Source organism: Schistocerca nitens, chromosome 5 (genome assembly GCF_023898315.1).
Source record: "Schistocerca nitens isolate TAMUIC-IGC-003100 chromosome 5, iqSchNite1.1, whole genome shotgun sequence".
Lineage (NCBI taxonomy): Eukaryota > Metazoa > Arthropoda > Insecta > Orthoptera > Acrididae > Schistocerca > Schistocerca nitens.
In genome coordinates this window covers 402,182,023-402,254,111 of record NC_064618.1, presented here as the reverse complement: position 1 = coordinate 402,254,111, position 72,089 = coordinate 402,182,023, and positions in this window count along the sequence as shown.

Genomic DNA, 72,089 nt, shown 5'->3' with positions numbered 1-72,089 from the left:
CTGTGTTAATTTGGTCCCTTTTTTCTCTGTGTCAAAAATTACGGAATTGGTTGACATGTATGTAATCTTTTTAATAAGAGAATTTTGTAATTTTTAGAGTCTTCTTATGCTGTACTGTCTTTTTTGATAGTACTCATATTTTCATTCCTCGAGGATGCTTTTCTTTATAGCAAAACTCTCCTCCATCATTCTTAGTAAATTTTAAAATATTTTGCCGTGTGCGCATTGCACCTTACGCCATTTGCAGCCACAGACTGCTTCTGACAAGGATAGAAAAATTTAGAGTAGGTTCCTTTTCTTTATCTGCTACATTTACTGATTTTGCTTTCGAGAACTTCACTACACCAGATACAGTACGATATGCTGGGAAAGAAGTAAGTTACTTTTAAAACTTTGAACATAGCTGCTAAGGTTCAGTGACCGTGTCAGAGGTCTTATTTGTTCTAATATAAGTTACTTTTCTTTCTAGGGAGATTTCACTTTGCATTCTTGAGAGCAAACAGTACGTCGTCAGAATTTTCAGGTGTTGTACTAACTAAGCAGATTAATTTACAGTGAATAGTGAAGATGATATTAAACAGTTATTATCTTCCGTACTGAGCAATATTTTATTTCGTGAATATTTCAAGTCAGACATTGTACTTCATGTTACCTAACTTTCATAACTTACGCCAGTAAAACAGTATTCACTGAGGACATAATTAGTTTCTTTTTGCGTTTAGTTTGACTCATTTTCGTTATTTCAGGTTCAGTATTTAATTAATGTAAAAGATTTGTTCCACGACATTGTTCACATGCGTAACCAACAGTCAGTTTTGCTCAAGTTGAGTCGATGTCTAAAGCACACATTACAAGAACAGAACGTTTTTTTAAACAAAGAATGTTCAATACTTCTCATGTAGATGAATTATATGGCAAGCTTACACATGCCGACCATATTCGCCTATGATAATCCTGTAGTTTTTCTGAAATTACGTAGTTAGATTGCAACACAGGTTCTCGAAAGCAAATCAGAGCTCCGCGAACATATATTAACATTTGTACTTTCTCTTTTAGTTATTGTAATTTTATTTTAATTATTATGTGTTATTTAGTTTTCTTTTAAAAAAAATTTTAAACTGAATTTTCTGTGTTTCACATATAGATAAAATGCATGGATCACAATATTTATAGTTACTGAGGACTGACAAATTTAAGAACATGAAATAAAACTCGGTCTAGTTAACTGATTATTTAGCTACTATCGGCAAGTGACTAAGATGCTATCTAGGAAAACAATACACAGTCACCTGGTGAAATGTCGATCGTTACGTTTGTTATTGTTTACATTTCATGACTGGTTTCCAAGATAGTTACAGTGTCTGGCAAACACGCTACAATAGCATCTAAAGCCTGGAAATCCAAATGAATGGATAGAGGAAAGTATTGCAACATGCCTCATATTAACTATAGGAAATTTGTCACAGCAGACAGAAACTTTCAAGAAAATGAATCATTCAAGCTACAGGTAGATGGTCACGGTTTCTTGGCCGATAATTGTTTGCACAGTAGAAATTGGGAAAATGGTGTTGTATCGTATGGGAGAATAATCATTAACAAGCATACATCAAATTCTCCTTGAGATACAGACTTCTATCAATATACTGTCGGAGCCCCAATGAGTGCTCAGTTCTGTCAGTGGATTATCCCTCGCAGTACTCCAGTGTCGAACATCTTACAGTTTGCATCATTACGGATGTTGCATCTTTCAGCCATGATAATGATGGTACTTTCATGTAGTGGAACAGTCATACCTGGACTGATGAAATACTATACGCCACGCTCTCGTCTTAGTTCACCTGCAACGACATTACCAGCTTGTTGGTCGAAACGATGGAGGATGCACGAAATAAAACTGGTCCAGAAAGTCAGAAAATATTTCGTGCACCTCAAGACTGACCATTAGTAAACACAGTAAACAGCACTGTGTGCAAAATAACTAGAAAATGTCGTGAAATCCTTACCAAATCATACACATTTAAAACCAGTTACTCTGTGAACAACAGTTATCAACTGATTAACGGCATAAAAGATATCACCATACGTATTACAGCAAAGCTTAAATCCCTTGACACCGTTAACCTCTACACTAATATATCCATACCAGAAACACTCCGTATTATCAAAGGCAACTTGTTGCGACACAGAAAGTTTAATGATTTAGAAATCTACGAACTAACGGATCTGGGTGCTATCACATAAATACTTTTCCTTTAACAACAATATCTATTGTCAGAAGGCTGGTCTAGAATTGTGAAGTAGTTTAGCTGGCCTGGTAACTGTCATCTTCAGTAATAATCTAGAAACAAAGTTTCTCAAAGCAAAGAAAATTGAAAATTATAGGATCACTTAATATAAACGTTATGTTGATGACACCTCGATATTACACAATGGAACAACCACTGAAGCAGAAACCTTAGCTCAGAAGCTTAATAATATGCAACCCAAATATAATTTGCACTTGAACACCGAACACAACAAGGAACTAATTTTATTGATCTGAACATAGCCTGTCATAACAACAAACGCAAATTCCACATTCATAGAAAACCTAACGCGTCAGATATCATTCTAAATAACACATCATGCCACCCAAATCAACACAAATCAGAATTTTTTATATCATCACTCAACAGTGTAAACAAAATTCAAGCTGAACCCGATGTAAAAACCAAACAATTAAACGTTTCTAAAACTTTAGCTCACAACAATGCTTAAGACCCATCTATAGTTACCACATTAGATGGAAAGATAAAAACCAAATAAACAGCATCAACAACACAGCCCTCAGTAGCAGAAGAAACTAAACATATCTCATTGCCATTCCTTAGTAACATCTCATGCAAAATTTCAGAACTGTTTAAACCACACAGAGTCAGATTAAGTTACCAAACAACTAACAAAACAAAGTAACCTGTAACACCAAAACAGCCAAGCCGCCTTTTCACAAATCTGGTATATATAAATTAACCTGTGACAGCTACTCATGCTACTACATAGGGCAAACAGGATGAAACTTGGAAATTCGATGCAAAGAACACACAGGTGCACTACGTTTAAAAATTGAAGAAAATCTACTTTTACAGCCCACCTAGGACAAAACAGACATTCAGTTACAAACATCGAAACAAACCACATCGTACACATCGCAGGCAGAGGAGTAAAAACGTATCCCCAGGAACAGTTGGAGATGTTTCGGTTATAAGAACAAGTTTCCAACACCATCTCAAATGAACGAATAGATTTAGCAAATTTCAAACAATCACTATACTTGAAAAACTAAATAACTTAAAAAATGGTCCCTCCCTCCGCCCCCCCCCCACCTCTCTCTCTATCTCTCTCTCTCTCTCTCTCTCTCTCTCTCTCTCTCTCTTACACACACACACACACACACACACAGTGTTCTCCTCCCACATACCGTCCAGCTCAACAATTCATTATTTTAAAACAGAGGAATGCTATGATTTTATTGTTAATTTCATAAGTGTAGATGAAAGTTAATGAAACAAGATAAATGAAATGCCAATCGAAACTGTAGTGCTATAATTGTAGTTGTATTATCTTCCAAACTCATTGCATAATAGATATTATAAATAGCACATGTCAATTTTTGCCATATAACTACATATTAGATTTGCAGTAGAGAAATAGATACAAAACTGCTAACGCCATTGCATATTACAGAGCTGAAGAAAGAGACTCTCTGTCCTAACAGAAACTCTGACATAACTTTAGCCATACTCTTTGGTTTATTTACGTTTTGTAAAGCATGTGGGACGTGTTACCTGTGGCTAAGTGTGTAAAGTGCAGTACAGTCAACGTCACTGGAAAACATTCATTATGTTTTCCTGAGGACTGTGCGCACCAACATCCAACCAACAGACACGAATAACTGTAAGTACAGAAACAAAATTATCACATCATATGAATAATTCTCACCACACTCAGTATTTACATGTTTCATTTATACATCATGCCACAGCTACACGGATTCCAAATTGCTGCAGACAATCAATAAACATGTACCATCTGATGATAAATCGCTAGGCGGTTGCAAACTGGTAGGGGAGTATAAGAGAATTGGAGCTCGAATCAAAAGGCAAATGGTTGCAGTAATTTCAAGAAACGTTTATTCATCACAGTTGCGGTGTTCGTCATTCATAATGGATAAAACTTTTAGATGTCACTTCTATGCATTTGTTTTTTGGGGTTGCACAAAATTGTTAGTGATTACAGTACCAGGCTAAACTGAAGAGAAACTGGTTGGTACAGTCCTAGCTGGCTGCTTCATTCCTAATGGATAAAACTTTAAGATGTCACTCCTATGGATTTGTTTGTGTGAGGTTACAAAAGATTGTTAATGATTAAAATACCAGGATAAACTGAAGAGAAACTGGTTGGTACAGCCCTAGCTGCGTGCTTCATTGTACAACAAACGACAGGTGTATTTGACAGACTATGGCAGCGTAATTTGTGTCACTGCAATGCATGCAACTGGATTGGCTGGTTGTTTGGTTGATATGGGGTCGGAACCAAAGAGCGAGGTCATCGGTCCCATCGGATTAGGGAAAGATTGGATAGGAAATCAAGTGAGTCCTTTCAAGGGAACCACCCGGGCTGGCCAGTGTGGCCGAACGGTTCTAGGCGCTTCTGTCTGGAACCGCGTGACCGCTACGATCGCTGGTTCGAATCCTGCCTCGGGCATGGATGTGTGTGATGTCTTTAGGATAGTTAGGTTTAAGTAGTTCTAAGTTCTAGGGGACATATGACCTCAGATGTTAAGTCCCATAGTGCTCAGAGCCATTTGAACCATTTGGAACCACCCGGAATTTGCTTGAAACGATTTAGGGAAGTCACGGAGAAGCTAAATCAGGATGGCCGGACGCGAGTTTGAACCGTCGTCCTCTCGACTGCGGGTCCAGTGTGCTAACCACTGCCCCACCTGCCTTGGTCGCCAGCTTGTAGTGTTGCTATAAACTACAGCTGCTGATACAAGTTGTAAGCTCTTAATGGCAATAAAAACCGATCATAAATAATTTATCAAATTAGTTTAGGACAGTCCGCCATCTGTGTGATTCTGACAATGGAGCTCTGGGGCATGTATGCACGGAGTTTTCAGTTAGGAGAAGGATTACTGAGGCAAGAAAATAGAAAATTAATTTGGCAAAACACGGCTCTAAATAAAAAAGGAATATATACGAGGGACGCCCAATAAGTAATGCAACACATTTTCTTTCTCGGAAAGTTTAGATTGAAAACATGCAAGGTACAAGTGGACGTCTATCTTGGTAGTGCTGGCACACTCGTCCACCAGTTGGGGTATTCAGAAGTGCGCACCCATTGGCTTCCTCGCCGAGTAACTGACGACCATAAATATCAACGAAGGGCCGTCTCTGAGTAATTGCTTCAACGCTACGAGCTTGATCGTGGCAACTTTTCGTCCAACATCGTCACAGGAGATGAAACATAGGATCATCACTTCTAACCGGAGACAAAACGGCAATCCATCGAGCGGTACCACACCATCTCTCCTCCGAAGAAAAATTTCAAGGCCGCACCCTCAGCCGGTTAAGTCATGGTTACGGTGTTCTGGGACTCTGAAGGATTTATTCTGCTTGATGTCCTCTCTCATGGTGTAACGATTAACTCTGAAATGTATTGTGCTATCCTCAGGACACTGAAGGAACAGCAGGGTGTTCGTTCCCACAAAAATGCAAACGAAGTTTAACTTCTCCATGACAACTCTGCGGACCAGAGAGAACTGAACAAATCTTCATTGGACGGTTCTTCCTCGTCCACCGTACAGCGCAGATATCGTACCTTCCATCATTTTAGCCCAAAAAAGGATGCACTCCGATGGAAACAGTATGTGGATGATGGGGTAAGGTATTGATGCAGAAAGACGTTGCCTCGGACGCCGACCAGCAGGGTGGTATCATGCGGACATACAAGCCCTCCCTGTAAGGTGGAATACAGTCGTCGCACTGATCGGAGTTATGTTGAAAAACAAGGTTTTCGAGCCAGAAGAGTGGGGAATAATATGGTGTGCTGGAATCCTACACAACTGGTCATTAAAATTGCTACACCAAGAAGAAATGCAGATGATAAACGCGTATTCATTGGACAAATATATTACACTAGAACTGACATGTTATTACATTTTCACGCAATTTGGGTGCATAGATACTGAGAAATTAGTATCCAGAACAACCACCTCTGGCCGTAATAACGGCCTTGATACGCATGGGCATTGAGTCAAACAGACCTTGGATGGCGTGTATAGGTACAGCTGCCCATGCAGCTTCAACACGATACCACAGTTCATCAAGAGTAGTGACTGGCTTATTGCGACGAGCCAGTTGCTAGGCGTTGGCCAGACGTCTTCAGCCAGGGCAGCAGTCGAACATTTTCTGTATCCAGAAAGGCCCGTACAGGACCTGCAACATGCGGTCGTGCATTATCCTGCTCAAATGTAGGGTTTAGCAGGGATCAAATGAAAGGTAGAGCCACGGGTCGTAACACATCTGAAATGTAACGTCCACTGTTCAAAGTGCCGTCAATGGGAACAAGAGGTGACCAAGACCTGTAACCAATGGCACCCCATACCATCACGCCGGGTGATACGCCAGTATGGCGATGACGAAAACACGTTTCCAATGCGCGTTCACTGCGATGCGCCAAACACGGATGCGACCATCTTGACGCTGTAAACAGAACCTGGATTCATCCCAAAAAATGACGTTTTGCCATTCGTGCACCCAGGTTCGTCGTTGAGTACACCATCGCAAGCGCTCCTGTCTGTGATGCAGCGTCAAGGGTAACCGCAGCCATGGTCTCCGAGCTGATAGTCCATGCTGCTTCAAACGTCGTCGAACTGTTCGAGCAGATGGTTGTTGTCTTGCAAACGTCCCCATCTATTGACTCAGGGATCGAGACGGGGCTGCACGATCCGTTACAGCCAGGCGGATACGATGCCTGTTATCTCGACTGCTAGTGATACGAGGCCGTTGGGATCCAGCACTGCGTTCCGTATTACCCTCCTGAACCCAGCGATTCCATATTCTGATAACAGTCATTGGACCTCGACCAACGCGAGCAGCAATGTCGCGATACGATAAACCGCAATCGCGATAGGCTACAATCGGACCTTTATCAAAGTCGGAAACGTGATGCTACGCATTTCTCTTCCTTAGACGAGGTATCACAACGACGTTTCACCAGGCAACGCCGGTCAAGTGCTGTTTGTGTATGAGAAATCGGTTGGAAACTTTCCTCATGTCAGCACGTTGTAGGTGTCGCCACTGGCGCTAACCTTGTGTGAATACTCTGAAAAGCTACTCATTTGCATATCACAGCATGTTCTTCCTGTCGGTTAAATTTCGCGTCTTTAACACGTTATCTTCGTGGTGTAGCAATTTTAATGGCATTTCTTATTGAAGGCCCCTTGTACTAATGGTTTGATACAGTAGAAACAGAACAAGCAAATCATCCACTACACTGGACACCAACACTCCTTGTTTCTCAACCGGTATGTGAATGACTTGCAGAGTGGTGGAAATCATCAAAGAGAGGAAGTACGGACCTGTGAGGAAACACGGTGCGACCTTTGGCTCCGGAAGCTGCACACGAAGTTTTGAGCCCCGCAGTTCCGCCGAGGCTGGCGTTCCCAGCGTGGCCGCAGGTCACCGCTGGCTCCTGACCTCGCGCTGGCCGGGGAAAGCGGCGCCTCCGCACCTGACCCTGGCAATGACCGCCGGAGCCGGCACCGAGGATTCCACGCGTCTCCGCAACGACCGACATTTTCACGTAGTTTCTAATTGCATCCTGCGCCGTGCCAACTGCCACGAGCGTCCCTGTTTGCTGATGAATGTCTGCGATAACATGCACTAGCTCTTTCCGTGTAACAGTACGCTTGAGATACAGCTATCTCGTGGATTCTACCTGTACACTCGACGTCAAAATAACCTCATCTTGATTTACTATTACTCTTGTGCACCACAGTATGCAACATCGAAACATTTTTTATTTATACCCTACTTTTTTCAGCATTTTACTTAGAGGATATACTAATTTATTTTACTTCACGCAGTCAGAGTACACTTAGTTTATCAGTAGTATAAATGATACAGTTCAGTACTTCGCCGCTCTTTACTGGTAAATACTTTTTACTCGATATAGAACTCGATATTAAACTACCCATTACAGTGAAACTGTGGTGAGTTGCAGTGCTCACGCCCGCGAAGGTTTCTGTATTGGTAAGAATCGTACGGATGCAGTTGAAAAGTGATTGATATACCCACTAGAAAGTAACAAAAGACAACACAAGTAGAAATTTTGAAATATGTGGGAGAGATTGTACAGAAAGGAAGAGTAAACTCGACAGCCAATGAAGAAAGTATCGCGAAACTACATAAATCATACAGTCTTAGATGGAGCCGCTACAACTAAAGAATGACAGAAGAGCCAAATTAAGGTACTGTAATACAGTAGGGTTGTCAGAAGCCTCCTAAGCCTCTGAAACAACAGCAATCAAGGGAGAACCGAAAATCAAGGAGATAGAAGAAACGAGAGAGGAAATTACTGAGCAAGACCTGCGGGCCAATTTCAGAAGGGGGGGATTTGGATAAAGAGACCGACAAAAGAGCTGTAAGAACGGACAGCCAATTAAAAAAAAACATGATAAAATGGGCAAAGTTCTACGGACACATACATAAGATGAACGAAGGAAGGTTGACCAAGAAGGCTTTAAACTTTGTTATAACTACCAACTGTGTAAACGAAACCTTGGAAGTCTTCAAGAAGCAAAACATTTCCACAGAACACATGACAGACTTGAAAAAATACGAAGAATAAAATCAGAAGAAAAGAAATTTGAGAGAAGTCAAAAGGGAAAAAAAGGAAAGAAGTGGTCAGAAAAGAGGAAGAGGAAACAAAGTGAGTATATGAGAGTTTCTTTGAGGAGGAAGAAGGAGACGGAAAACAAGTACAGGAAAACTGACTGGGGTTTTGAGCTCTCCTTAAAGAGGAATTGCAGATAGAAAGTACTACATAAGCTCCCCAATAGAGATGAATTTTGTTATTTATTTATTGTTCCAATAAGATCGGGCACATTCTCAAAAGCAGCAGTATTACACGAATTATCTGTCAAAATACAGTTATTTCTTGCGTTTCGGACTACTGAATGTGACTGCAATTTTTCTGTGTAATTCAGGTTGCCGTATATACTGGCTTCTCAGCATATACTGCGAGAAAGTATATATGAGACAGAGTAGAAGAAATTTCGAAACAAGGTTCAGTGATTATCTTCATCTCATTGGCATATATCTATCTTTATTTAGCTCATACTCGAATGAACAACAACAGACAGCAACTGAAATAGTAAATGCCTGTCAATCCAAGACATGTTTTGGAAGAAAAGAGATGTGTGTGTTGGGGTTTATGGGCGCTCAACATCGAGGTCATCAGCGCCCGGAAGAAAAAGAAATTTTCACACATTGAATGAAAAATCTGAATCTTTTGAATGAACTTATTGACCTATAAAACAAAAAAAAATCATCAAAAATTCCAGCAATATTGTCACATACCTTTAACGCTGAAATATATTCGTTTGTTTAGAAATTTCTTTACCATAGGTAACACAGGTTAGGAACGAAAATATATAATCGATGGAATAAACAACTCAGTCAATATCTTTGCACCATCTACAGCGACAAGCACACAATCTTATTGTGCTCACTGAAACTGTCATATAACTGACAATTGTATTACTGTTATTGGCAAACTTCTTCGGCATGTACTAAGAATCCAGTGTATAAGCCAAGATAAACTGCACGAAAAAGTATCAGTCACATAACCAAAAACACTACATACTAGAGATAAATGTATTTTGAACGATATTTTTATCTTCTGTAATGCAGATGCCTCTGATGACTGCCATGGCCCCGAAATGATTCTCGCAAAAAGCAAATGAATAAACGAAAAAAATCTGTATTGGGCAGCTTACACACACACACACACACACACACACAAACACACACACACTGTCTTAGTTGAAGAAATATTGAAGGAAAGAATCACACGGTAGACCTAAATGTGAGTAGGTAAAAGAAATCATTGAATGGTGCAACAGTTACGCTGAAATGAATACCTAGCAAGCTACAAGAATAGGAAACTGCATCTAATCAACCTTATGATTAATAACTGTAACAACGAAAGATGGTTGATGATGAATTTGAGATATATTTTTAAATAGAAAACCAAACTAGTTCAGTCAACTCGCCGACCAGGCAGATATTGTGTTCACTACCCTTTACCATTACAGAAACAAGTTGTTCCATAAGCTGGTCGAAGATTCTTGATCCAGTTTTTCATGGTGGACCATACAGGAATAATTTATATAGTGTATCGGCTTTTGCCTGCCAAGTGTATAATAGGTGGTGGTTAACTGAGCTGCGGTGTTAGATTTTGTAGTGTTAACTGATTCCTCCGTAGCTGCGTTCTGGAATAAATCCATATTCATAAATAAAACCTAACAAATATGTCTTTCGACAGTATTAATTTATTTAATTAACCCGTTTTTGGTTGTATACGGGGTGATTCATACATCATGTCCCATAGGATAAGTCAAGTGAAACTCCGCCACTATGAAACACGTTTCGTGTACTGAAGAAGTGCTTGTAGCTCTCAAAATGGTTCAAATGGCTCTGAGCACTATGGGACTCAACTGCTGTGGTTATCAGTCCCCTAGAACTTAGAACTACTTAAACCTAATTAACCTAAGGACATCACACACATCCATGCCCGAGGCAGGATTCGAACCTGCTACCGTAGCAGTCGCACGGTTCCGGACTGCGCGCCTAGAACCGCGAGACCACCGCGGCCGGCGTAGCTCTCAAAATTTGCACATTAGAGCTTTGGTTTACTGGATTATTTGTTCCTTGTTATGGTCCATACTACCACCTCTCATAATATAGAAAACAAAGGATTATCAGTAGAAGAGATTTGTTTCGCAGTATGTAAGATGAAACAGTGCTCATGAATCTTAAAGTATGCATTTTAGAGACCATGTTTACTAGATTTTTTTTTACTTATTTTGGTCCATATTAACACCTCCGAAAGTTTTTCGGCGAAGTTGTGGTTCATCCCGTTTGTACTATGTGCAATGACTTTTGAATCACCATGTTTCTCTCGTCATAATGTAGACTCAAGTGAAGGCTGAAATAGTCGTTTTGAATGCCCTTTTAGTTTTTAGTGATTCCGATCACATGAATTAATGTTTACATTGCGTTATTCGTCACTACGGAAAACTTGCCAGGGTGAGACCTTGGGCGATGTTGCACTCGATACGTATCTGATACTCGCTGAAGTCGGCACATATACGGCAAATAACGTGTCAGCAACGTCCTTTGTATGTCACGCCAACGGCTGGAGAAAGGGACCGATACATAAGACACTGCACAGCATACCGACGGTTAACTTCTATTAGTGCAGTAACAAGCGGTAGTCACAGAACGCAAACGATCAGCATACACCTTACAACGTCGTGGACGTTTCAGTTATTTTTGCTAATGCATAAATGTGTAGCATTATCGAGGGTTAGATCCGTACCTCCGAACTACTTCTAGCATATGCTCAGAGCGATGGCTCCGTAAGGACGCCCACATTTGACTGACCCCAGTGGGCAGGACAGCCTCCTTTGGGCAATGGCACCTCCCAGAACTGGTTCAGCTGTGGACACTCAGTGGCCATGCGGAGGCTAACAGCTTTCTCTTGTTTTCCGAGTGCCGGACCGACAGTGGCTTGTGTTGTTGCGCGTTTATCGCCGTAGTACGACGCTTTCAGTTTCACGCGCTGGTAGCGTCTGGGAAGTGGTGTTCAAAAGGCGTGAACGTAGCCCATAAAGCAGTCCTCTAGAAAAGTTATTCATCACAGCCTGTGTCTTTAAAATAGATCCAATAATGTTGGATGATTAAAAAACAGTCTTTGACTGAAAAGTTCTTTCAATTAGAGTGACCGGTCACTCCGATTAAAAGAAATTAGCGATCAAGAGTGTTTTTTAATTATCATATCAAGATAAGGTCGCTGATAATGTTTTCAAAAATTTTACAAAAAATATTTGCTCTAAAATATATTAACATTCTTAATATTAGCAGCTATCTCTCCTAAGCTGTTACTTAGATTACGCTTTACCAGCTATACTCGGCCACACTTTGCTGTGACTGTCAGAAACACATTTCTAATATGCATGGGAGTTGGATGTATGTCCTAATCTCCTTCTCTCCTCTGTCTCCGTTCATCACCCCATCCTCCTTTCTTCGTCCCTTTCTTGCTCCTTCCCCCTTTCTTGTGCCCCCCCCCTTCCCCCTCATCCCATCTTCTGCAACCCATCTTTCTCCGTCTCCTGTCCACTCTCCATGTCCGTCACGTCCTTCTCGATTTCTGTGTCCATTTTCTCGCATCCCTCGGTCCGTCTCCTCTTCCCCCCTCTCTCTAATCTTGAGCCTTGTTTATTGTTACTTCCAATCCTGTAGTAGTATTGTAATCATAAATAGTAGTATTGTAATCATAAACCAATAAGCTATAAATACAATTTCCTGTTTGCCAATGACGTTTTGATATATATATATATATATATATATATATATATATATATATATATATACTTTTTAATATATATAAATTGAGAAGTATGTGATACATTTGTGTCTAAGTATTTATTACAGCAAAGTGTAAAAATCTGAACGAAATCGGAAAGGTAAATTGGAGATTTTTAGTAACCATTTTTCCATTTACACGGAGTGTTCATTTTAACTGAAGAAATATCTCGAGAACTACAATTTGATTCAAAGAAAGTTGTAATTCCAATTTGTTTGTCTCGGAGGGAGACATCCAATGATACCAAATTGGTGGTGGGGGCAATGTTGAAATCTTCAATAGGAACCCCCGTTTTTTATTGCAGACTACTATTCTACCCGGCAAAATCTACGTGCTTTTTATCGGATCCGTTTTCTTCGTTTCGCTACTGATGCTGTAATCGGAGGAATAGAAATATCTACGAAATCCTAAGGTACGACGTGGTACCTAATGGCCCTTGAATATCCAATGGATTGTGGGACCCCGCCTCCCTGCTGTGAGGGTAACTTCTAATTGGAAACCCCATTAGCAACGTTGTATTCCTCTGACATATGGAAAAAGGGACTACTTGACCTGCCAATGTGGCCGTGAGTGGTGGTGAACGCTGCTCTACGTTCCCAATTGGAGTAAGTGTTCAAACGTAGTATCGCCAACTTCAAACACTTAGCGATACGCTTTTCAAATGACCGCACACAGGTCAGAAGCAAACCCGCGGGAATGTCAGCAGAGGTGTTTCTGATGGCGGTTGACCATGTCTTCACGGCCTGTTGACACTTGCTGGCACACCTTATCTTTTAAATATCCCGACAGAAAGCAATTCAGCGACGCCAAATCCGGCGGTCTAGCGGACCAATTAATAGGGCCATCTCTGCCGATCCACCTACTAGTGTAAACACGGTCTAATACCTCCCGTGCTTCAATTGCGTAATGCGCTGGGCAACCGTCAAACTGAAACCACATACGTTGATGAACGTCAAGGGCAACATCCTGCAGTATTACCGTTACTTGCTGTCGCAAAACTTTCGAAATTTGTGTCCATTCCACGTGCCGTCGATAAAATATGGATCAATGAGTTTGTTCCCTATGATGCCACACCATGTGTTAAACGACCAAGGACGTTGATGGTCAGCTTGCCGTAACCGGTGGGGACTGTCCACTCTCCAGTAACGCATGTTATGCTGGCTAAAGCTACCATACCTTGCGAATGTAGACTCATCGGAAAAAAGTACCTCGGCAGTGAACGTGGGATCGTTTGCATTTGTTGACATGCCCATCACAAAACTTTACTTGCTTATGGAAATCGACGCCATGAAATTCTTGATGCATGGATGACACTTACGACGATGCAGTATTGTGCCAATACTACTTACGGACATACTGCAATCGCGCTGTAATTGCCGGGCTCTTATCCGTGCGCTGTGGTGCACTGCAGCTAGTGCAGTCCTTTGATTAGCTTCTGTAACACTTATGCCTATCTGAATGCTACCATCAACATGTAGGCATTGTAAAAGAACCAACGGCAGCGAGCCTTCTCTGGAAACCAATGCAACAACAGAGTCAACATTTCTCCTACATTCTCCGTAAATCAGGATCATTTCATTTTTTTCTTCTGTAGCTGGAACATTCATTGTCCACTTGCACGTCTATATTCCAAATGATAGGCGTGGAGGCAATGAACACTGCTCAAGTATTGTAAAGTTTTGAGCTGGTATCTGTTCTACGTCTGCAAGCCACGTGACATCCTGTAGCAGTGTACTGCCTGCTACGATACCTCATAGTTCGCTAGATGGCCACGGCGGCACGCCGAGTAGTCCCCTGTTCGATACGGCAGAGGAATGGGGTTTCCAATAATGATCTGTCCTACCCTAGCAGCAAGGAGGTGAGGTCCCACATGGATATTCAAGGGGCTTTAAGTAGTACTATTGCGTACCCACTTCTGTTCCTCCGATTACAGCGCCATCTGTGGCGAAACGTAGAAAATGCGCCAGGCAACAGTATGTAGATTTAGCAGTAGAATCGTAATCTGCAATAAAAAACGTGGGTGACTGTTGAAGATTTCTGAGCCGTGCGCGGCTCGCGGTCTTGCCATTTATTGCTCGTAATCTTGTTTTTATGGTCCTGTCGCCTCTTTCTTATACAGTTTTTTTGGCGTCACTAAGTTTCTGGTTTGCTTGCCCTTGAGTGGCAGCAGCAGCGCTTATCGATAGTGCACTATTGTACTATATCTGGAGCGACCGTTAGTATTTCCGGGTCGTCGTCTGTCGCGAGTTCAGTCGGGGATTGACCACCAGTGAGGTCGGGACAGCGAGTACTCGCCCGACTGTTTCCGGGCCCCTTCAGTTGGTCGTCTTGCAGGACGTGGGTTGGTTCCTTGCTTGTGCGGAGGTGTCGGGTGGCCAATGGCCAAGTGTTCCCTCTACGGGGTTGGGTCCGAGCCACTGTCTCCGGGTCGTCGTGCGTCCGAAGTTGAGTCGGGCACGGAGCAGCAGCGGGGATGCATCGCCAATGAGGTCTGGAGAGCCAGTACTCGCCCATCGTTGGCGACACGCATGTACTGTCCGACGGAAGGAGACTGGACTGGGGACGACCTTGTTTGGTAGTTCGGTCGGTCGTCTCATCGGACGATGTGTAATTGATCGCCGACCGCTTATGGAAACTGTGTGTGAGAGAGAGACTTGTCATTTCTCTTTGTTGTTCCATGGTGATTGGTTTTAGGTTTGTCGGAGTTCTTGGTGCAAGTGTTTACCTGGAACTGTGGGTAGCTTCTGTGAATTCCGCTGAGCAGATGAATGCTGTCTGCACACTGGAGTAGCCAGTTGGTCGGTTGCGGCGGAGCAGCGAGAAAGTCTCTGCAACATGTGATCAGGCTGGGGCCGCTGGCGGCGTGCATACACAGTCGGAGTTGTGTGGCACTATCTGCGATAACTGCTAAGTTCGTCACCCCTGCACCTGCATACTGGGGATAAGTAATCAGTGAACCTGTCATGAAAGCTCAACCGTTGTGACATCTCTTCATTGATTGCTGGTTGGTGCATCCTGGGCTGTCCCCATTAGCAGAAACGTGATGGTGTGTTGGAGTTGGCAAAATTTTGCAGCCGTCTCCCTGTATGGTGTTCAACTTTTGAAATGATTATAATTTATTAGTGAAGTGCACCAGCGGTATCTTCTGCATTGCGGCTGTGAATGTTCCGGTCACCTGCCCTGGTCGTTAGCGTAGTTTTGCGGCAGTGTGTTTTCCTCGCTGTGTTGATGCTGTCCGGAACAGCGTGTAGTTCGAAAGCTTGGTGTTGTTCTTTTTGCTATATCTTTGAGTGATTATTGAGCCTTGACCATGTTTATACGCCAATTATTAAGACATAATCCTGCTGCGATCCTCGTCTTCGCTGATACTTTTGGTTGTCGTGCTGTTGGTCGGGTGGAAGGGTTGGGCGGTTGGTTGGTTCGTTCGTCACATGTCTGTAGGTCGTGCTGCAACCTGAATGTTTAGTGTTACGCTTGGCTGTCTGTCTCACCTAAACTGTGGTTAGAGGTTCCTCCCTGTGCCGACCCTTGGAACACTTCTAAGCACCACTGTTGTTTTTGATTGTCATTTTATTTGGTCGCAGGTACTGTGCCAGGCCTTCAGCCGTGTATTAATATTGTCTGTTTTATGTTTAGTATATGGCCTTCAGCCGAAATTCATAGCAACTTTAAAATTAGGCCTTCAGCCGTGTTTCATTTAAAATTTTTCTTATTCTGCTTTTAAGCCTTCAGCCGCGTTTGTTTCAGAATCTGTGTCACTAATATGTAAATCCTTGTCTGTAAGGTTTCTCTTTAATTATCTTGAATTTTTGAAATGGTCTTCAGCCGTGTTCTGTAAATGTTTATCTTATGGTTGTCTTTAATTATTCTTGAGTAATTGTTTGGGCCCTCCGCCGACAAGATACTTCAAGTTTTCTTAAGATGCTTTTCTGTTGTACTGTGTAAAAGCTTATCTTTAATGCCTTTCTTTTATTACGTAAAGAAAATTGTTTATTGGGCCTCTAGCCAAAGAACTAACTCGAATTTTCTTTAATATGGCCTTTAGCCGGAAATTGTAAATGCTTGGCTTTTAAAGAATTTCCTTAGCTCATCTGAAATATTATTTCGGCCTTTAGCCGAGATGATATTGTAATTTGGCTTAAGGAAGGCCTTCGGCGGTTACTCTAAATCCTGATGTTTTAAAAGCAATCATTCTAACTTATTCTGGAGAAGTTACTTGGACCCAACGCCGTGAATTGATCTTTGTTGTTTTAAAGAGAAAACAATGCATTGGTTTGAGGAATTAAGTTGTGTGTGTTCTCGTATAACTAACAGTAATTGACTTTGGCCCCTGTCCACAACCTGATTCGCTCTGTCCTGCGAAACCAGATTTCAATTTCAAAGTTCCCTCCCACCAGACAGGCACGGGATGGGGTGGTGCGTAGTGTGTGGTACCGTTGTTTGTCCCCCTCCGCAACAAAAAAACCTGAACTCTAACTTTTTGATCCGACGTGTAATTTTAGAGATATTTCAATGTCTTCAGTTACAATGAACGCGGTTTATAAAACACACACACACACACACAGGGTGAGTCAGGAGAGAAGGTACATACTTTGAGGGGTGACCGTGTTAGTGATTATGAACAAAAAAATTCGTATGGACGTAAGCCCTATTCCGAATGATTTCCGAAACAGAACACATTTAATATCACTTTTGCACGTTTTTCTTGAATATTTCGAAAACCGCCTCCTCCAGCGAAAGCGTGTCGCAGTACAAAATTAAACTATATAATTTCCTACAAAAAGATCCTATTCATTTTTTTCTCTAGAAACAACGATTTGTGCTAAGAGAGCGCAATAATGTTGAAAAACTAGCTCGAAACACATGCGTTGTAGCTCACGTAATTTTTGTAGGCCAGTTTGGCGTAGTTTCCCGACTTTATAGACCACAAGTGTCCCGTATGCAACTGTTCGTGTCAACTTGCTATCTTAATATGCTACCTGAAATTGGCCTATAAAAACCACACAACTGGCCATTAAAATTGCTACACCTCGAAGACAACGTGCTACAGACGCGAAATTTAACCGACACGAAGAAGATGCTGTGATATGCAAAGGATTAGCTTTTCAGAGCATTCACACAAGGTTGGCGCCGGTGGTAACACCTACAACGTGCTGACATGACGAAAGTTTCCAACCGATTTCTCAGACACAAACAGCAGTTGACCGGCGTTGCCTGGTGAAACGTTGTTGTGATGCCTCGTGTAAGGAGGAGAAATGCGTACCATCACGTTTCCGACACTAGCAGTCCAGATAACAGGCATCTTATCAACATGGCTGTAACGGATCGTGCAGCCACGTCTCGATCCCTGAATCAACAGATGGGGACGTTTGCAAGACAATGACCATCGGCACTAACAGTTTACAGTAGCATGGACTATCAGCTCGGAGACCATGGCTGTGGTTACCCTTGACGCTGCATCACAGACAGGTGTGCCTGCGATGGCGTACTCAACGACGAATGTGGGTGCACGAATGGCTAAACGTCATTTTTTCGGATGAATCCAGGTTCCGTTTACAGCATCATGATGGTCACATCCATGTTTGGCGACATCGCGACGAACACACATTGGAAGCGTGTATTCGTCATCGCCATACTGGCGTATCACCCGGCGTGATGGTATGGGTTGCCATTGGTTACACGTCTCGGCCACCACTTGTTCGCACTGACAGCACTTTGAACAGTGGACGTTACATTTAATATGTGTTACGACTCGTGGCTCTACCCTTCATTCGATCCCTGCGAAATCCTACATTTCAGCAGGATAATGCACGACCGCATGTTGCAGGTCCTGTACGGGCCTCTCTGGATACAGAGCACATTCTCTAGATCTCTCACCAACTGAAAACGTCTGGTCAATGGGAGCCGAGCAACTGGCTCGTCACAATATGCCAGTCACTACTCTTGATGAACTGTGGTATCGTGTTGAAACTGCATGGGCAGGTGTACCTATACACGCCATCCAAGCCCAGGCGTATCAAGGCCTTTATTAAGGCCAGAGGTGGTTTTTCTGGGTACTGATTTCTCAGGATCTATGCAGCCAAATTGCGTGAAAATATAACCACATGTCAGTTCTAGTATAATATATTTGTCCAATGAATACCCGTTTGTCATCAGCATTTCGTCTTGGTGTAACAATGTTAATGGCCAGTAGTGTACGTAAGCTACTGCGGACGCGCGAGGAGCGAGTTTTTCAAATCTTGCGCTCTCTTCGCATAGACCATTAGTTATAAAGAAAAAATGAATAGGACCTTCTTTGTAGGAAATTTGATATAGTTTAATTTTGTAATGTGACCCATTTTCGCTGGAGGGCGCAGTTTTCAAGTTATTCATACTATCACCCCTCAAAACATGTACCTTTCCTCCTGACTCACTCTCTTTATATTAGGTACCTAAAAGAACGCGCAGGCGCCCGTATTAGAATTCAAGTTGTGTCAAAATCTCAAAGCAGTCGGTGAAGACCTTCGGTAGATTAATGACCAACATTTACGTTTTTACAATTTTTCCCCTTCTATTATATATTTCATATATACAAGACAGTCAATATTCGAATGCAGTTTTGTTTCCAAATTTCAAAGCAATCGAGATATACGATTTTGAACAAACAAACATTTAAATTTTTATTTACGCAGATAATATGCAGGGTGTATCAGAAAGGATTTTTCGTCTTTAAAAATTCGTGCAAACTTATTCATACTAGTTACAGCCTTAGTTTTGGTGTCATCTGAAGGATAATACATAAAGTATTTAGTTACTTGGTAGGCTAGTACAGAATCGCGCCACTGTAAGCACTGGGCAAAAGTAACTGCCTTTACCAGTCCGGAGCGTACCAACTGTATGTTTTGATTCCAAGAGTCGGAGTCTGGAACAAGTGCGTGAATTAATTGTCGTATAGAGTATGATAAAGATTCTTCCAGTAGGCCTACTGTTTATGAGAGGCTTGAGTGTTCTATTGATACTGGATGTTCAGTAAGACATAACGAATCCAAACCTTGTCCGAATGCATCTGACAGCTTCACACAGCGAGTGAGACAGAGCTTTGTGAATACTTGCACAAGATCAATCAGAGTGATTCTTGAGAACTGCGCTACAACGCATGTGCGTCGAACTGGTTTTTCAACATTCTCGCGCTCTCTTAGTACAAAAAATTGGTTCTAGAGAAAAAAAGGGGTAAGACCTTTTTTGTAGGGAATTATATAGTTTAATTTTGTACTGCGACACGCTTTCGCTGGAGGATGCGGTTTTCGAATTATTCAAGAAAAACGTACAAAAGTGATATTAAATCTCGGAAACCATTCGGAACAGGGCTTCCGTCCATATGAAGTTTTTTGTTCACAATCACAAATACTATCACCCTGAAAGTATGTACCTTTCCTCCTGACTCACCATATATATAGTGAGTCACTTAACATTACCGCTGGATATATTTCGTAAACCACATCAAATACTGAAGAATCGATTCCACAGACCGAACGTGAGGAGAGGGGCTAGTGTAATTGGTTAATACAAACCATAAAAAAATGCACGGAAGTATGTTTTTTAACACAAACCTACGTTTTTTTAAATGGAACCCCGTTAGTTTTGTTAGCACATCTGAACATATAAACAAATACGTAATCAGTGCCTTTTGTTGCATTGTAAAATGTTAATTACATCCGGAGATATTGTAACCTGAAGTTGACGCTCGAGTACCACTCCTCCGCTGTTCGATCGTCTGTATCGGAGAGCACCGAATTACGTAGGGATCCAAAGGGAACGGTGATGGACCTTAGGTACAGAAGAGACTGGAACAGCACATTACGTCCACATGCTAACACCTTTTTATTGGTCTTTTTCACTGACGCACATGTACATTACCATGAGGGTTAGGTACACGTACACACGTGGTTTCCGTTTTCAATTACGGAGTGGAATAGAGTGTGTCCCGACATGTCAGGCCAATAGATGTTCAATGTGGTGGCCATCATTTGCTGCACACAATTGCAATCTCTGGCGTAATGAATGTCGTACACGCCGCAGTACATCTGGTGTAATGTCGCCGTAGGCTGCCTCAATACGTTGTTTCATATCCTCTGGGGTTGTCGGCACATCACGGTACACATTCTCCTTTAACGTACCCCACAGAAAGAAGTCCAGAGGTGTAAGATCAGGAGAACGGGCTGGCCAATTTATGCGTCCTCCACGTCCTATGAAACGCCCGTCGAACATCCTGTCAAGGGTCAGCCTAGTGTTAATTGCGGAATGTGCAGGTACACCATCATGCTGATACCACATACGTCGACGCGTTTCCAGTGGGACATTTTCGAGCAACGTTGACACATCATTCTGTAGAAACGCGATGTATGTTGCAGCTGTTTGGGCCCCTGCAATGAAGTGAGGACCACCGAGGTGGTCGCCAATGATTCCGCACCATACATTTACAGTCCACGGTCGCTGTCGCTCTACCTGTCTGAGCCAGCGAGGATTGTCCACTGACTAGTAATGCATGTTCCGTAGATTCACTGCTCCGTGGTTTGTGAATCCCGCTTCATCGGTAAACAGATAGAACTGCAACGCATTCTCTGTTAATGCCCATTGACAGAATTGCACTCGATGATTAAAGTCATCACCATGTAATTGCTGATGTAGCGACACATGAAACGGGTGAAAGCGGTGACGATGCAGTATGCGCATGACACTACTTTGACTCAGTCCACCGGCTCTCGCAATGTCCCGTGTACTCATGTGTGGGATCATGGCAACAGCAGCTAACACACCAACTGCACCCGCTTCTTCTGTGACGGGCCTGTTACGGACCCGTTTGCGTGCTACGACCATACCTGTTGCATACAGTTGGCGGTAGATGTTTTGCAATGTGCGGCATGTTGGATGCTCTCTGTCCGGGTACCGTTCTGCATACACCCTGCAGGCTTCAGCTGCATTTCGTCGACACTCGCCATAGATGAGTATCATCTCCGCCTTTTCAGAGTTCGAATACACCATGGTCACAGTTCCTACAACACTACACTATCACAGACGTCTGGTAACACGGTGTACTACAGTTGGTCCGCGTGCGGAGACGAATGCAGAATAACAATAGCAGCAAGCGCTACTTGCGGACACTGCGACAGCTAGACCAAACCACAACAGTGCACTACAGCCACACTCGTAAACACGGTCGTCATCGTAAACATGTCCCTGCAGATGCTGCTCGCCGACCGTGGCCCGTGTTTGTTACAACACGCAACTGAACGTCGTAGGTCTCAAGCGTCAACTTTAGGTTACAATATCTCCGGATGTAATTAACATTTTACAATGCAACAAAAGGCACTGATTACGTATTTCTTTATATGTTCAGATGTGCTAACAAAACTAACGTGGTTCCATTTAAAAAAACGTAGGTTTGTGTTAAGAAACATACTTCCGTGCATTTTTGTATGGTTTGTATTAAACAATTACACTAGCCCCTCTCCTCACTTTCGGTCTGTGGAATCGGTTCGTCAGTATTTGATGTGGTTTACGAAATATATCCAGCGGTACCGTTAGGTGACCCACCCTGGTGTTTTGCCCTTAAAGAGCGCATTTGGACTAAACTACATGGCCAGTTCCTTTTGCTGCCTTCCTTGCTGCCCAAACTTCCCTCATTCGCTCGCTGTGTTTCTGTTTCCGGTCCTCTGTCCATGCTTTTTGTCGGCTTTGTGTCTTCGGCTTCATCTTGATTGCCTTTTTGGTTGCCCATATTTCTTTCATCTTCTGGCTGTGATCTTGCTTGCGTTCTTCGGTCCATTTTATGCCTGTTCGTTTGTCACATTGTATCTCGTGTAGTTTACTTTTCTTAATGATGTTTCTGAATTTTATTCTGTCGTTTATTGTGTCTGCTGTTATGTTGAGATGGTTCAGGTCGTTTTCTACCTCTGCCACCCATTTGTTGTTTCTAGTGGTTACCCAGTCAAAGATCTGTTTGTCTCCGTATGTTTGTACAGTTCCTTTGTAGGTTTCTTGATCCATATTCCATTGTTGTTAGTTGCGCCAAATATTTTCCTAAGTATTTTCCGTTCTACTTTTTCTAATTGTCTGATACGTGTACGCCCTAGGATTAGTGTGGTCCTCTGCTGCATATAGTGCCTCGGGGAGCACCACCGTGTCGTAATGGCGTAATTTGGCTTTTTGTGAGATAGACTTCTTGTTGTAATGATTCCACACTACTTTGTATGCCTTGTCCAGTTTAGTCTTTCTTTCTTCGTTTGAGTCTCTGTTATGTCCACTCATTTGTAGTGTTTCACCGAGGTATTTGAAGTTTGCCGTTTTGTAAATCGTGCCATACTTTGTGTTCAGAGATGAGAGTTTCTTTGTGCTCATAAACTGTGTCTTTTCGTAAGAGATCTGTAGTCCAGTTTTGGAAGCGATTTCGTGCAGTTTTTCAATAGCGTCTTTTGTTTCCTTTATACCTTTCGTGACAATCGCCAAATCGTCTGCAAAAGCCAGGCATTTAATCTGTAGGTTTCCTAAGGTTATCCCCTGTTGTGATGTTTCCCATTCTTTTATGACCTTATCTAACACCAGATTGAAAAGGAGAGGTGAGAGGCCATCGTCTTGTCGGACACCTGTGCGAATTTCAAAGTGCTCGGACAGTTCCCCACAGAACTTTACTTTGGAGGTCGTGTTGGCTACAGTTTGCTCTATGATAGCCCGTGTTCTGTTGTCTACTTTGTATTCTGCTAGAATTTTGAAGAGAGTTTTCCGGTCGATAGAGTCGTACATCTTTTTGAAGTCAACAAAGGTAATGATCAGGTTCTGTTTGTGTTGTAAAATCATTTTCAGGTTCCAACTTTGTTCCGCACAAGACCGCCCTTTACGGAAGCCTGCTTGGTATTCCCCAATCAAGTGGTCGGTCTGGCATTCTAGTCTGTTTAGTAAAGCTTTAGAGAGGATTTTGTAGGTGACCGGTAATAGGGATATTCCTCTGTAGTTTTTCGGGTCTTGTCACCTTTTTTGTGTAGTGGGTGTATCAGGGCAGTTTTCCAGTCGTCAGGAATTTTCATGGTCTTCCAGGTGTCTTCCAAGATCCTGTGGATGTCTTTGGTGAGTTCTGGGTCTTGTAACTTCCAGATTTCCGCGATGATGCCATCTTCTCCTGGTGCTCTACGAGTCTTGAGTGACTTCATTATTTCTTTAACTTCATCTAGAGTTGGAGGTTCACTATCTGGATTGTATGTGCTCGTTTCTGTCATCATTTCTTCCGTAGGGGGGTCCGTGTTGAGCAGTTTTTCAAAGTACTTTGCCAGAATGTTAAAATTGTTTTTGGTATTGGTTTCTAGGGTTCCATCCGGTCTTCTGAAGCACAAGTTGGGTGGTTGATATCCAGTCATGTTTTCTCTGAACCTTCTGTAGAAGTTTCTTGTATTGTTCTTCATGAAGTCCGATTCGATCTCTGTCAGTCGCCGTTTGTCATACTGTCGTTTTTCACTGCGAATGATTTTGCTTGATTGCTTCTGTGTTTTCAAGAAATTCATCCAATTCTCTTGGGACTTACGGCTACTAAATTTTTTTCCATGGACTGATTCGTTGGTCAATAGCTTGGTCACAAGTGTGATTCCACCAATGGTGTTTCCGTGTGCGTGGTGCTTGTGCTAGTTTCATGGTCTCTCGTATTCTTCGTAAAAGTTGTGTCCAGACTGTCGTTTTCTCCATTTTAATTTTGTATAATATTTGTGTCTGGTTTAAAGTAACGTATTCTGGATCTGGTCTAACAATTTTGTTCTTCTGGAGCTTTTTCTTGGGCAAAAGACGAATCCTGATCTGTAGTAGGTGGTGGTCTGAGTCGAAGTAGCCTTTACGGGTGTCTATGTTCAAAATTTCTTTTTGTGAGTCTTTCTGGACTATTACGTGGTCGATTTGTAGTTCTTGCTTTCCGCTGGGGAATTTCCATGTGGTAAGTTTTCGTGTTGGATTCTTGAATTTTGTTGACATAATGGCGAGGTCGTGGCTTTTGCAAAAGTCTATCAGATGTTTTCCGTTTTTGTTGGTGTCCTTGTGTGGAGTATGTTTTCCTGTGATATGTCTATCTCTCTCTCTCTCTCTCTCTCTCTCTATATATATATATATATATATATATATATATATATATATATATATATATATATATGTGTGTGTGTGTGTGTGTGTGTGTGTGTGTGTGTGTGTGTGTTTCTAAAGCGCGTTCATTGTAACTGAAGACATTGAAATATCTCGAAAATTTGCCGCACGTATCACACATGAATACAGACACAGGTAGAGAAACACCAAATTGAACAAACAGGGGCAAACAAGAAGGAAGATTCACATTGGAAAGTAGTCCACTCATTTTTACGAAAGCAGAGATGCACAGTTTAACAAGAACACTGGCTCAGGCGTGAGAGGCAACACTGACAGAATTCATTACACTAGCTGCCTACTACCCAGGCACCCCAGCAGTCCACGTGTTTCCTTCCCAATTCATAGGCCGACTACAGACAGAGCCCTTATCAGCCAGTGCTGTTGCATTTCCTCCTTGGCCGCAGATAACAAGCCCCACAGTGCATTGGCAGCAAGGTTGTCTAATACTGATACCCAAAGACGGGCTGGCATAGTCCTATCTGCCCCAATTAAATGTGAAGGCAGGTGACCAAAGAACGGCAACATAACGGACAGACAAACAAACCAAACTTGTCAACAAGTACCACAAGTAAAAGATGACGTGGAAACAACCAAAGACCAGACTGCACAAGAATTCGGCAACAAGAGCCACAAGGACTAGCAAAGACTGATTTTCCGTCACAAAATTTGCAACTCAAAAATATAGTCAACATTAAAATGACTTGAACCGTACAGCACTGCAACTCGACGAAGGTGGCCGTTAACTTAACCAAACTATTCTTGATCAATCCAAGCTCTTACAAGTACTATCAAAACTGTCTAATGTTTTAACTACTGTCCAGTAACCATTTACAACCACGCTCTACTACTATTGAAACAGCAGAGTGGTGAGAATAGGGGAGTGCAGGGTTCTGGTGGTTTCACTGGACGAATTTTAACTCATCAGTAATTAAAAGCAAGATGAAGTCTAAACATTACACGTAATTGTAAGAGCTACTTCACCCTGGCTGATTATAACAGTTTGATATCAATGTACACTTTATCACACTTGGTCGTAACACAAGAAATGTTAACAACACAGCTTCAAGTCGAAGTACGCGTAATGACATTTAAACATTATAAAGTGAACATTTGACCTTACAACTTTTAGCAAAATATATGTGGCTGTAGTACCTCATTCACACTGTATTTAAAACATAACAAAACTCAGACGTGTATATCATTAAGGCACATTCACTCACCAAAGGTGAAGACTTAACGCAAATGATCAACACAAAAACGAAGATTGTCATGGTAAATATTTAAGTGCACTGTTACTGCAGCTTCCCAGCCATTGATACTTTGTGCCTGTCATTTGTGAAAGGCATTTACGTATTTACAAGAAATCACCTAATTATTTAAAATAAATGTTCATGTAGAAACTTTTCAGAATAAAAATTTTCATAAGTTATGTACATCAGTTAGATTAACCTTAGCACAGATGACCCATTTAACTTCAGAGTTCACAGAAATTCGGTTATTTGGAGATCATTTTCTGCCACTCGTGGACTTCATATTCCGAAACAACGACGGAATTTTTATGGATGACAATGCACAATGTCACCGGGCCCCAGTTGTTCGCGACTGGTTTGAAGAACATTCTGGACAGTTCGATTGGATAAATTGGCCATCCAGATCATCCCAAATGAACCCCATCGAACATTTATGGGACATAGTGCACATAATCCTGCACCGGCAACACTTTCGCAATTACGGTTGACTATAGAGATGGCATGGCTCAATATTTCTGTAGCAGACTTCCAAAGATTTGCCACGACTAGTTGCTGCTCTACGCCGGGAAAAAGGAGGCTCGACACGGTATTGAGAAGTATCCCATTACTTTTTTTATCTCAGTCTATGTGTTTCTGTGTTAATGAAATTTCATTTGTGATATACAGTGTGAATCAGAATTCCACCCACAAACTTTGGTAGGTTGTGCAGGGATATCTTCTGAGGAGTTTGGTGTGAGACCCAGATCTCTGGCGATCCGTTAGGCGTTATTACATTTTGTTTCGTTACTTTTCCCAGTTAGTTTTGTTTCTGTAGTGCGCTGATAATAGTACACAAGCGTGCAAATCTCGATGATATGAACTGTGTCTTGTTGCCATTCGCTCACGGCACCTGCTGTAGACAACAGTCCTCATGTTTGCCTTCAGTAATGCTTGGTTCTGCTCATGGTTCTGTTTTCCGGCAGTGTTAGTTGTGCGTTAACAGTGATATACAGCAGTATCATATGTCGGTTGATTGAAGAAAAGTTCGCCGACATGCACCTCGTCTATGGGTTCAATTCATACAACGAAAGAGCGGTACACTGACTCAGAGTTGAGCTGACCCCACAGCGACGTCACCCACGTTAGCTATACATCATTGCCTTCGAGAAACCCAGTCCTGTTTCTGTGTTGTTCGTTCTGTCTATTGCTTTACTCTTATGAAAGTATTTTCTCAGAAACGATAGTAATCGTGGTAAATAATTCAGTGAATCGTAGTTACATTATTACCACAGTCTGACCTAACAGTGGCGACACTACGTCTCATTTTTGTTACTCACAGCGATACCATCGCCCCAAGCCGCCAGCAAGCAAGAGTTCTGAATACGATATCGGATGAGTACGAGTACTAACGTTTATATTCATTTGTAACACTGTTTCTACAATAGGGAGTGTATATAGTACCATAAAAATCGACAGAAACTAAACAAAATGACACCGCGTTTGTCATTATTTTCCTAAGGTCCCTGGGATATACGAAACAGTACATTACAGAGCAGTTAATTTACGTTCTAACGTGCAGACATTTACTGAATAACATTGTTATCCTTTAACAAAAAGAAATTGCTAGTAAGTACCAGACGAGCTCACCTTTTGCAGAAAGACGTCGCATATCTACCCAGCAACGTATAGTTTTGTTTGCTACACTTTCAGCCGAATCAGTGAATGTGGAACGTAGGAAACCTATATGGAATGCAACATCTACGTTATTTAACGTACCAAATAAGCCATCACAACTGTATCTTAAGAGAAACAAAACAGGCTTGATAATAAATCGTCAAAAGCAATAAAACTGTTTCCTAACACAGAAGAAACCAATTCTACAGTTTTTTTCTAAATATGATCCACCAACGGCAAGATTCTTCAACACACATGCTTTTGAAGCAAAACTAATTACACTTAGAAAAATTTTCGTGTATTAGAAATTCAAGTGAAGTGTAAGAATGCATGAATCATTAGATCCCATGGAACAAAAATTTAATTGTAAAGGAAAGTGCCTATGATAAAAACAACAGACAACAGCAGCCATATATTCTTCTCATATTTTTTATTACAAATATCTGACATATCGGTAGACTATTTTAAATGTCAAGGTCTTTGTCACTACAGTGCTTCGTATGACAGTCAGTGTGACATTGATACGAGACAATAACATTCAGCAAATTGTCGCTGTTTCTCTGATAACCTATCGTGGAACATATACCAGATGGTTAGAATTGAAATTTAGCTATTTGAGTCAGTGCAGACGGACAACTCTTTACTAGTGCCAAAGTTGTTATGAATGATGTTCTGACAGCTCTGCAGGATTTGCGTGTTAGTAGTTTTAGTGTAATGACTTGCTTAGGCGCCGGTAATGGTACGGCGACGTAGGGGTGAAACAAAAAGCATCCGTGTGAATTACAGCTGTAGAGAGTCAACGTGGGTCTGGACAAGGTGAGCAGGGCTTTACTCGTAAAGCTGTTCTATCAGAATAACAGCAGTAGTGCTGCTGCTCTTCGCGAGTATCGACGCATTAAAGGAATACGGAGAGGCCCTCTTCCTGCACCGGGGTTCAAGAACATGACTCGGAAGTTCAAATTATCCGTCAATATGGGAGTTGCTCCTGGAAGAGGCCTACGGCCAATCGCACCACGAATTGTTGAAGTTACTGTTGTCGTGGCTGAGAATGCTGGACGCAGTGTGCGATCCTCAAGCAGTGAACGAGTTGTGTCAGCTCGCAGCGCAAGTTTCATTATAACCACCCTGTACGCCCCAAATAAAGTGAAAGAGAAAACACAAGAGTCTCATTTCACTTTCGTTGCAACGGCTCCTCCTTGAAACAATTCGGAGTTCAACGACCTCAGTCTGCTGGCAGCGTCTGAAAGCTTTGATCGTGTCTTCTGTCTTCGCATGGATTTCAATTCACATGGAGTGTTTGTACAATAGCGAGAATTCATGGCGTCGTAGTGACTGAATCGTCCTCGTAGTCTACAAGGGCGGATTTGTAGTAGTATGACACGTTACCGAATACTGCAGCTAATTTGTTCTCGGTTTCGCGAATGAAACATGCTCAGATCATCACTGTCCGGAAAGGTAAATCGCGAATGGGTCGCAAAGCACACTTTCAGTGAACGCTATATGAGACATAACGCTAACAAAGTCGTGTAGTCTGTTTTGATGCGATAAACGAATATAAATAAGCCATAATGAACATTGGGATGTGAAGATGTACTAATGATGGCGATATGTGCTGCATGAAGAACGTAGGAAACTAACTACACTAGTCATGTAACTGGTCAATTAATAATTATAATAATAATAGCCCGACCATAATATCTTTCACAGTTGTTTTTTTTTAACTTTTGTGCAAATACTGTTTTGACCACAGAGAATCTGCGTGGTCGGGCTCCTGTGTGCTGGAGGTAAAGGCAAACCCGCGTTCTCAGTGCAATTCATTAGTACTGACTGTGTCCCTGAACGAGTGCTTGTAGATACTGTTCATCCTGATTATGTGCCTCGAAAAGTCGTTTCCAGTTGAACTGTGTGCGCTTTGTCACTTTACGGAACAGGAAGTTGCCTGTGGAATAGCGTACAGCAAAGTGAAATTCAGATATTCACTTACTATCGTGAGACGTAAAACACTGAAGATCGGCCCCATATTGCTCGCACGTTCATGTCCGTTAACTACAAAATATGCCGCAGGTACACAGAAGAGAATGAATGGAATTACTCTGTGCTGTCTTTTTGGAAGTGTAATACTTTTCAGGCTGAGTGTTGCGCCAGCATCGGCTTAATTTGAAATAATCTTAACTGACAACCATACACTATAACATAAAAGCTTAAACGAGGTCAACAGAAATACTTGACAGTTAATATAAAGAAAATAATATTCTGCCCCGGAATAATTCCTTAAAATCGGCATACTCCAATACAATAACAACAAAAAGCTTATTTTAAGCATACACAATATCCTTAATCGGACCTGGTGACACACAGGTGGATCACCACCAAAAACAGGCATCACAACATCAGCCCAAGTAACTTCATAAGGGGGCACCCACAATCGAACTGCAGGCTAAAAATGAACAACTCTCGCATCAAGAGACTACTAGCTCCAGCCTCCACCATCCACGAACAACGCAACTACAGAGGACTCTCTAATACGATGACAACGGAATGCAACACAACACAGAAAACTTATGGTTATATACAATGACTGAATCACGCCTTCTGCGCGGATACCCAAAATCAAAATGCAGCAAAAACACTCTTATCCCACCTACCGCTGTTGGCCTTCGGGAAGGATTTTTGCAGAGGACCTTAAAACTTCATATACAACTTCTTGATTCGACCTTCAAACTGATGGCGTTAGTACACACTTCATCCAACTGACCATTGCTTAAAACAACATTTAGCTTTCATTGTTGAATCAGCGTCATTGTGTGTGCGTGAGAATACTTGGTTCGCTGAACACAGATTATCTGCCTTGTCTTATAGCTGATGGGTGAATATAAATTCTCTGTGCACATTTATGTAAAAGCAATAATCGTTCACAAACAGCCTCAGAATCGCATTAATATAGCAAAGGATAATATACCAAAGGATAACTTCAGAGATTCTCTGTTCAAGCACATCTTTCGAATTTTAAATTAGCTGTATGCATACAAAAATCAGGTACAATGTTTTATGCCGTTTCTCTTTAGCTGTAATATAAATGCAAATATGTCTATGTTGTATTTTAGGAACAAAAGCCTACTATACCCGTATAAGTCACTACAGTGTGTATAATATGCTTTTAATCATATTTATCATCACTCAGAGCGTATGAATTTTCATTGTTTCTAATACTGGAATTGAGAACCCAAATTAATGTTACTGTTTCACAAATACCGACATAAAAATCCTAATTGCAAACAGTTGCTTTATAAGCTACACTTTTTCAATAGGATTACTCTTATTTCGTTATAAGAAAATAAAATTCTGTAGTAAGAAGCAAATAACTGTGAAAAGTAAGTTAGGTGAACTGAAAAAGAGATCTAGAGCGACATTTGACTTCTGATCCGACTGTTCAGTCAATAAATTAATGGCGCCATGCAATGACGATAGCATGGTAACCGCCGCAATCAACTTAGACATTATAAATCCAACTCATCCAGTAGTGCGATATTCCTATCTGCAGGAAAGACGAATAGTAGTTTAACAGCAAAAGCCATTTGCCACTACAACAACTTTAAGGGCCGGATTGATAGTGCTGACCCAAATATTTCACTCTATACGATATCTACCAGGATTAAGAAATGGTACTTCCCCATTATTACACTTTATGTCGATGTAGCCGAGCACAATGCATGGCAGCTCTACAGGGAGGACGGTGGTAAATTGGACAACACTGCATTTCATTGAGTAATCAACGCAGAAATTGTGGAATGAAACTTCCGTGTAGCTTTTCAGAGAGGAATATCATCTGAAATTGGAAAAATTTATTCCGCTATGACAAGCTGGAAGATTATGTTGCAGAATTGCCATTATATTCTCTTTTGAAAAAGCAGAAACAACTTCATTGTAGCCAATATAAGAAAAAATGCAACTCAGTGCATTAAAAGTAATCTACCACACAATGTTCCTTGTTTCATACTGTTAGACGCAAAACAGCACGAAAGTATTGTTTTGACATTTAAATAGTGGCAGTGTGATAAGTGCATGTGTAAGAGACGATCAAAAAGTTTCCCTCTGAGGCCGTTGGCGTAGCGTATATGCAACGTAGCGTAGGCCGGATGCGAGTATATAAGCACCAACATGTAGGCCATGGGTCAGTGTGCCATACGTGTCTTTCCGAAGCGCGTGCGGTAAATGCGGAAACGTTACTACCAAATGCGTCCAAACAGAGCCAACTTGCTGTTACTCTTTTCCGTACCCTCGAAGGACAACACCAGCAGACATCCATCGGACAATGAAGATTGTGTATGGGCAGCATGTCTGTCGAAAACAACCGTTGTCGAATGATGCGAGATGGGGTGCTGTTGTCCCACGACAACGCACGTTCCCATATCGCAAACAACGGAGCGCAGAAGTGTTGCCTACTCAAGTGGGAGATACTCGAGCATCGGCCCTGTAGTTTTCTCCCCATGTGATTATCACGCATTCGATCCCACAAAAAAGGTGTTAAAGGATCGACGATTCCTGTCGGACGAGGATGCGCAATACGCAGTTACGGACTCCTTCACGATGTTTCACCAAACGGGTCTTTTCAGCCTGGTGCGTCGTTGGGATGATTGCATCAATGCTCACGCCAACTATGCCTGAATGGCATACCGATTCTGGAAAGTACCCCCTTCGAATAGAAACTTTTTCATTGCCCGTTATATATACAGCTTGCCCTTCCAGAAAATAGAGTATTTTAAAAAGAAACTATACAGATAAAAAGTGTAAAACTAATACACTCCTGGAAATGGAAAAAAGAACACATTGACACCGGTGTGTCAGACCCACCATACTTGCTCCGGACACTGCGAGAGGGCTGTACAAGCAATGATCACACGCACGGCACAGCGGACACACCAGGAACCGCGGTGTTGGCCGTCGAATGGCGCTAGCTGCGCAGCATTTGTGCACCGCCGCCGTCAGTGTCAGCCAGTTTGCCGTGGCATACGGAGCTACATCGCAGTCTTTAACACTGGTAGCATGCCGCGACAGCGTGGACGTGAACCGTATGTGCAGTTGACGGACTTTGAGCGAGGGCGTATAGTGGGCATGCGGGAGGCCGGGTGGACGTACCGCCGAATTGCTCAACACGTGGGGCGTAAGGTCTCCACAGTACATCGATGTTGTCGCCAGTGGTCGGCGGAAGGTGCACGTGCCCGTCGACCTGGGACCGGACCGCAGCGACGCACGGATGCACGCCAAGACCGTAGGATCCTACGCAGTGCCGTAGGGGACCGCACCGCCACTTCCCAGCAAATTAGGGACACTGTTGCTCCTGGGGTATCGGCGAGGACCATTCGCAACCGTCTCCATGAAGCTGGGCTACGGTCCCGCACACCGTTAGGCCGTCTTCCGCTCACGCCCCAACATCGTGCAGCCCGCCTCCAGTGGTGTCGCGACAGGCGTGAATGGAGGGACGAATGGAGACGTGTCGTCTTCAGCGATGAGAGTCGCTTCTGCCTTGGTGCCAATGATGGTCGTATGCGTGTTTGGCGCCGTGCAGGTGAGCGCCACAATCAGGACTGCATACGACCGAGGCACACAGGGCCACACCCGGCATCATGGTGTGGGGAGCGATCTCCTACACTGGCCGTACACCACTGGTGATCGTCGAGAGGACACTGAATAGTGCACGGTACATCCAAACCGTCATCGAACCCATCGTTCTACCATTCCTAGACCGGCAAGGGAACTTGCTGTTCGAACAGGACAATGCACGTCCGCATGTATCCCGTGCCACCCAACGTGCTCTAGAAGGTGTAAGTCAACTACCCTGTCCAGCAAGATCTCCGGATCTGTCCCCCATTGAGCATGTTTGGGACTGGATGAAGCGTCGTCTCACGCGGTCTGCACGTCCAGCACGAACGCTGGTCCAACTGAGGCGCCAGGTGGAAATGGCATGGCAAGCCGTTCCACAGGACTACATCCAGCATCTCTACGATCGTCTCCATGGGAGAATAGCAGCCTGCATTGCAGCGAAAGGTGGATATACACTGTACTAGTGCCGACATTGTGCATGCTCTGTTGCCTGTGTCTATGTGCCTGTGGTTCTGTCAGTGTGATCATGTGATGTATCTGACCCCAGGAATGTGTCAATAAAGTTTCCCCTTCCTGGGACAATGAATTCACGGTGTTCTTATTTCAATTTCCAGGAGTGTATATACAAGTAACTTTTATTCTACTTAAGTAATTAATTGAAGTTTTCATTAAAATGCAAACAAAAAATAATTAGGCCTTTTCTGCGTTTCGCACCGAGGCCTATACCATGCAGTACTGACTTCGCAACTTGTAACAACATCGTGTATGAGAACACCTTGACAGGCACTCGCTGCCTTCAGTACGTTTGATATCCAGCACACACTAACTTCATTCTGACAACCCCCCTCTCCTCCACCCCATCCTCCCCCCCCCCCCCCCCCCGAACCCCACCACCAATGAATGTCAGCCGTAAAAGAATAACACTTAGTACTAGTACACTTCTGCAATAGACAAACTCTTCATGGTTCCTAGCCTGTGGCTATGAGCTGCAGTCTTCTTCTGGACACCGGGAGAGACATCACATGTTTCTCAAGTAGGCGATGTCCATGGAAAGTTCGACCACGCCCCGCGTGTACATCTATGATTCTGCACGCCTGGCTCCATGGCACACCACATTCTTGTCTCTTCCTCTTTCCATCTTACTTCCTTACCTTGAAGGAACTTCAGCCTACTGCTCAGGTTTGCTACAATATGGCTCAGGGCCATACCTTGCCCAACCATGCCAAACCCAAAACAAGAGTGGCCAGTGAGCTGTGCGACACTCCAGCGCCACCCACGCCTGTCAGCTGCGCAACACAGACCGCCGGCGGTGTCCCAAGTTGTTGCCAGTAGTACTCTACGACAGTCACTGGATCATCCAGGGACAACCCGCCAAAAGAGATATCCTCAGCCACTACACAATGCCTGAACCAACGACGCTTAATATGCTTGTCAGCCACAACCACAGCTGTGAAGGGACCGTTCTCTACATGATGCTGACGGTTCTTCTCGACACAGCAGACTGCCCTCTGCTCTATCATACCGACGTAGGAAACCTTGAAGTGGCATTACTGCTGACTCTTTCCCGCCAAACGTGCTCTCAGTTGAGCGTACAGTACCTCACCCGTGTCGTCACGAACGGCTGGGATTTCGGGGAAAGAGCTGTGTCGCTGAAGGTTGATTCACGGCACAAAAGCCACTTGACAAGAGGTGGGAGGGGCTTTGTCGGACCAGACTATACACTGTCATACGCACGTGGTCAGTCTGGACGCCAGGAGTCTAATCGGAGCAAGAGCAGAAACTCCCTGCACCTTAGTATCTGAGAAAGATGGGCCAAAGAACACCTACAATTAAAACGATCCAAATATTTCATCAGGCGAACATCCTGAACTGAGGAACATATTTATAGAATAAAAAATTATCTGTTTCGAAGCTTAAAAATTCATCTTCAGGTGCCACCACATTATTATTAGAACATACACGCGTGGCGGTCGGGCCATTCAGTCATGGAGGATCACACCCGCGTCATAAATGCGCATGCGAGGCTAGGACCAGTAGCCACGGTGCCCACCTCAACAGCACGACGGTGATTTTATATATTTGACGCCTTTGTTTGTATGTGTCATAAGAAGTGTAAAACATTTATCGCAATACTGCTGTTAATGAAGTGCAATCGTCGTAAATAAACCAAAGGTCCAGTTTTATGCACATTCACTGCCAGCAGTGCAGTTTTTACTATACAATGAAGAATTCTGACGTCTATGTGATCTACCTGACTGCGAAATAACTCATTTAGAATGAATCTTCCCTTTTGTTTACATCAACAACTGATCTTATGACTAAATTTCTCTAGGAGCAGCATCTCATGAATGTGTGTTCATGTTCTGCAGATACCAATTTTTAACAACCACATAAGTACAAATGCTGGCCGGGGTGGCTGAGTGGTTCTAGGCGCTACAGCCTGCAACAGCACGACCGCTACGGTCGCAGGTTCGAATCCTGCCTCGGGTATGGATGTGTGTGATGTCCTTAGGTTAGTTAGGTTTAAGTAGGTCTAAGTTCTAGGCGTGAGGTCAGTCGCTTGACGGCGCGTTACGGCGCGGGCCCGCCCGTTGCCGGCGCGCCGTAAGGCACGGAAGCTCGCACTGGGGCGTATCGTTTTCCAGTCGGGTGTGCCGCGGCAGTCCTCACAGGGGAAGTGATGCGTCTCTTATAGCCTCTCCTTCCCAAGTGGCTCTTTCCGCCTTCCCGTGGTGCCAGATGTTAAGCTCGGCATTCTGCCTTGCGACAAAAGGGAGAGCTGCGACCCAACCCGATGCGAAAGCGAAGGGTGCGTGGCACAGGGGGAGCTGTGTCGAGGGACCGAACACCAGTCCCTTTCTGTTCGCAGGGCACAGACCAGCAGGTGCTCTGCATTGCATGCCGGCGGCTTCGTTTGTCGGCGTGGGATCATGGCGCGAATCGGCAAGGGTGCTTCGCCGCGCCCCTGGGTAACCGGGGCGTGTTCTGCCAAACCCAGGAGGTGGTGACATCGCCTGGGCTAGGTTAGATGGGCCCAGACCGCTGAACGACTGGGGGACCGACCCACCACCTGAGTAGGAGTGGGTCCTTGGCCTTCAGGTGGAAGCTCGGGCAAGTAGGCGGCGAAGGGCGAGGGGTGCATCCGCCTCTCCGAAGTGCGGGGTGCAGTTGCCGAGGAGCGTCGTGTGAAATCATCGACGACGGAGACACCGAGGAGGACCAGTGCACTGGTGACGGTGCGCTGAACCTGGCAGCTCGGAAGTGCCCTTGACCTAGGGGCGAGGTCGGTGGGCGAGCTGCAGAAGTCCCCCCCCCCCCCCATACCAGAGGAGCCGGTCCGGGTCAAGAGACGGGCTCCCACCCCTTCTTATCACTCGTTGAATCATGGCTACAAACGAAACGAGTGATTCGTGTGCGCCTCAACGAGCTTCCGTTGCGCCTGATCCCTCGCCCCAGGACGAGCAGGGACAGGCAAAGAATGAAACAGTCATGGAAAGGTATACGAGAATCACGTCGCTCATGGAGCAGCAAATCAAAAACGGAAAGATAAGCCAAGCAGGACTTGCCATTATCAAGAACGAGCTGGCAGCTTGGGCTATTGCCCACGCTAAACTAGAAGGTAGGGTAGAGGAACTCGAAAAGGAGAACGATAGATTAAGGAGGCAACCGACAAAGACGTGGGCGGCCGTGGCCGCGCAAGCGCCCACTAAGCGCCCACAAAACACGACAAAAGACACTATCGAAAAAATGACAAAGAGAACAGACACAGCAGTTTTCCTCAGGACACTGCCTGGGCAAGACACAAGTGTGAAAAAAATTCAAGAATTATTTACAAAAAGCATAGACCCTGTAAAAGACAAAATCAGAATCAAAAAAGTAAAACCGAGCAGAAACTCTGTTATCGTAGAAGTAGCCTCTGAGGAAGATAAAAAATAAATTGCTGAACAACCAAAAACTGAACTCGGTGGTCAAATGCGAACCACCGAGGAAAAGAAATCCTCTTGTCATACTATATGACGTTCCAACAATAATGACTAATAACGAACTCCTAGATACAATTAGAAAGCAAAACTTTGACGAAATAGACGAAGAAGAATTTAAGAACTGTTTCAAATTAAAATTCAAGACTGGGCCAAGGGGTCGTGATGTTGTACATCACGTCGCCGAGGTATCAGCGCAAATGTGGAGAAAAATAATAACAATGGGCAGAATATATGTTGGCTTTTACGCCATAAACACAAGAGATTATGTCGTGGTACCTCATTGCCACAACTGTGGTGACTTGGATCACGTCTTAAGGCTGTGCACCAGGGAGCCGGCATGCACCAGGTGTGGGGAGCACGGTCACGGCCGCAAAGACTGCAAGGCGGCGGCAGTCTGCATACCATGTAAGAATCGCGGGAAGAAGTCTTGCGGAGCCACAGGCAGGAATTGCCCGACATACAAAATGTTGGAGCAAAGGTTAATTTCTAGAACCGACTATGGCTGAGCCCGGCATACCGAACAGGATGCCAAAGCGAAAGTCCCCGAGCAAAAGGACGAGGGATGCCATGAGGGCAAACAGATTCAAGGATTTCTTGAGGTCGCTCTCGGGCGCCACTAAAACTGAAACAATAGATAAAGCTATACAAACCGAATTTACAACTATGGACATTGGCACACAGACTGATCTCCCCCTCATGGCTGAAACTCTCTCCTCTGAAAGCCGGGGAACAAAGCCGGAATTACACCAGCAACGGCAAGGGCATCCTGTGGCTGTGGCAACGCTTAAAGACAATCATATCAACCAAACAAATCAACAACCCATACAAGAAAATACAGTAACAAGCTCAAGTACGAGCCCCACGGTACAAAGTTCACCAATAGTCAGACTGCCACCAGTTGATCCAGTCAGGGTGTACCCCAACTTGGAGTACACCATGCAACTATCCAGATTGGAGCAGCCGGCTACCCTGACCACTGCCTTACGACATGTGGTCCGCGTAGGACATGAAGACGGCAGAAAGATAACCTTCTCGGTTATGGAGGCTGTTGACAGGATCCAGCTAAAATCAGTGAATCTTCCCACCGACTTCGGAGCCTTGCGAGATCTGCTCAAGAAAGTTTTTGAAAGACGAGGTGAGAAATTTGATCTTAACGACATTTACGAACAATCAGTAGTAGCACACGGACGGATTGCATTCGACTGGACTAAGACTTGGCCACATGACCGAATACATACTTACTTCCCCTAATGACGAAAATAACTATTGGACAGCTTAACACTCACAACAGCAGACTCGTTATGCAAGAGCTCCGAAGGGAGGTGGAGGAGAGGAGACTAGATGTACTCTGTCTACAGGAGCCATACTCCCTGGCCGGAAAAATAGCTTTTGCTGCCGCGAGCTGGCAAATAGTCAGCAGAGGGGACGACCCGAAGGCAGCAATTATAATTGCAAATAGACTCTTGAGAGTCACCACGCTCTCACAATTCACAACGAGCCACTGTAACGTCGTGGAGCTTCAAACACCTATGGGGACCATAACTCTCATAAACATGTACTTCCAGTACGGGGATAGCATAGAACATCACATAGACCACCTAGCGAGAGTTACCACGGCGTTACAGGGAAGAAAGATCGTGATAACAGCTGATATCAATGCCAAATCCCCCCTGTGGTACAGTGGCACAAGAGACGCTAACGGCGAAAAAGTTGAAGAATTCATAATGGCATCACAACTTGTGGAGGCAAATAGGGCCGGCAATCCTCCTACCTACGCTGCAGGGGGAGGACAGGGCACAAATATTGATGTCACCCTTGCAACTCCAAATATGGCAAACATTATCCAAAACTGGAAAGTCATAGAGAACGCCACCACAAGTGACCACAATCTAATATGTTTCACCTTGGGAGAAAGAGAGTGCCGCTGGGCCACGGGGTGGGAGGTGCAACTGAACTACAGGAGAGCAAATTGGGAACGTCTAGCGAGGGAGTGTGACATTCCTCCATTACCAGAAGGTGACACGCAACTGGACATAGACGTAGACCAGAGAGAAGAGGAACTGGTGAATGCAGTGACAAGAACGGTGAAGGCAGCCGTACCGACAAGGAGGAGGGCCATAGCGGCCTCTCCGTCACCATGGACTGCTGAACTGGGAGAACTGCGTCAATCTGTCAGAAGGCTGAGGAAGCACTACCAGCGCAGTGTCGTCTGGCAGGAACGACAAAGGTGGCAGATGCTATATAGAGAGGAAAAGCGGAAGTTCCAAAAGGAACTGCGCGAAGTCAGGATGAGAAGCTGGGAAAACTTTGTGCTTAACCAGCTAGTCACTGACCCATGGGGGCTTCCGTACAAATTGGTAAGGGAAAAAATCCGCTCTCCTCTGGAACTATCAACAGTCAGGCATGGGGACGGGATGACGGAGTCCTGGCAGGAGACTGCAGGGGTTCTCCTCCGGTCCCTGTTGCCTGACGATAATGCGGATGGGGAGACAGAGGGGCAGAAGCAACTTAGAGACGAAGATCAAGAAGAATATGTTAATGAAACGGCTGTCTACCCCTTCTCAGAGGAGGAGGTGGCAACCCATAAAAGATCACTGAAAAAAGGAAAAGCACCTGGGCCAGACGGCATTGTGGCGGAGGTAGTGCAGTTTCTGGCGCCTCAGCTAATTGCGCCACTAACACATCTATACAACGAATGCCTCAGACAGAGACGATTCCCGAAGAAATGGAAAATGGCGAACGTAGTTATTATAAAGAAAGGACTAGACAAGGACCCTGCAGAAGTAAAATCCTACAGGCCGATTTGCCTGTTGGACGTATTTGGCAAAATATTAGAGAAATTACTAGCCGACAGATTGACAGCACACCGAGTGTTGTGTGGGATGAGTGACAGGCAGTTCGGGTTCAGGCCGGGGCGATCGGCATCTGATGCAATTGCCCTGGCGGCCGAGGTCTGTGGCTCGACCCCGCACAAATACGTGGTTGGCATCATGGTGGATATCAGTGGCGCCTTTGACAACCTGTGGTGGCCTTCGCTCTTCTCCTGCTTGCGGGAGAAAGAGTGTCCAGGGCCGCTATATGGTTGCCTGAGGAGCTATTGTAAGGATCGAGAGGTCTGGTTATCATCGTCTAGCGAAAGAGTTGGGAAGGTAATTACCAAAGGATGTCCCCAAGGTTCTGTCTTAGGACCCCTTTTTTGGGACATCCATATGGAGCCTTTACTAGATAGATTGCAACAAAGTAATGAGGTGCTAGACGTGATAGCCTACGCGGATGACCTCCTTCTGTTGGTCGGTGGCCGTAGCCGCGAAGACATTGAACCGAAAATAGAGACAGCATTAGGCAAACTCCAACAGTGGTGCCAAACGACTAAAATGACGATTTCACCCAGTAAATCCACTTACTTACTACTAAAAGGACAACTCATCAGAAACCCGACAGTAAGAATAGACGGTTCACCAGTTCTCCGACGACGAGAGACACGCTACCTGGGAGTTATCATTGATGAGAGGTGGAACTTCGGAAAACACATTGATACTGTCACCCAAAGAGCCCTTCAGATATTAAATAATCTCATTTCAATAGGTCACAAAAGATTTCATCTTCCTCCACACTTAATCAGACTCTATCACAATAGTATTTTAACCTCAGTTGTGGGCTATGGCTCGGGAGTCTGGGCGCACAGGCTCACGAGGGTTGTGCCCGCCATGGCAGTGAGAAGGGTCCAGAGAAGCATGGTACTAAGAGCAGTAGGTGCCTATAGAACATCTCCGGGGGGGGGGGGGGGGGGGCCCTATTAGCCATAATGGGGCTCTGCCCCCTGGACATAAAGATAAGGGAGCAGGCGGCGTGGTATTGGGCCAAGAAGGGAAATCATGAAAAGATTGCTGATATTATGGGTATTAGAGTGGGGGATAAGAGAGAGATAAGGAAAAGAGGGGAGGAGCTCTGGCAGGAGACTTGGGAGGCAGAAGAGACGGGACGAAGAACCTACCAGTTCCTACCTGATGTCAGGGAACGACTTGGACTGAAGTACTTCGAGCCTACGCGAGGGTTGATCCACTTTCTCACTGGCCATGGACCCTACCCGACTTATTTATGTCGATTTGGGAAGAGGGCAACACCAGCGTGTGACTGTGGCGATCCGGAGGGTACACCCGAGCATGTAGTTTACGAATGTCCTCTCTTCAATGATGTTGCCAACACACTACGAGACAGACTACCCAACCGCAACACATACCAACTACTCAGACAAGAAGGAACATTTCAGACCTTAAACACCTTGGCTAACGAGGTATCTCGAAAAGTTCTCATTGACTATTTAGGCGAGATACAATAACCACCAATTGCGTCCAGAAGCCCTATTCCCATGCCGCCTGTGCGTGGACTGGCCGACTACATCTAAGTTGGAATCCGCCACGTGACACACACCGGATTTGACGTAGGATAAGTTAGTTTGTAGGACTTAGTTACAGGAAATTAAGATAGGGACTGCAGCGAATTAACATCTAGGCCTGCCCAGTGCCAGGGGCATGCTCTTCGGGGTTAGCTCGAAGAGCAAGGCAAATGCAAGTAGGTTTATATCTTTACTGGCACACATGTGACGCTGCAGTATACATATACAAATTAAATTAGTCATAGGAATAGGAAATAAATATTAATGTAGATATTAGATGCCCATTGTTATTAATATTAACTGTAGCTCATCAACTAGTACTAAACTAGCTGCAACATTTCAATACAAATGTATAAATGTTAGGACCCACTAATGTAGTAAGGTAGTGGGTTAGTTTGTATAATTATAATGGTTTTGATAATAAAGAAATTAAAAAAAAAAAGTTCTAGGGGACTGATGACCTCAGATGTTAAATTCCTTAGTGCTCAGAGCCATTTGAACCATTTTCTGTGATAAACTTGTATGATAATCATTTCTGCTTCTGTCCAGCTTCTCCACGACGGCAGTTGCTGCACCATTCAGTAACCAATCTCTCCTCACCATTGTATACGAAGTCGTACACAACACTTATAAACAAAGAGATGGAATTAAACTGAAATATTAAGATTCTCAAACCACTATGCCTCTTTTTAAGTGGGTATCAGAGCGTCCAAAGCAGCAAAATTACTAAACTTATGCTGTACGCCGATTCGTGAAAATTACCTAAAGACAGGAATCGCCTCAATTGAATTCCAACAGTATCTCTCCTAAATAAGACCAGCGCCTAGTACCGCCGTTTCCCGTTGCTCGTCGAGGAAAGGAAATGGAATCTCGTATTACCGTATCAACCTAATGGATCTCGGAATTTCTCTCAGCTGGCGAAGGACACGGCGGGGAAGGTCACGAGCGTCTCCCGCTCCGGGCGCGCGCCGCGCTGGGAGAGCGTGTCCGAGGCGCGCCACGGTCCACGGAGGAAGCCCCCCTGCCCCCCTTCTCGTTTTCTCTCGCGGAGCGCGTGATTAGCGCATCGCGCGGACGCCGCGACTGACCTTCGCTTTCCTCACGGATTACAGCCGCGGCGCCGGAGAAAGTGTCTTGTTTACGCGGCGCGCCTCGTGGGAAGCGCACGCTGGGTCCCAGCCAGAGGGTCCTCCTGGCACTGCCTCCGCGCTTCCGGGCGACGCAGCCTGCGTGCAGAAGGAAGTGATTTGGCAACCTTCGAAACTCTTGTAACAACGGCGAAGCGTCGTGGCGAGAAATGCCTCGTCGAAAGAGGGAGAACTAGGAACAGCTAACTTCAGAACTGTACCCACTTACTGTAGTTTGCGACTGCCATCGCAGTCTTTACACATGCAGTGCCGTACTCGCTGTTGTGAATGTTGTTAGCATTTGGCAGCTGGAGTGACACGTGGTGAGAAAGACCTCTGTCTCTTAGTGTCACATACGGCGTAAGGGGATTGTTTTTCATCATTCTCCTACGTAATTTGCCAATTTCGCTGTGGTATTTTATTCTCCCAAGTTCAGTCTAGTATTAGAGACAAGAATGGACGTAACATAAGCGTGAATAGAGCTACAACTTATAAATAAATGTTATAATTTGCAACGTATTCCAGAAGAATTATTTACAATATTTATGTTTCTGGACAAACGTTGAGGTACAATCCTTTCCCAAAATATCTCGGAATCACTCTAGATAGAACCCTGAGCTACAAAGAGCACATCACCAAGCTTTCTCATAAGTTGCTGCAAGGAAGAACATACTTCATAAGCTCCGTGGTACACCCTGGGGAACCTCTGCTGACTGTCTGGTTAAACTGGCATCAGTATTGTGTACTCTGCTGCTGAGAACTGTGCACCTGTCTGGTTGGAAAGTGTACATGTGAAGAAGGTAGACACAAAACTTAACGACACAATGCGCTGTATTACTGGTTCCATCAAATTAATCCCATGCCACTGGTTACCTATACTGAGTCACATCCCTCCACCTCACTTAAGGCGGAAACAAGTGTAATGTGCTCCCGAATATATAGAAAGATAGTACCCTTATCATTTAACTACAAAATAGCAGGTCAGCAACTGGAAGCAGTTAATTCCATAAATTATCTGGGAGTACGCTTTAGGAGTGATTTTAAATGGAGTGATCATATAAAGTTGATCGTCAGTAAAGCAGATGCGAGACTGAGATTCATTGGAAGAATCCTAAGGAAATGCAATCCGAAAACAAAGGAAGTAGGTTACAGTACGATTGTTCGCCCACTGCTTGAATACTGCTCAGCAGTGTGGAATCCGTACCAGATGGGGTTGATAGAAGAGATAGAGAAGATCCAACGGAGAGCAGCGCGCTTCGTTACAGGATCATTTAGTAATCGCGAAAGCGTTACGGAGATGATAGATAAACTCCAGTGGAAGACTCTGCAGGAGAGACGCTCAGTAGCTCGGTACGGGCTTTTGTTAAAGTTTCGAGAACATACCTTCACCGAAGATTCAAGCAGTATATTGCTCCCTCCTACGTATATCTCGCGAAGAGACCATGAGGATAAAATCAGAGAGATTAGAGCCCACACAGAAGCATACCGACAATCCTTCTTTCCACGAACAATACGAGACTGGAATAGAAGGGAGAACCGATAGAGGTACTCAGGGTACCCTCCGCCACACACCGTCAGGTGGCTTGCGGAGTATGTAGATGTAGATAGATGTACTGAGGGAGGCAAAGAAAATTTCTGCATCACCCACTCTACCACTGCACCACCAATTCTGTCATCCGCCACACCAACGATTGCGATCAAGAAGACCAGCAATTCCCGACGACTTGTTCTCTCTCATACCCAGCTTAATTAATTGGTTGAAAAACACGGACTTTAAGGTTTAATCTTGTTTTATATCATATGTATTTTGTATAAAATCACTTGCCTTGTGTCAACTGTATATTGTATAAAATCACCATACGATTAAATCAATAAATAAAATTTACAATATTGACTATAATAGTAACTTACCTCATTGTAATCAAGAGAATATAAACACACAATTTCACATGTAAGAACAAGGACCTTTCCTTCCACATGTCCTTTCGTTCTTTTTTGCCATTAGTATTGTGACCAGGCAAACTACTTTCATCTGACCAAAGCTGTTGGTTCTTTCATTGCTCTGGGAGAAGGCTCATCAGATTACAGCACGTGAAATGTTACTTCCCTTTATTACATAAATGAATAAAAGTTCCTTGACTGACACACTTCTTAGTTACAGGAGTAATGGATAATTTACAGCTGTCACACTAGAAAAGCATGACTTGATGAACTAATCAACGAACTGTCTTCTTGATATGTTCAACATTAACACCATTAGAAGATCATCTAGAACTCTAACGGCAACATAGGTATACGCTATCATGTTGACTGCAGCAATAGGGGTCTCGAACTGCGCAGAGCTCTTGCTAGCTGGACACTATATTGACTTCAGTATGAGGGCGCTGTTATGCTGAGACCTCTCTCAGGAGCGCCTCGTATACGTCGCTGTGGACTGCAGCGAGTCCTCGCTAATGTCTGTGGTATGGATTCACGTTGCCAATTTTGGTGTGACAATGCAATCTCCGTATGACACCACATTTAGGACCCTGGTTGCAGAAAATGTGTTTATTATTATCCTGTATGGCATGAGGCACTTAAAATTAACTTTATAAATATGTTGCAAATTTTATCTCGCAGTTCATCTGTTCCTGGGTGAAGATGTCCTCTGCAGATTATAGCGTCCCAGTGAAATAATAACAAAAGACTTAAAAAAACAGTATTTATAAAGAAGAGACATTTAAAAATGAATACTACACATTTTTCTCATGCATCCGTATTATAATAATTTCTCTGTGTAAGTTTCGAGGGCAAAGAAATATAACAAAATGATCTAAAGAGACGACAAGACACGCTCTTTTGTTAATTTTTTAGTTGTCTTCACTTCTTCTCTTGTCTTGGGTTGCGAGTTGACGGACATTTTGCAAGTGCTGGCAAACGTAAGCATATTTGTACTAATTAAGCAGATAATATATTAATTTAATATTATTGTTCACTTTTAGCTTGCAAGAGATGATCCCGATTTCTTGCCGCCTTCCTTAAATTAACCCGCATTCGAGTAATTTACAGTGCAACAATCGCAGCGGCAAATGCAGCCAACGACGCCATTACGTGGCGATATTAACTTATAAAAATTAGAAGAAGCGAAAAACTCGTCCGCTATTAACATAATATACATTTTTCTCCACAGCCGCCCGACGGTGCAGAAAATACGTAGCTTTAAGATTCTTATTTTCAGTACAACAGCCGAGAGCCAGAGCCAGGACTCCGACTACAATGCAATGGTTAACGGAGGTAGGAAAAAATACTCTCACGCGTGTGTGGGCCGCAATTGTAATTAATAACTAAAGATTTTTTGCTTTAAAGTGAACTGACTTGCCGATGAAATTAATATGAAAAGTTTATTCCATTGTTAAACTTATATGTTCATGCTTTAAGATTCAGTGAGTCTAACCGTCATTAACGTAAAAAATAATTTCCACTCAAGTTTAATATTGTTAAAAAAAAGAGAACTTCACAAAATCATTTAATTGTAAATCAAAATTGAATGAAATACCATTTTGATTAAGGCCCACCACGTAAGTCGGCAACAACCACCATTACCAATCAATTTCTGGAGTAAATAATAAATTAAATTACGACGGCCGACGGACGTGAGAAGATCTACATCCACATATACATTTCACAGGCCACCTTAGGGTGCATGGTGAAGGGTACCACGTACCATTACTAGTCAATTCCTTTCCTGTCCCACTCACAGATAAACAAATCCTAATTTCTCGTATATTGTGTTTGTGGTCCTTACGCGAAATGTACACTGGCGACAGAGGAATCGTTAAGAAATCAGCTTCAAATGCAGGTTCTCTAAATTTTTTCAACAGGCGATAAGAACTTCGGCTTCCCTTCAGAGTTCATCAGTGTGTTGATCGGACTTACCAGCTACAAGTGTAGCTGCTCGCCTCGGCTGCTTCAATGTCTTGGTTTAACTCGACATGGTGAGGATCCCAAACACTGTAGGTGCTCAAGATAACGGGAAGCACTAGTGTTCTGTGTATATGCGGCCTATTTTTATATACGAGTTACACTTTCCTAGAATTCAGCCAGCTAGCCGAGACGACCATTCGCCTTCCATACTACCGTGATCACGTGTTCGTTTCATTTCATACCGTTTAACCGACGTGACTAGTCAAGAAGCATACAGTCGGTGCTTGGTTCAAATGGCTCTGAGCACTATGGGACTTAACTTCTGAGGTCATCAGTCCCCTAGAACTTAGAACTATTTAAACCAAACTAACCTAAGGATTCGAACCTGCGACTGTAGCAGTCGCGCGATTCCAGACTATAGCGCCTAGAGACGCTCGGTCACTCCGGCCGGCATCGATGCTTCATTCGAACATTACAGGATTGTTTTTCCTGCTTTTCTGCACTAACTTATATGTTCATACATCTAGAGCAAGCTGGCATTCACCACATCAACTAGAAATTTTGTCTAAAGTCATCTTGTTTCTTCTTAGAGTCACTCAACAGTGATACCTTCCCGCACACCAAAGTATCATCAGCAAAATGCCGAAGACTGCTGCTCGCGCTGTCCATCAGATCATTTATAATTGTAGATAATAAGAGCGGTCCTATCACACATGGCAGGCGCACACCTGAAGTTTTCAAGCCGCTGACATAACTGGGAATAAAATACGTATGCTCAGACATTCGTTAACGGTCTGCAGTGGAGCACCGTGTCAAACGCTTCCAAGATATCAAGGAATACGGGATCTGCCTGTTGCCCTTCAACCATGGTTCACAGGATATCATGTAAGAAAAGGGCTAGCTGAGTTTCGCACCGGCGATACGTTCTAAATTCTTCCTGATCTGTGGACAGAAGCTTTTCCGTCTGGACGAAACGTTGGTTTTCTGAAACAAAATCATTGGACTACGGCGTAACAGCGTGGAATCTATACAAATTACGAAAATGGATGTACGTATGCTCCCCATCTATTCCTAAGCCACTGTATCATAACTGTCTGAAAATAAACACTGTCGGGATAAGTACCAGCCACCTATCAAACAGGGAAGGGTGAGGATGAAAATGCGGTGTAGCGCATCACGCGAGAATATCCGTATTTTAGTCATCCAGTAATTGAACATAAGAGCACTTAGAGACTCGTAACAAACTTTACACACAATTGCAAACCGTTGTGAAACTTTCTCTCGTTAAAGATCCCCACAAAATGATGCAAGGAAGAAGTTTACTGCTTTTACTATAGTTTCGCAGTTCATGCAGTACAACTACCAGATGATGCAGGGTGTTTTAATTCATTATTTGCAGGCAATTGTTCTCCCATAATTACTTTTACCTGAAACAGATTAAATAACTGTTTACTGTAAGCAAAACGTACACCATCCTCATGACGCAGTTACACTAAATGTAAAGTATGTTAAAATTGGCAGGAAACTAGTCATAGCTTAAATACGTGGAATTCTGATATAACAAGTGACTAATTGCTGTCATTTTAACATATCCTTTCAGTTAATAATCCGTATTCATCAAGTCATTTACTTATAACGGGTTATTTACTGTACTTTACCGTTGGTAACGACGGCCTATAGTAGAAATCCGTTTGTGCTGAGGCTTGTAAAGCTGACTGACATAACTAAAAGCGCTGCGTCACGTCACGGTGGCAAGTAAGTGGCAGTTTTGCATCAGAGCAGCCAGTCCCACTAGTTCTCGACTGGAACTGGTCGGCAAGTGGGGAAGGGCTAAATTGACGGTTCAGACGCCTTCACGGTAGGCTGGTGTCTTGCGCCATGTTTCACCACTGCCTGGCGACTCAGACATTTGCTAGGCGTAGCTCAGAGGTACAGAGTGATTTAGCTGAAGGAATTGCTTCCGATACAAGCAGTCTTTGTTCCTTTTACTGGCGTTATCGTCTTTGTTTTGTGCACTCTTCATAGAAATAAAGTTGTGATCGCCTCAAGCTCCATCTGTTTTGTTCTATTACACCCCTGGAAATGGAAAAAAGAACACATTGACACCGGTGTGTCAGACCCACCATACTTGCTCCGGACACTGCGAGAGGGCTGTACAAGCAATGATCACACGCACGGCACAGCGGACACACCAGGAACCGCGGTGTTGGCCGTCGAATGGCGCTAGCTGCGCAGCATTTGTGCACCGCCGCCGTCAGTGTCAGCCAGTTTGCCGTGGCATACGGAGCTCCATCGCAGTCTTTAACACTGGTAGCATGCCGCGACAGCGTGGACGTGAACCGTATGTGCAGTTGACGGACTTTGAGCGAGGGCGTATAGTGGGCATGCGGGAGGCCGGGTGGACGTACCGCCGAATTGCTCAACACGTGGGGCGTGAGGTCTCCACAGTACATCGATGTTGTCGCCAGTGGTCGGCGGAAGGTGCACGTGCCCGTCGACCTGGGACCGGACCGCAGCGACGCACGGATGCACGCCAAGACCGTAGGATCCTACGCAGTGCCGTAGGGGACCGCACCGCCACTTCCCAGCAAATTAGGGACACTGTTGCTCCTGGGGTATCGGCGAGGACCATTCGCAACCGTCTCCATGAAGCTGGGCTACGGTCCCGCACACCGTTAGGCCGTCTTCCGCTCACGCCCCAACGTCGTGCAGCCCGCCTCCAGTGGTGTCGCGACAGGCGTGAATGGAGGGACGAATGGAGACGTGTCGTCTTCAGCGATGAGAGTCGCTTCTGCCTTGGTGCCAATGATGGTCGTATGCGTGTTTGGCGCCGTGCAGGTGAGCGCCACAATCAGGACTGCATACGACCGAGGCACACAGGGCCAACACCCGGCATCATGGTGTGGGGAGCGATCTCCTACACTGGCCGTACACCACTGGTGATCGTCGAGGGGACACTGAATAGTGCACGGTACATCCAAACCGTCATCGAACCCATCGTTCTACCATTCCTAGACCGGCAAGGGAACTTGCTCTTCCAACAGGACAATGCACGTCCGCATGTATCCCGTGCCACCCAATGTGCTCTAGAAGGTGTAAGTCAACTACCCTGGCCAGCAAGATCTCCGGATCTGTCCCCCATTGAGCATGTTTGGGACTGGATGAAGCGTCGTCTCACGCGGTCTGCACGTCCAGCACGAACGCTGGTCTAACTGAGGCGCCAGGTGGAAATGGCATGGCAAGCCGTTCCACAGGACTACATCCAGCATCTCTACGATCGTCTCCATGGGAGAATAGCAGCCTGCATTGCTGCGAAAGGTGGATATACACTGTACTAGTGCCGACATTGTGCATGCTCTGTTGCCTGTGTCGATGTGCCTGTGGTTCTGTCAGTGTGATCATGTGATGTATCTGACCCCAAGAATGTGTCAATAAAGTTTCCCCTTCCTGGGACAATGAATTCACGGTGTTCTTATTTCAATTTCCAGGAGTGTACATAAAATCACCTAATACATCGACGGATTCATTAAAATGAAGATCGCCGTGTCTCATGAATGGTCATCTCAGTTGTTATAATGAATGAAAATAGACCGTCTGGATCATAGTCTATTTTATTATTGATTGCGGGTTTCGATTTGCCGAACAGCTCGACTTCAGATTAAAGTTGGGAGAAGTAAAAAGGAGCGACAATATAAAAACAAAATATAAAGTGTAATGTTGCAAACAGTATCGTCACAGGTACCGCAATTAACATCATAACGTTATGCACTCACGCATACCTGGCCCCTGAACGTGCAGTTCATCAACAGTGAAGTGATTCACATGAAACTAATGTAAAACAGCAAAGGATGCAGTGGGGAAGAAACTATACACCCAGTTACGTGATGTGTATAAGTCATTGACCAACACATTGATACAGTTTAATTTCCATCACAGAAAATGAATAATTAATGAAAAGTTAAAGATTTGTTGCCATAAAACATTTCAGTGTATAGACCTGCAATGTGTTATAAAGTAAAAGATAAAATACAAATGTAGGAAACAACTACAGTAAACTGTACATTGCATATTTGCTTTGTTCTTTATACATTTCGTAAGACAGTGTGAATTCAACAGACACACCAAATATGCATTATTTGAGTTCATCTGCTACAGAAACTCTTTAAGAACTTGCCTGAGTTAACAAACGGAAATACTGAAAGATCTTACTTGAAGATAAAAATGGAAGAAAAGAATTCGACTTCAAGAAAAGCTATATCTTTCAGCAAATTTTACTACAGATTAACGAAGTGCTGGAGAAAAAGAGCGGTATCTGGTGTGCACCACATGGCTTAGTAGGCTGACTGACGAGCAACGTGGTAGTGAGTTTATGAAAGTCGCGGGCTTCAGTCTGCTACCTTCCATCCACAGGCAACTGGCACGAAGAACACAACCGTGCTAGTGGAACGATGGACAACACCGTGACACACATTCTAGTGGACACTCTTTTTCACCCAGACTATTATCACGTAACAGCTTTGTTTTTACGAAAGGTTCTGGTTGGTTTTTGTAATTAAATTCCTTTCTCCTACGAAATGTTGAAACAAGAACGAAATTTTTTGGGCTTTATGTAACCCACAACAACTTCGAATACCATGAACGAGATTTTAAAATTCCCCCCCATTTTTACGTAAACTATTAGCCCTACAGGAAAAAGTGAACAGAATCTTTTTGTGGGAAACATAATGCAGTTAATTTTTTTGGCGGAATACGTTTTTACTAGAGGTGGCGGTTTTCGAATTATTCGAGTAAAGCGTACAAAAGTGATCTTCAAACGCGTTTCTCTTGAATACCTCGAAAACTGTGCCCACCGGCGGAAACGTTTCCCAGCACAAAATTTAACTGCACGAAATTTCCTACGAAAAGGTCCTGAGCATTTTTTCTGTGAGACTAACAGTTTGCACATAACAAGCAAGAATATATCAAAATTTCGGGCATGGGTTCTGAAGACATTATGGGTTGTATAAAACCCTTAGTATGGGGTAACTGAATCACCCTGTATACTGAAATGTATCTGGCACAATTTTTAGTTTCTTAATTTTATTAATTATTTTTATTTAATGATGGAATGACTTTTGCGTACATCACATGACCGACTTCAGAGTGTCTTACTCACTACGTTATTTGTATTTTTACGTCCGTTTAGTCGTTCATACCACTGTCAATGAACTGTACCTTGTGGCGCCAGGTATGTCTGCGTAAATGATGTTTATTTGTTGTTTGTGGTACCGTTGTTTGAAATGTTACAGTCGCGTAATTTTTGTATTGTTGAGCTTTTTACTTTCCTTAAATTATATCTGAAGACGGTCTGTTGGTAGATCGAAATTGCTAGGTCAAAATCGATAATCATTACTAAAAGTAATCCAGATGGTGTTCGTTCACTCATTAAAATGCAGAAGCTTTGTGATATACGTGGTACAGATTCTACTCGCAAGTAGCTCTAGCAATAGAAGTAGTTGTAAAATGCTTATTGTATTCGAATATATATAAAGAAAAAGTGCAGTACCCACACATAATATAATATTAGTCTCTTGCGAAATAAGGAAAAAGAACTTCAAGTGCATAGAAATACTAGTCCTAAGAGTCGTAATCAGATAACGATTCCTCGATCTGTATTGTAAGTTGTTAATGCCAATTTAGAGCGTATCCGTAGCCTCAGGATCCAATACGGCGCAGATGAGGCATGTACATTGTGACATGAAACTAAAGGCCCTAAAAATATTACTACAGCAAAACGTGATTGGAGATGCAGGTAAGACGGAAGACCAAATGAAATACTTCCTTCTCCTTCTCTAGTTGTAAATGAAAATTCTTTGCTACCATCGCCGTTCTAGTGGCAGGTATTTCTCACTGTAAGTAAGATAGCGAAAGCCATTAGGACATTGCCACAATTCTAGCAGGCGATCCCCCTGCGGGTTCGGGGGTTAGAATAGACCTGAGGTATTCCTGCCTTTCGTGAGAGGCGACCTAAAGGAGTCTCCTTCCTTTCGGCCTTAAGTATTATGGGGTCGACCTCCACCTTTTCCAAATTTTTCAGGAGTGCAGGCCATTTGGGGAAGGACACCTTACCTTGTGCATCATATACGCATCAGGTACTGAGACCTTCTGCACCTATTATTGTCACGGCTCTGCAACTCCAACCGTAATCCAGCTATTTGGGCAGAGACAATTTATGTGGTGCAAAATCTGCATCTATTGTTCTCTGTCGTATTTGCACCCATGATAATACTGGATCTTTTCGCACAGCACAGTAGCCAGTCCATCGTGGAGGGGCCATCATTTACCCTCTTGGCTGTGTCCCCCTGACAATACAGGTGTTGCACTGCTGATGCCTGAGCTGCAAGCTCCGCACAAATACCACAGAGTAGATTCCCATCCGCCTGGGGTATCAGGACTTCCGGCAAGTGCCATCCTGCCAGGTGGCCATTGCTGTGGGCTGGGTGGCACCCATGGGGAGAACCCATCGACAGAGAGGGTGGCATCAGGGCGGATGACCCGGAATGAAGCGGACCAAGTTGTCTTTTACCGGTGGCCAAATGTCCCGAGCAGTCTCGCTCAGTGCCGAGAAATATGACCCCACATCGTTCCCTTCCCTAGCTATCCGATGGGAGGAACGTAAGGCTACAGAAACAAGAGAGCCAAATTCGCCTCAACACTTGGTTTGCAGCAGAAACGATGGGAACTCCTTTGCGGCTACAAAGCCTCTATTTTTTTATTTTTTTATATTTTTTATTTATGTATTTATTTATTTATTTATTTTTTGAAACCTCGAGGATAAGTTTGGGAAAGTGGCGGCGCTGTCCAAGATGAGAAATGCGTCAGTTCCGATTACGACAGCATCCCCAGCCCAGTCATGGATATTGCCCACCTGTGACAAGCTGGGTGATATTCACTTTTCAGTTACTCCCCATAAAAGAGGCGCCATATGTAGACATTGCGGACGTCAGCTGCATACAAATACTGCATGTGTCCCTCCTCCCACCTGTCTCAGTTGTGGAGAACAACACTTCTCCTGCTCTCTGGACTGTACGGTTCTTCAAAAGGAGAGAAAAATTGTGGAATACAAAGGAGTGGGATATGTAGTCAGGTGGCCCTGAGGGCCCACTGTAGGAGACACAAGCGAAGGGACAACCATGGTAAAGCGAGGGCGACGTTGTTGTACCTGTAGCAGAGGACGATGTTAATCGAATGGGCTTCAACCAGTCGTATTTCTTTTCGGCCTCTTGATAAATCAGTCTGTCCATGACTGGTTGAAGCCCATTCGATTGATACCGTCCTCTGCCGCAGCTACAACAACGTCGCCCTCGCTGGCGATGGTTGTCCCTTCGCCTATGTCTCCTACAGTGGGTCCTCAGGACCAACGACTACATCCCCCTACCCTTTATGGTTGGGGGCACTTATTCTTCTGTTACTCCCAAAGCACCTACTTCAAGAGCAATGCCACTCCCCCCAAATGCTGGGGACATTGGTTCCACCCCACAGCTGGAGAAGCAACAGCCCCCTTCGGCTCCACTCGCACACAAGGAGTCCCTTGGGACTCTTAACTTCCAAGGTCTCTGACAGTGCCAAAGTGGACACCAGCCAGTAGCTAAATGAGCCACAAGCTGCTGGTTGAAAGGCTTTACGCTCTTCATCTGTCCCTGAAGCTACTTTAGAGAAGCCCTCCCAGTAAGCCCTTAAAAAGCAGCGAGATGGCAAACAGACAAACTATTGCTCCAGAAGTTTGACCATTAGGGAATATGGGTAGTGGCTCACAAATGATTCACCTCTTACTTTAGCAACAGACAGTAAAAGGTCATTATTCATGGTGTATAGAATGGCTGTGATGTGGGGTCTGAGAGAGGTACAATCAAGTGGGGGGGTGCCCAAGGGATCAGTGTTGGGGCCATTCCTGTTCCTTATTTTAATTAAATGATATACCTTCTAACAATACAGGTAATTCTAAAATATTTCTGTTTCCTGATGACACTAGCTTGGTAGCAAAGGATGTTGTGTGCAACATTGGCTCAGTTTCAAATACACTCCTGGAAATGGAAAAAAGAACACATTGACACCGGTGTGTCAGACCCACCATACTTGCTCCGGACACTGCGAGAGGGCTGTACAAGCAATGATCACACGCACGGCACAGCGGACACACCAGGAACCGCGGTGTTGGCCGTCGAATGGCGCTAGCTGCGCAGCATTTGTGCACCGCCGCCGTCAGTGTCAGCCAGTTTGCCGTGGCATACGGAGCTCCATCGCAGTCTTTAACACTGGTAGCATGCCGCGACAGCGTGGACGTGAACCGTATGTGCAGTTGACGGACTTTGAGCGAGGGCGTATAGTGGGCATGCGGGAGGCCGGGTGGACGTACCGCCGAATTGCTCAACACGTGGGGCGTGAGGTCTCCACAGTACATCGATGTTGTCGCCAGTGGTCGGCGGAAGGTGCACGTGCCCGTCGACCTGGGACCGGACCGCAGCGACGCACGGATGCACGCCAAGACCGTAGGATCCTACGCAGTGCCGTAGGGGACCGCACCGCCACTTCCCAGCAAATTAGGGACACTGTTGCTCCTGGGGTATCGGCGAGGACCATTCGCAACCGTCTCCATGAAGCTGGGCTACGGTCCCGCACACCGTTAGGCCGTCTTCCGCTCACGCCCCAACATCGTGCAGCCCGCCTCCAGTGGTGTCGCGACAGGCGTGAATGGAGGGACGAATGGAGACGTGTCGTCTTCAGCGATGAGAGTCGCTTCTGCCTTGGTGCCAATGATGGTCGTATGCGTGTTTGGCGCCGTGCAGGTGAGCGGCACAATCAGGACTGCATACGACCGAGGCACACAGGGCCAACACCCGGCATCATGGTGTGGGGAGCGATCTCCTACACTGGCAGTACGCCACTGGTGATCGTCGAGGGGACACTGAATAGTGCACGGCACATCCAAACCGTCATCGAACCCATCGTTCTACCATTCCTAGACCGGCAAGGGAACTTGCTCTTCCAACAGGACAATGCACGTCCGCATGTATCCCGTGCCACCCAACGTGCTCTAGAAGGTGTAAGTCAACTACCCTGGCCAGCAAGATCTCCGGATCTGTCCCCCATTGAGCATGTTTGGGACTGGATGAAGCGTCGTCTCACGCGGTCTGCACATCCAGAACGAACGCTGGTCCAACTGAGGCGCCAGGTGGAAATGGCATGGCAAGCCGTTCCACAGGACTACATCCAGCATCTCTACGATCGTCTCCATGGGAGAATAGCAGCCTGCATTGCAGCGAAAGGTGGATATACACTGTACTAGTGCCGACATTGTGCATGCTCTGTTGCCTGTGTCTATGTGCCTGTGGTTCTGTCAGTGTGATCATGTGATGTATCTGACCCCAGGAATGTGTCAATAAAGTTTCCCCTTCCTGGGACAATGAATTCACGGTGTTCTGATTTCAATTTCCAGGAGTGTAGTTCAGTTCATGACATAAGCCCATGGCTTGTAGAAAAGAAACTAACGCTAAATCACAATAAGACTCAGTTTCTAACACATAATTCAACAAAATCTGACGTTTTAATTTCACGGGAAGGGAATATGATTAGTGAAACTGAACGGTTCATTTTTCCAGCTTTTCCTTTCATCGCCTTCGTAGCGTGTAATGGCTAACATTGACTAGACGTTTCCGAAACTACCTCACGGTTTTCATTTCTAACCTATTAACACTTCTCGTTTTAATACAAGACGCAAGGGCCATATTGGATTATCATCTAATTTTTGTTGAAAAACGCTCGGATATTAAGCAACATGACAGGGGACAGGAAATTGGTTACCCTTTCCGAAACAACCCCAAGATTTTAGAAATGACCTTAGTAGTACTAATATGTAATAACCATTAGTTGGTAACTGCTTATTTCACATTAATTTATTTATTACCTTAACTACATGTTTTCTCCTGCAGTTTTAGATTGAGACCTAGAGGTAAACGATGAAGAATGTCCACCAGTTATAAACTAAATCTGCTTCTCTTTCTACTGTGTCTTAAATCATTTTTTGACTTCACATTACATGTTAATTCTTAGTAAAAATGCGTCAATATATAAATAAAATCTCTGTATGTGAGCTCAGGCTGCTGCCATGTTGGTTACTTTACAAATGGTTCAAATGGCTCTGAGCACTATGGGACTTAAAATCTGTGATCATCAGTCCCCTAGAACTTAGAACTACTTAAAGCTAACTAACCTAAGGACATCACACACATCCATGCCCGAGGCAGGATTCGAACCTGCGACCGTAGCAGTGGCGCGGTTCCGGACTGAGCGCATAGAACCGCTAGACCACCGCGGCCGGCAATGGGTTACTTTAAACAACGTCGCAGGTATCGTACGATGTTCTTGACCATACAGATATTGGAAGAATAAGTGGGCCGCTTTTGCAAAGTTAAACAGGCAGAATACATTAAATAGTTGAAACGTAAACAGCTTCCTCGGTTTACTGCTGACTCTTCTACACAGCTGAATGAGGAGCTGTTAAACGTTATTAAGACTTCGAACAAACAGCTCTGCGAAACCCCATTAACTGTAACTAGACTCTTTAACGTAACTTGAACGACCGTTACAAAGAGCAATTTCTAATGCAGCGTACCACCTAAGTCACAAAGAAATACATGTATTCAAATTTCGAAAGGTAAGAGAAGAAATGTATTCCCTGGAAGATAAATGTCAAGGAAATATAACGTTATAGTGCCAAATGCCTGAATCGATGGTCCGAAATAACAAAACAACCGTTCATATTTACGTTTCCAGTGATTTGTATAGTTCACTTAGGACGAAAGCCAGAATGTTCCTGCGCCAAGGTACAGCTGGACCAAGAGCTCCTCCCCCCCCCCTCCTCCTCTTCTCCCAGTCCTACTACAGTTTTGTCACCTGCTTTAAAAATCATGTTAAGAAAAAGGAAGCAAAAAAGTAATATATACTTACAGTTGTTGTAAATTAAAGTCTCCGAGGCGTTTTTCTGTCAGCAAGCGAAGGCTAATCTCAGGAACTACTGTAGGGATTTAGATACGGTTTACAGTAATAGCGAGATTCATTCTTAAGGAAGGTTTGTGTATATAATTTACTACCGCTAGGCTAGAGAAGTTGTCCCACCGTGGATGCGCTACCTGATCGTAAGTCTCCGAACACTCGTTACTAGTGCCGGCCGCCGTGTCCGAGCGGTTCTAGGCGCTTCAGTCCAGAACCGCGCTGCTACCACGGTCGCAAGTTCGAATCCTGCCTCGTGCATGGATGTATGTCCTTAAATAAGTTAGGTTTAACTAGTTCTAAGTCTAGGGGACTGATGACCTCAGATGTTAAGTCCCATAGTGCTCAGAGCCATTTGAACTCGTTACTGGTCATCAACAATGGACACGTCTACCCTTCACTTTTATGATGGCTTCGACTTTACTGGGTACACTTGCAATTAGGTGCCTCAGTGTCTTTGGAGGACGACAGCCCATTATTCCGCAACAGTTGAAACCAGAGAAGGTGGTAATGTTGGGCACTGGGATCTAGAACTAAGTCGAGTTTCTAACTCGTCCCAGCGGTATTCCACTCGGTTCGAATCGGCTCTCTGGAGAGGCCAGTTATTTTAAGCAATGTTGCTGTCCACAAACCACTGTCTCACGGCAGCTGCCTTATGCCAGGGTCCATCAGTACAGAAGTCTGCTTGGTCATGGTTTAGTTGTGTTTGTTCCTTCATAATCACATCACCAACAGTCGCTCTGGGCAGATTTACAGTGGTCTGTTATTCAGGTGACGTCCAACGGCTAGTCCACTTTCGAAGTCACTGAGTTCTCCTGAATGAACCGTGGTGTGGTTGCTGCGTCTTTACTGAAAACACGACACATCACTTCTCGGCTCCATTATACTGGCAGGTCCGCCTCTCGTGGCATATAATGATCAGTTACTCATCACTTGGGGGTGTCTGGAGACCATTCACACACGCGAAGCAGAGGCGTCTCGCTATAAATAGTACACTATATCTGACTTTCCGTGTACAACTATTTATTATAGATAAATACTGCCGGCCAGAGTGGCCGAGAGGTTCCAGGCGCTACAGTCTGGAACTGCGCGACCGCTACGGTCGCAGGTTCAAGTCCTGCCTCGGGCATGGATGTGTGTGTTGTCCTTAGGTTAGTTAGGTTAAAGTAGTTCTAAGTTCTAGGGGACTGATGACCTCAGCAGTTAGGTCCGGTAGTGCTCAGAGCCATGTGAACCATTTTGAGATAAATGCTCTCTTTTGTAAATCCTTTCATTAAAAGAACCTGGGGCCTGATAGGTGCCTTTTCATTCGGAATTTTCATTCCTTCCCTTTTTGTGGACTGCTGCATTTTTGTTCTCAATACGTTTTGCGTATCTGAAACGCAGGATTTGGTGTGGACGGAGCCTTACGCAGTTACCGTTGGTCGCTCAGTTTTTTTTTTTTTTATCAGGTACACTTTATTTGGAACCAATTGCATTTAAGGTTGACAATAAGGAACAATTATCAAATTTTACTGTTAAGACACAATATCTAATAAAAAAATTCTTCAGCAAGTTGCACTCACGGCTGTATGCCTTATTGACCAGAAAGTCAAATTATCTGTAGACTGAAGGCCCCAATAGTAATAACTCAAAAACTATTTGACGGCTGAAGGCCTGGATGGCAAATTTTTAAGAACAATTAAACTTCTCGAAGAGATACTAAAATATTTAAAAAAACACAATCAGCAAAATTTACTATTAAGAGACAATATCTAACTAAAAATTCTTTAGGCAAATGGCATTCACGTCTGAGGCCTTATTGACAATCATCACAATCTGACCAAATCAAGAGAGAAGTGGGCCTCACACAGTACTCAAAGGATCGACCTGGGAAAAGTCGCTCAACTTCGTAAACGGTGAAACAGGCTTCCAAGGGTTGTATTCACTTAACCGGATGGCAACTCAAACTAGTTTAAGCGCACGCCAACTCTCTTGCAACATCTACCTTACGTCTGATAACCCATAAAACTATGGAATAACCCAGGCAAGGCGGAACCGTCGGGCAGCACTTCGTCTTCAGAATCCGGTGTTTAGAACATCCATAAGCAGAAGGACCCACTACGAGCAAAGTAGTCTAAAAGAAACAAATATCCGAACCACAATCAAGGAGGCTGTTGAACTACACGCCTTGCTCGACAGCAGCGGCAAGGCGAGGAAAGGTACACTGCCGTGAAAATACGCTAACCTCCAGGGCAGGTGACTAGGGCGTTAGAGGCCACTAGGCAGAAAAATACCGCTGGTTGAACTTCATCAATAAACACAAGGAATTCAATGATTAATAATAAAAGGTGGAGGACGGCTAATTAATTTCGCCAACTCCAAACACTCCACTCGTTGCTCTTCGTCTTAGCGACCCTGCGAGCAGAAACGCGCGAACAAACGGCGTGGTCTCAAAATAGTGGAGCATTCACCGCTGGGTTAATGTTCACTCAACTCAAACGTCCTGGGTGCGGTGGAGAACGAGGTTGTCGCCCTGGCAACTAGAGTCCCGCAACCCGGCAGTGCCTTCGTGCCGCCATCGCGAGCCGCAACATGGCTCAGTATCTACTATGATCAATGTAGAACAATCGAGGTAGTACTGTGAGCAACATCTTTGCATATTCGCTGTAGCGAGTTTACACCTTCGAGAGTCAGCTTTTTTTTCGGTCAAATTCAGCTTTTGCTGTTGCCAAGCCAAGAGGCTGGTCTTATTTGAAAGACAATTCACCATTTTGTTTTCTGTACTGCGCTGGTCCGAATTCTGGTTCTGGTGCCGTGCTCGGAGGAGGTAGGTTCTGTGGAATGAAGACTGCTTTTGTCCGGCGGATATCCATGCTAATGTGTACATTCTACAATGAATAAAGTATTGGGTGAAAACATTTCAGTTACTAGTCGTGGTGAAGCTTTGTTAAATGAGTTATGATTTTGACCATTGCTTACTTGTTAGTGGCGATTACTCCACAATTAGTGCTTGCGTGTGGCAAAATAGAAACTCGTAGGTTGATAGTATTTGGTTCAAATGGCTCTGAGCACTATCGGACTTAACATCTGAGGTCAACAGTCCCCTAGAACTCAGAACTACTTAAAGCTAACTAACGTAAGGACATCACACACATATATGCCCGAGGCAGGATTCGAACCCGCGACCGGTGCGGTCGCGCGGTTCCAGACTGAAGCGCCTAGAACAGCTCGGCCACAGCGGCCGGCTGATAGTATTTGATTGAATGGAAGCTGATTATAGTGCAGTAAATTTGCTTCTCAGTTATGAAACTGTTTTTGATTCGTTTAAAACTGTAAACTGGGAACGTGGTGTTCCAATAGCTTGTGGTGAATTTGAACTCTGCACCTTTTGATCTGAGTACCTGTGCGAGCCTGTGTTCTTCAGTTATGAAACTGTTTTTGATTCGTTCAAAACTGTAAACTGGGAACGTGGTGTTCCAATAGCTTGTGGTGAATTTGAACTCTGCACCTTTTGATCTGAGTACCTGTGCGAGCCTGTGTTCTTCAGCCGGACGCGGTGGCCGAGCGGTTCTAGGCGCTTCAGTCCGGATCCGCGCGACTGCTACGGTTGCAGGTTCGAATCCTGCCTCGGGCATGGATGTGTGTGATGTCCTTAGGTTAGTTAGGTTTAGGTAGTTCTAAGTTCTAGGGGACTAATGACCTCCGATGTTAAGTCCCACAGTGCTCAGAGCCATTTAAACCATTTTTTTGTGTTCTTCAGTAATAATATAATCGTCTTTCAATCTACATCTTCGGAACTGTTTGGTATATATCTCACCATTGTTTGTTATTAATGCATCGTGCCACGTTGAACGGCAGCCGTATTGCGTATATTATGGGTTCGTTCGCCAATGAATAGTCGACTGCATCGGTAATCACGTATTGAGTTGCTGTCACAAGCGTTTGTAATAAGTAGTTTCTCTTTGCATGGTATCTGGTTCCAGGTGCAGATAAGACAGGGCTATGGGTGCTGTCTCGCTGATTGCTGTTTGTGAAATGTCTGTGGAACGGTATAAAAAAATGGCTCTGATCGCTATGGGACTTAACATCTATGGTCATCAGTCCCCTAGAACTTAGAACTACTTAAACCTAAGTAACCTAAGGACATCACACAACACCCAGTCATCACGAGGCAGAGAAAATCCCTGACCCCGCCGGGAATCGAACCCGAGAACCCGGGCGCGGGAAGCGAGAACGATCTCACTCTTAACGTAAATTACGTAAGAATGATATCTAGGATTTATATTTTCAGTTAGATGGCTTAAGGACTCTATGGTTATAGAACTGAGGGGGACATCCTTACTCCACAGCTGGGCCTATAAGCCGAAGGCTAGCACTTGTTCAGAACACTTGTTCGATTTGATTCGCTGCTGATACGTACGGTACTCACTGTCTAATGTTTCAAATATTAGCTATTCAAACCAATTTCTGAGCTGTGCACTATTAGGAAAGTGCCCCTATGTTTCTGTTTCCTTTAAACTTCACGAGTCAGACAGCGTTTCCAAATTACGCTCTAAGATCAGAAAAAGACGCATCAAAAATGAGATCGACAGGAAGTGCAAAAAGGCTAAGCAGGGATGGCTAGAGGACAAATGTAAGGATGTAGAGGAATATCTCACTAGGGGTAAGATAGATACTGCCTACAGGAAAATTAAAGAGACCTTTGGAGAGAAGAGAACCACTTGTATGAATATCAAGAGCTCATATGGAAACCCAGTTCTAAGCAAAGAAGGGAAAGCAGAAAGGTGGAAGAGCATGTAGATGGTCTATACAACGGCGATGTACTTGAGGACAATATTATGGAAATGGAAGAGGATTTAGATGAAGATGAACTGGGAGATACGATACTGCGTGAAGAGTTTGACAGAGCACTGAAAGACCTGAGTTAAAACAAGGCCCCAGAAGTATACAACATTCCATTAGAACTACTGACGGCCTTGGGAGAGCCAGTCCTGACAAAACTCTACCATCTGGTGAGCAAGATGTATGAGACAGGCGAAATACCCTCAGACTTCAAGAAGAATATAATAATTCAAATCCCAAAGAAAATAGGTGTTGACAGATGTGAAAATTACCGAACTATCAGTTTAATAAGTCACGGCTGTAAAATACTAACGCGAATTTCCTACAGACGAATAGAAAAACTGGTAGAAGCCGACGTCGGGGAAGTTCAGTTTGGATTTCGTAGAAATGTTGGAACACGGGAGTCAATACTGGCCCTACGACTTATCATAGGTGATAGATTAAGGAAAGGCAAACCTACATTTCTGCATTTGTAGAGTCTGAGAACGCTTTTGACAATGTTGGAACTCTCTCAAATTCTGAATGTGGCAGGGGCAGTTCTAAGAGTCGAGGGTCATGAAAGGGAAGCATTGATTCGGAAGGCAGTGAAACAGGGTTGTAGCCTATCCCCAATGTTATTCAATCTGTATATTGAGCAAGCAGCAAAGGAAACAAAAGAAAAATTCGGAGTAGGAATTAAAATCCATGGAGAAGAAATAAAAGCTTTGAGGTTCGCCGATGGCACTGTAATTCTGTCAGAGACAGCAGAGGACCTGGAAGAGCAGTTGAACGGAATGGACAGTGTCTTGAAAGGAGGATATAAGATGAACATCAACAAAAGCAAAACGAGGATAATGGAATGCAGTTGAATTAAATCAGATGATGCTGTGGGAAACAGATTAGGAAAAGACACAGAGTAGTTGATGAGTTTTGCTGTTTGGGGAGTAAAATAACTGATGATGGTCGAAGTATAGAGGATATAAAATGTAGGTTGGAAATGGCAAGGAAAGCGTTTCTGAAGAAGAGAAATTTATCATATAGATTTAAGTGTCAGGAAGCCGTCTCTGAAGGTATTTGTTTGGAGTGTAGGCATGTATGGAAGTGAAACATGGACGATAAATAGTTTGGACAAGAAGAGAATAGAAGCTTTCGAAATGTGGCGCTATAGAAGAATGTTGAAGATTAGATGAATAGATCACTTAACTAATGAGGAGGTACTAAACAGAATTGGGGAGAAGAGAAATTTGTGACACGACTTGACTAGAAGAAGGGATCGGTTGGGAGGACATGTTCTGAGGCATTAAGGGATCACCAGTTTAGTATTGGAGGGCAGCGTGGAGGGTAAAAATCGTAGAGGGAGACCAAGAGATGAATACACTATGCAGATTCAGAAGGATGTAGGTTGCAGTACGTACTGGGAGATGAAGAAGCTTGCACAGGATAGAGCAGTATGGAGATTTGCATCAAACCAGTCTCTGAACTGAAGACCATAACAACAACTCAAAGGAATTACCAGAATGTGACAAAAATCAGTAGATGCGATGTGTATGTACATAAAAACAAATGATTGCAATTTCAGAAAAATTGGATGATTTATTGAAGAGAAAGAGCATCACTAATTGTGGAAGTCAATAATGTGTTGATCCACCTCTGGCCCTTATCCAAGCAGCTATTCGGCTTGGCACTCATTGACACAGTTGTTGGATGTCCTCCTGAGGGATATCGTGCCAAGTTCTGTCCAACTGGCGCCTTGGATCGTCACAGTACCGAGCTGGTTGGAAAGAGGTGCCCTTAATGTTTTAAACGTTCCCAATTTGCGAGACATCCGGCGATCTAGCTTTCCAAGGTAAGGTTTGTAAGCACTAACACAAGCATCAGAAAATCTCGCCGTATGCAGGTGGGAATTATCTCGCTGAACTGTAAGCCGAGGATGTCTTGCCACGAAGGGCAACAAAACTGGCGACGGATATCGTCAACAAGCGCTGTGCTGTAACGGCGCCGCGAATCACAAGCAAAGCAGTCCTGTTATGAAATGAAATGTCACCGCAGGCCATCAATCTTGCTTTGCAGGGTGTATGGCAGGCGACAGTCACGTTGATATACCACTGCTGTCCGGGGCACCCCTAGATACGTCTTCGATGCTCAGCGGAGCTCAATCCGAAGCAGGACTCACCAATGAAGACAATTCTACTCCAGTCACCGAGATTCCAGGCTGAATGTGTTCGACAGCACTGCAAAAGGGCTTGCTAGTGTACAGGGGTCAATGTCGATCGGCGCAAGGGGCGCCTACTAATGGTCTTAGTGGTCACTAAAGCACTAGTGGCACTTCGAATCGATGATAATGATAATCCTGGGCTCTGAGTGCCTCCCTGACGATTGCTCGTTCCTCAACTTCTGTTGTTTCTCTAGATCAACCGCTTCCTTCTTGGCGCTGTGTTCGGCCGTTGTTCACCCATTCCTACAAAGATCGTCAAATAGTCGCATCGCTCGTATTCAGATGTCGAGCGGTTCACCGATTACTGTAACCGGCTTCTATAAACCCAAGCACAGGTCCTATCTCCAATGTTGACAGATACATACATTGTTCCCACGCCTGTCTGTGAGGCATGGTTACTATTCAATTGAGCATACGGAATGAAATTCCGCCTTATCATTAGCTGATACTATAGTAACATTAGACCATCTGAGCATCCGCATATCACGCCAACCAATGAATGAAGACTACTCGACGAGAGAAACACTGCCAGGAAAAATGCAACATTCCCAAGGACTGTTTCCACTGGCAAGAGGGTACACTATGTTCATAGTGAGGGGTTTCAGTGTTAGTGATGCATTTATCACGGTCATCGGCAGTCGGATGGTGCTCAAGAGATCTGGTCTGCATCCACTGTATTGATTCTCCAGGAAGTATTTGTGATAAGTTTAGAAGTGAATAACGCTTGCACCATTCTTTCTATGACACAACCTTGCGCCAAAGATGAGTACATACTCTTGTTGGACAGCTTCAGCCATTTAAACTGGGCCGCAATGTGGGAAGTTGGAAGAACGTATCGACTGATTGCTGCACATGTTGGACTCATTGAATCAGTGATGTGTCGTTATTTTAAAAATTGGTCTACACGTTACGCTATATGAGGAGATCAAGGTAAATAAGAGGTGTCAGTCTTCGAAATGCTTTGTGGGGCGCTATAGTGTTAAACCTCTTTACTTTGACCTGTTACGATGTGAAGTTTGATACTTTCATATTAAGATGAAGGTTCATTTACGTTCACTTTCCCTTATGGAAGAAGAGCGTTATTGCAGAGGGGGCGTCTATGCGAATTACGATTTGCATCTGTTGCCTGGTACCAGGGCACCCGCGAAGTCGGCAGCTGTGTGTGGCTGAAAAAAGCATCAGGCGGTAAGCATAGGGCCCCGCGGCTGGGCTTGAAACTCTCCCAGCAATTAGCCAGCAATTAAAATGGAGCCCCGTCTCACGCACACCACGCACGTACTCGGGCGTGCGAGCCGCTTCCCAGACTTTCTCCGGCCTCAGCAGCGCCGCGGGCAGTCCACTAACAACACGGTGCTAGGGTGCCGTCGCGGCTGAGTAGATCGCTACACGACGTATCTCTACACTTGCTTTCCATCCTGTGGGTGTTCAGTCATCTCAGCATACCTGCTATGTGCAAAATTCTCAATAACTACTTAACCGCACAAAATCTTACGCCTGTGTAGTTGACGTCAGTAAGTTATAAAATTTTGGAAAACGTCTCGAGCTCATACATTATGACTTTTCAGAATACCCAGAACCAATACTCTGTTGGAGTCAAGGTGGATTCTGGGAACAACGATGATAGTAAGCCCGGTTCAGCCGCGAATGGTAGCCGCGCGGTCTTAGGCGCCTTGTCACGGTCCTCCCTCGGGTATAGGTGTGCGTTGTCCATAGCGTAACTTAGTTTAAGTTGTGTGTAGGCTTAGGGACCAATGACTTCAGCAGACCTGACCACAAATTTCCAAAAAATGTCCAAACCCGGTTCATTCTGTTCATCCACGAGACACAGGAGGCAGCAGATATCGTATTGGTACCGTCTTCCTTGACTTCCAGGAGGTTTTCGATACGGGTCCTCAGTGTCACCCAATAAAGAAAGTACAAAGGTGCAGAATACCAGACCAGCTTTGTGGCTGAGGAGTTCCTAGTAATCAGAACACAGCATAGATGAAAGAAATCTTTAGACTTTATAAACTACGGTCGCAGTACAGTAGGGTGTTATCATACTACTGCTTTTTACGATATACAAAGTGCAAACACTGAGCAACACTGAGCAGAATGAGATAACGGGAGAAGCATGAACATGCACATTGTCTTGTTTAAATACTACGTTTTCCTGGCATTGTGGGGCGATATGGTATAACTTGACTAAAGGAAAAGCTACAGTTGATAGGATATATCCTGAAGCATCAAAGAGTCATCTGTTTTGTAAGGAGGGAAGTGTGAGGGGTCAGAGTTGGTTAGGGTGAATAAGGCTTGGCCATATGTCGTAAGCAATAATAGCTGTCGTAGTATAAAGGATACGAGGATGCATACAATCACGATGCGTTACACAATTACCCCGATCTGTATTGAAGACCGGAAGTACAGTCTCATTAAATGGCTTCCTATACTATGATGCCTCCAACTGTTGTAAGTAGGCTGTTTAGGTTTTCTTATTGGTAACGCCACGTAGCGCTCTGTACGAAAATCACTGGCTGTGCTGTGTGCAGTCTGTGGCTAGTTTGCATTGTTGTCTGCCATTGTAGAATGGATGTCATGAACTGCTATATATATTATGACTTTTGAACACTATTCAGGTAAATACATTGTTTGTTCTCTATCAAAATCTTTCATTTGATAACTATGCTTATCAGTAGTTAGTGCCTTCAGTAGTTTGAATCTTTTATTTAGCTGGCAGTAGTTCGAGTAACGAAGATTTTTGTGAGGTAAGTGATTTGTGAAACGTATAGGTTAATGTTAGTCAGAGCTATTCTTTTGTAGGGATTTTTGATAGTCAGATTGCGTTGCGCTAAAAATATTGTGTGTTAATTTAAGCACAGTCATGTATAATTGTTCAAAGAGGACGTTTCACTGTGATACAGTACTTCAATCTTTGGTACACCAGATTTTTTGACAGACACTGCACTCGCAGACGAGAGCAGGTGATGTGAAGAGACAATCTCTTCTCGTCATGAATCACACTTTACCTCCATCTGTCCCTCCAGTTTTCCCAATCGCTGTATCATTGGAAATGGGTTGCACCATGATAAATAATAGAAAGATAGAATTACAATGTATATCCATGTTCACAGCTTAAGTTTCACCAAGATTCCTAATAGTCCCAGCCGGTTCTCTGGGCACAAAATTGGTCCGATGTTTTGTTACTGGTGAGGAGCTATTCACGCGGAAAAGTGTGCCTCAGCTGCCAGTAACAGGGATTCAAGTGCAACTGTTCTAAATGTCTATGAGCTACCAGCAAATAGTGCCTTGAGAGTTAACTTCTTGGATCTCTTCGTGAGGAAAGATCTGAACAATGTGTAGCGGCACCACCGTTTAGGATAGGGAAAGTTAGTTTTGTGCGATATTCTGAGCACAAGTTACAGCCAGGTGTGGGCCGGATTGCAGTAAGTTACACTAAACAGCATTTGCGAAGTGGAAGGGAGACCACAGGGCCATTGAACCGATGAAAAGAGTAAATGCAGCAGTTCGCAGAAGGGCAGAAGAGGCTCACTGACACGGACGTACGTGACTCGGAGTGATGCGTTAGCGAAAGAGAGGTGCGCAGCCGAGTGTAAATACGTGTTATTTTCTAACAAGATTCATTCAAGTGTGGCAGCTCCCCTGGATGGCGGGGCGTGTCACTCCGCCGGGCCACACGCATCAACAGATCGGGAGACAGCGTCCCAGTCCATGGCCGATTCGGCCGATTCGGGGTCTGCAGCCAGCCAGGGCTGGCCAATCTTCAGCTAGCTACCGCGGACAGTCGTTTCGGCTCCAGACACACGCCAGAGACTTTCGTTGCGAGGGGCCGCAGATTCTGACGCCGGATCGCAGGCGGTCGTTGCTGCCACGTTCCCAGCTACGCCAGCAGAGGAAGAAGCAGCAGCGGGCCCGGCCTACGGCTCCCAGCGGAGCAGCACGGAGTCAACGGGGCCAGTGGCCACTGAGTCAGCTGCTGCCGCAGCCATCCTGACGTAATCGGAACTCTACAGCTGGCGAACAAGGCCGACACGACACAGCGTTGCGTTGCACAGGTCGCTAGGGCAGTGTCCTCAGCATTGCGGGGCCTGTGACGCGGACTGAGGTCAACGAAGCACTGTAGTGGAAATGAATAAATCATTTGGAAAGCTCGGCCGAGTTTTAATATGGCACCTCCTGGCTTCCACCTACTACATTTGGTGTCAGGAGTGGGATTTAGCGTCTGATGTCACAACAAATGCGTTTCACATAACGAAGATCAGGAATTCAATGACCACAGACTTGCCTTCAACATCGGTGCCTAAATGTGTTGAAAACAATAGCAAGGAAGCCGTAAAACATTTATGATCATCAAGTGCGACAAAACCAGATTGCAGATTACCTGGAAGACAATATGAAACTTATGGGCTATCACAGATAAACGTATGCACCCTAAGACAAAAAAAGCGACACACTAAGAAATATTTATGCGAACAGGACGGAAATCCGCAGATGTGGGGCACATGTACAGACAAGCAATCGATTACAATTTCAGAAAAATTGGACAATTCTTCAAGAAAAAGAGCTTCACAAACTCATTAAGTCAGCAAGTTCGAGTCTCGGTTCAGCACACAGTTTTAATCTGACAGGAAGTTTCGTATCAGTGCACACTCCGCTGCAGACTGAAAATCTAATTCTGGAAACATCCCCCAGGCTGGGGCTAAGTCTCCTTTCTTCCGGGAGTGTTAGTTCTGCAAGGTTTACAGAAGAGCTTCTGTGAAGTATGGAAGGTAGGAGACAAGGTACTGGCAGAACTGAAGCTGTGAGGACGGGTGCTTGGATAGCTCAGATAGTAGAGCACTTCCCTACGAAACGCAAAGGTCCCGCGTTAAAGTCTCGATTCAGCACACAGTTTTAATCTGGCAGGAAGTTTCATATCAGTGCACACTCCGCTGCAGAGTGAATATCTCATTCTGGAAGTCAGTAACGTGTTAGTCTACCTTTGGCGCTTATGCTGCCAGATATTCGGCTTGGCAATAATTGAAAGCGTTCAAATGGCTCTGAGCACTATGGGACTTAACATCTGAGGTCATCAGTCCCCTAGAACTTAGAACTACTTAAACCTAACTAACCTAAGGACATCACACACATCCATGCCCGAGGCAGGATTCGAACCTGCGACCGTAGCGGTCACGCGGTTCCAGGCTGAAGCACCTAGAGCCACACGACCACACCGGCCAGCTAATTGAAAGGGTTTTGGATGTCCCACTGAGGGATGTCACGCCAAATTCTGTCCAGTTAGAGCACATGATCGTCAAAATTCCCGAGCTGGTTGGAGGGCGCTGCACTTATTGCAGCTGGGGAGAAAATCCGGCGACCTTGCCGGCCAAGGTAGGGTTTGACAAAGACGAAGACAAACAGAAGAAACTCTCACCGTGAACGGCGGGCAGTTTCTTTCTGAAACGTAAGTCCAGGATGGCTCACCAAAAACGGGGCGCAGAATATCGGTGACTTATCGTCGTGCTGTAGTGATGCCGTGGATCACAACTAAAGATCGTCTGCTATGAGATGAAATGGCACCTCAGACAGTCACTCCTGCTTGTCGAGCCGTATGGCAGGTGACAGGTTGGGATCCAACCACCGTCCGAGGTGTCTGCAGACGTCTTCGCTGGTCACGGGAGTTCGATTCGAAGCGGAACTCATCAATGGAGACAATTCTACTCCAGTCAGTGAGATTCCAGGCCTAAGACGTGACTGGAGATGCGCTTGACAACCTGGCTGTCGCCCGCCATAAGGCCCGACAACCAGGAGTGGTGGTCTCAGGGCGCCACTTCTCAAAGCAAGACTACTGTCATTGTCACCCGCTGCACGCTTACAGCATAGCGATACGTCGACGATATTCTACACCCCATTTTGTTGCACTCCATGAAAAGCCTTCCCGGGCTTACATTTCAGCAAGATAATTCCCGCCTGGACACGGCAGGAGTTTCTGCTGCTTGTCTTCATGCCTGCCAAACTCTGACTTGGCCAGCTATGACGCCGGATCTCTCCCCAATTGAGAACTTTGGGAGCGTTATGAGCAGGGCCATCCAAACAGGTCGGGATTTTGACAATCTGACGCGGTAATTGGACAGAATTTGGCATGACATCTTTGAGGAGGACATTCAACAACTTTATCACCCAAAGCCAAGCCAATAAATGCCTGCCTAAGAGTTAAAGGTGGACCAACACGTTACTGACTAGCTCAATTTGTGAAGCTCTCTCTTGAATAAATGTCCGCCCCGGTAGCTGAATCGTCAGCGTGACGGATTGTCAATCCTTTGGGCCCGGGTTCGATTCCCGGCTGGATCGGGGAATTTTCTCCGCCCATGGACTGGGTGTTGTGCTGCCCTCGTCATCATCCTACCATCCTCATCGACTGCAGGTCGCCGAAGTGGCGTCAAATTGAAAGACCGGCACCCGGCGATCGGTCTGCCCGTCGGGGGCCCTAGCCATACGAATAAATAAATAAAATCTTGAATAAATCATACAACTTTTCTGAATTGTAATCGTTTGTTTGTGTGTACGTGTACATCACGTCTACTGATTTCCGTCCCATTCAAATACTTCCTCCACGGTGTGCCTCTTTTTCGTTTTTTTTTTTTTTTTTTTTTTTTTTTTTTTTGTCTTAGAGTGTGTATTTCGTTTCTGTCTTTGCTACAGTGGGCTGTTTTATTTATTATATACTGTCCCCCTTTAATGAACTATTCTCCATTTAGGTTGCATGTGCATGTTAAAACGGTGGGATGGAGCTGGACTCTAATCTTGATTCGTGTCTTTCGCGTGCTCCCGCTACAAATTACGCCGTCCGAGTAATATGAGACCTGTGAAATTTTGAACCCAAATGCATACCCTTTAGGAAATAATTTTAACATACTGAGCACAATAAAGCGATACCCTGGCCTCCAACTTGATTGAAATATATGCGGTTTTTGAGGAGATGTTTTCGGATGAAAGGATGAATGACTCAACTTAGATATTTCTGTTGCTCGATGTATAAGTTCGTAAGCCATGTGCTTATTTCGTGAGTCCAACTAGAGTCGAATATTGTAGATAGTAATATTAAAAACTAGCGTTGTTCGTATCATCATTCTAACTGGTAGCGCCGCCTAAATGTTGTTCCTCGTAGTTAAGTCTGTGGGACAAGCTGTCGTAAGCTGGTATAAGTACGGCTATGTGCACGGTTCTTTGATGCTCATAAGTCTAAATAAACGTTGCAGAAATTTTGAGCCCCAAAAACTTGATTACTCATTCTATAAATATCGGAAG